At 42.3% G+C, this 70,521-nt stretch overlaps 3 protein-coding genes across 3 annotated transcripts in view; 2 read left to right on the forward strand and 1 right to left on the reverse strand.

Annotated features, from left to right (window-relative positions):
• Positions 1-4,043, forward strand: part of iws1 (interacts with SUPT6H, CTD assembly factor 1) — a 24,975-nt gene extending 20,932 nt beyond the window's left edge. Inside the window, exon 16 of the mRNA XM_028574055.1 lies at positions 1,474-4,043. Within this exon, the coding sequence (XP_028429856.1) occupies positions 1,474-1,602 (129 nt within the window). The 3' untranslated portion in view covers positions 1,603-4,043. The remainder of the gene's footprint in view (positions 1-1,473) is intronic.
• A 4,509-nt stretch (positions 4,044-8,552) lies between these two features.
• On the reverse strand, positions 8,553-23,553 carry ostn (osteocrin). The gene is made up of 4 exons (XM_028574056.1): positions 23,452-23,553; positions 13,600-13,695; positions 11,981-12,210; positions 8,553-8,640 (listed from the first exon to the last, which is right to left on the reverse strand). Exons 1-4 carry the CDS (start codon positions 23,551-23,553, stop codon positions 8,553-8,555), a joined length of 516 nt encoding a protein of 171 aa, XP_028429857.1.
• A 6,424-nt stretch (positions 23,554-29,977) lies between these two features.
• Positions 29,978-53,782, forward strand: gmnc (geminin coiled-coil domain containing). Its single transcript, XM_028574057.1, has 6 exons — positions 29,978-30,018; positions 38,744-38,888; positions 48,969-49,080; positions 49,756-49,841; positions 50,876-50,992; positions 52,790-53,782. The coding sequence occupies exons 1-6, from the start codon at positions 29,978-29,980 to the stop codon at positions 53,780-53,782; spliced, it is 1,494 nt and encodes a 497-aa protein (XP_028429858.1).
• Positions 53,783-70,521: the final 16,739 nt, after the last annotated feature.

Consider the following 70,521-nt stretch of genomic DNA (forward strand, 5'->3'; position numbering starts at 1 on the left):
TGATGGCTCAAACTTGTGTGTGTGTGTGGTATCTGCAAAGAGTCTTTCCCCCCGGACAAGATGCTCCGCCGTGTTGTTTATGAACAGATAACCGACGGAGTGGAGCGTCTGTCCGCGGGGAACCGTCTCTGTCTGACTCGTCCTGGGACCAGCGTGACTAACGCCAACACTGATCTAACCTTCCTCCGTTTGGGTCGCAGTCGCACTCCTCTCGCTTTTGCCAGACCTTCTTCCACAGCTCTGCGGAGGAGGGTCTGGCCAGTCCACACAGCATTCCAGGATGGGAGAAAAGCGTGCTCTGGTTTATCGGCATTTCTTTAAACCAATCACAATCATCGTGGGCGGGGCTAAGCTCCGGACGGAGCCACGGTGCCTCTGCTAAATAATCTCAAGAAGGAACTTGTTTTGGTGAAACATGTGGACGTTCAAAAGTAGTTTTAGTCGTGCAACAGAAAACTCCGATTGGACAGATAGTCTAGCTAGCTGTCTGGATTTACCCTGCAGAGATCTGAGGAGCAGTTAACCATAGTCCTCACCAATCAGCCGGAGGTTAGAACACCAACACAGAGACAGAGGACACACATCCAAAAGAAATGAAGGACATCCAGGAGAAGCACCTGGACAGTCCCGGAAGTGACACGTCGTCAATATAGAATATATTCACTTCGTTGGCCGTCAGACGGCCCGGTGAAAAAAAATGTGTGAGAGTCCCGTACAGGAAACATAACTGCCTCTACCTCTGCCACTTGATGATTGAACTTCAGCTCAGAAGTTAATATATTTTTTTAATTTATTTTTTTTACTGGTTGAATTGTACACCACACACACACACACACACACACAAACAGACGTACACACCCACATACAGACACACACACACTCTCACGCACACTATTAACAAACTTAATGTTGGTTTGAGGTTGTGACTTCTGGGAGTTTTGGTGATGCATCATCTCCGAGGGTTTTAACTCTCTCTGCGTGACCCCGGAGACTGGCTAAAAACACTCTGCTTTTATTACAACTTCAAAAAAAAAAGTTTTATAACGTTTGTGTGCATCAATACAGCATAAGATTTGCTATATAATCACTCTTTCCTTTTTTAAAGGAATAAATCAGGGGTTCTCAAACGCATCACCCAAAGGTCTGCATCACATTATTATTACATTTACGATTGGCAATAACAAAAAAACATTCGGGCCTTTTTTGTCTGGCAGTTTTCCACCTTTTCCAACGTTTTTTTTTTTTTTTTTTTTTTTTCTTCACATTACTAACAACGTATCGATTTTAATAAGATTTATTTCAAAATGGAAAACGTTACACTTCATAAGTCTAGAACACAATGTTTATGGTCCCGGTCCGTTTGGGCTGCGGACCTCGGTCCAGACTTTGAGAACCCCTGATGGTTTAACACACAACACGACCCTGAACACGTCGGCAGCTTCTCTCTAATCTGTTGTTTCCTGTTTGTTGCAGCACGGCCAGGTGAAGAAGGGAATGTCCCGCGTTGATAAACAGATGCGTCGGATCGCCGACATCCGGCGCCTGACGAAGCCGGGACACGCTGTTAAAATCAGCGTCGAGGGCAACCGGATGCCCCTCTGATTTTAACCTCCATAGGATTTATTCACTTTATTTTTTTTCCCCCTTATTTTTAATGTGTTGTTTTCCTGAACAATCCCCCCTCTCCTCTCCTCCCCCATCTTCAGGTCCAGCTCTGCCTTACTGAAGCCTGAGGTCAGAATGTGAACATCTGCTGTAAACTCATCTGGTCTTTGGGCTAAACAACTCGAAATCTTACTCCAAAATGATCCGCAGAATAAAAGAGAACTGGCTGCAAACATCCGTAGTAGTTGGGTTAATTTGATCTCAGAATATTAGCTCATGCTGCATTCAGGTACTGCCCTTATGGTGCAGTTTTCCAGAGTTAGGACGTCCTTCTTCCAACTTGTTGGTGTTGAAGATTAAGTCGTAATGTGGGGAAAAAACATGAATTCTACAAAGATGTGTTGTTTTATTGCTCAGAGTTTAAGTTTAACTCTCGGGTCACATTCGACCCATTTTCAAAAAGTTTCTGTATCAGAAATCTGGGTTTTCTTTCAACCAAATTGTCAAAATAAATAACGTGGATGGTTCCAAACAACGGTCAAAACAATCGGTTCACTATTTTCATTGAATTTGAGTGTTTAATTCAATTTTATAGCATTTGAAGTAGAATTGATAAAGAACATCGAGAAAAGTGACGAACGTTGAAACAAGTGATAAAAAAAACACAGGAAAAGCGACAAAAGTGTCTTACCATTTTAATTTTTAATTTTGACCCAGAAGAACAAAACGTTACAAGACAACACAAGGGTTAAACAATAGCTAGTTTGAAGCTTTAGTGTTAGTTTCTCCCTAAAACCACTCACATATTGCTTCACTTGACTTATTAAATTAATGCTAATAAATAACTTGTTTAACTAATCTTGCTCACTCTACGTATACCGCTAACTGTTACAACCGGTTACCATTTTACAAATTACACATGAGCAAAAAATGTATGTGCAATAAACAAATAAGTATCTTGCCATGAACTATGGCGCCAACTCAGCTAGCAAAAAAGACGCAAAGGGGAGAGCGACATTTACAGGCTTTTGTCCTAGTTGTGAACTCATTCTTCTAATAAATTTGACACCACGTGAATGTAGCGTTTATGTTAGCAGTGAGCTCCATTTTGCATCATCTCCAAAACCAACTGGATCCACAAAGCTCATGGCTCATGTTAGCGTTACATTAGCTTTACCTCAAGTAAAGTAACGTTAGCGGTCAGTTTCATCTCCAAGCCCATAACAGTAGCTACTGTCACTGGATCCACAATGTTCGCTAATGTTGGCACAATGTTAGCTTTTACCTCCTAAGTTAAGTAACCATAGAAGCTAATGTTAGCAGTGAGTGGACCTGGAGGTACAACTAATGCAGTTAAGGCTAATGTTGGCTTTACATCTAAGCCAACTAAGCTAGCTAATGTTAGCAGTCAGCTACATTAGCTATATCTCAAAACAAGCCAAATCTTTCGCATTACCTTATATTATCAGTTAGCTATGTTAGTCATCCAAAACTGGCAAGATCCATAACATTTAGCTTATGTTAGCAGTCATTAGCGCTAGCTCTAAAGCAAGCCTGGTCCATAATGTCAGTTAATGTTAGCTCTACACTAATTTTAGCAGTCAGTTACATGTTCAGCATTATGGACTTAAAGATGAAGCTAAGTTCATAACTTTTGTGATTAGTAATTGTCTATAAACCAATTATGTAGCTTATGTTCGCTACATTAGATTTAGCTCCAAACAAACTGGATCCCTAATGATGACTTGCAGAAAGTTAACGCAGTTCGTAATATTAGTAGTTAGCTTAACGTCCAGGACAACGAAGATGGCTAATGTTAGCAGTCCGCTGTGTTAGCTAGGTCTCAAAACAAGTAAAATATACAACATGAGCTTAAATTATCAGTTAGCTACATTTTCTAAGTTTGACATTATGTTAGAGTTAGCACTTTTTTTTAGCTTAACCTACTGGTAGCCAGTTCTAGTTAGAGATCAGCTACATTAGCTTTATCTCTTAAAGTGTAAGTGTGTGTGTGTTGCATCAGAGAGAAATCTAACATGGCTGATCAAAGAATCATTTTGGTGACATTTTGAGTTTTTTGTCCAAAGTACCATCATGTATTTTTATTTTTTTCTTCAAAGCTTTTTAATATTGGATTTGAGAATAAAATCTTCCCTCAGGCTCTTTTTTTGTTCTCCTGAATATGAAGGTGTTTGTCTTTTGCTAATCCACTGACCTCCTCTTCTTCCTCCTCAGTCCCATTTTTGTCCCGTCTCTGTTCCCGTAGCGGCTGTACAGAAGTGTGTAAACTGTCGGCAGGATGGCGTTCACACAGGTAACGCGCGGTGACCCCGATCAGATGTCGGTGTCGGGGGTGTTGACTGTGTGAACCGGCCTTCTTTCTGCACTGTGTTCTGGATCAGGTTTACTTTTTTTAATAAAGACTCGACAGAAACTCACCTCTGCTCTCGGGACTCTTCTGTTTAGAACTGCAGATACTTAACAGGAAGTCCGCTTCAATCGTGCTATTGGGCTTCCTGCACACTGGCTGCGTGGCGTTTCATGTTTTACACACCAGAAATGTGTCTGTGGCGGCGCTGCTGCTGCTAGCCTTGTCTGGACACATGGATGTTTCCCATAAATATATTCTGATCTGATTACAGCAAAGACGACGTCGGCAGTATTGACTGCAAAATAGGCTCCAGAATATTTCCTTCTGTATTGACTGGTGACGTATTTGAAAATCAAAAAAAAAAAATTACATTTATACTCCTCTCCTTGTGTGTTTCTATCTCCAGGAGAAGAACTAATCTCACGCCCAAACCAAAATCTCAACATCATTCTCGTATTCTGCACATAAACAGGAGGCAGCTGGTAGTTACCATGGTAACGTTAGTAGCTTTAAGTATCAAGTGAACGAGACGTCGTGACTGATAAGGACGTTGCCGTCGGCGTTGCCAAAGGTCTCCGATTGCGTCGGCTGAGACTGAATCACAACCCCGCAGATTACCAACCACAACGGGTCAGAAGAGTTTCCTAATGTCTCCGGTTTAGGGGCTCGGAGCAGGGGGAATGAGAGGAGGGGGGGACACCAGAGCAGGGGGAATGAGAGGAGGGGGGGGGGGACCAGAGCAGGGGGGAAATGAGAGGGGGGGAAACACCAGAGCAGGGGGAATGAGAGGGGGGAAACACCAGAGCAGGGGGAATGAGAGGGGGAAACACCAGAGCAGGGGGGGAATGAGAGGGGGGGGCACCAGAGCAGGGGGAATGAGAGGGGAAACACCAGAGCAGGGGGATGAGAGGGGGGAACATACAGCAGGGGGAATGAGAGGGGGAAACACCAGAGCAGGGGAATGAGAGGGAAACACCAGAGCAGGGGGAATGAGAGGGGGAACACCAGAGCAGGGGGGAATGAGAGGGGAAACACCAGAGCAGGGGGAATGAGAGGGGGGAACGCCACAGCAGGGGGAATGAGAGGGGGGGGGGCACCAGAGCAGGGGAATGAGATGGGGAACGCCACAGCAGGGGGAATGAGAGGGGAAACACCAGAGCAGGGGGAATGAGAGGGGAAACACCAGAGCAGGGGGAATGAGAGGGGAACACCAGAGCAGGGGGAATGAGAGGGGAACGCCACAGCAGGGGGAATGAGAGGGGGGGCGGGGGGCACCAGAGCAGGGGGAATGAGAGGGGAAACACCAGAGCAGGGGGAATGAGAGGGGGGAACGCCACAGCAGGGGGAATGAGAGGGGGGAAACACCAGAGCAGGGGGAATGAGAGGGGGGAAACACTAGAGCAGGGGGAATGAGAGGGGGGAATAAGAGGGGGGGGAACGCCACAGCAGGGGGAATAAGAGGGGGGGGAACGCCACAGCAGGGGGAATGAGAGGGGGAAACACCAGAGCAGGGGGAATGAGAGGGGGGAATAAGAGGGGGGGGAACGCCACAGCAGGGGGAATGAGAGGGGGGGGAACGCCACAGCAGGGGGAATGAGAGGGGGGAACGCCACAGCAGGGGGAATGAGAGGGGGGGAACACCAGAGCAGGGGGAATGAGAGGGGGGAACGCCACAGCAGGGGGAATGAGAGGGGGGGGAACGCCACAGCAGGGGGAATGAGAGGGGGGAACGCCACAGCAGGGGGAATGAGAGGGGGGAACACCAGAGCAGGGGGAATGAGAGGGGGAAACGTAGCAGAAGATATTAGTTTTTAAACCAAAACGTAGAGATGTAAATGTAGCCTAAGCAGAAAATTCTGCAGAAAATTGTGCGTAATTGTGCGTCGGCAGATTCTATCCATCTGTTCATCGTCAGTCAGAAGAAAACAGACCCTTTCAGCACCGTGATAGTTTACTGTTTATTATGCACAATTTAACACTTAAAGCAGTAAGAAGCATTTGTTAAAAACAGGATGAGTGGAACGGGACTGAACGTAGCCTGGAAACAAAGTCACATCAGACTCATTTTTAAATTTTGAACCTCTGGCTGACACGGAAACCGTCTCCACAGCAGCGGCGGACCGCTCCGTCTGCCTTCACGCCACGTTGAACAGTTTGTGTCCTAAAGTGACGTATGAACCTGGACCGGCCGGTGAAAGGTCATTCAGAGAAACACGCCGCCGTGATGATCTGGTGGGTTTTTAACCCTCCAGTTGTCCTCATTTTCATAAAAGGTTTCTATATCAGAAAATTGGGTTTCTTTTAAGCAAAACTGTCAAAAGAAAAAACATGGATGGATCCGTACAACCGTAAAATAAATGATCAGTTCGCTACTTTCGTTAAAGTTGGGTGTTTTATTCAATTGATAGAAATTGATAAAAGAACGTTTTAAAAAAAAAAAAGGGAAAAAAATGTCGGGAAACCTTCTTAAATGTGGGAGGGGAAAAACAACAATCCATTTTATCTTTGGGGCAATTTGGTTGAAAGAAACCCATAATTCGGATGTAAAAGAATCAACTCAAAACATTACACAATGTAGCTTTAAAGGGTAATTAACGTTTTTTTTCAACCTGGAACAGCAATCTTTGACATTGGTCCAGTATTAAGTTGGAACGCTGCTAAACCCACCAGACTCCATTTAAAAAAGCCATACTTTTAGCGTGTATAGAGCCAACATATTTACACACGTAAATCAGTAACCTATGTGTTTATTTCAACCTAAACTAGAGCTGTGATGGTTGAAAAAGTGGAAAGACGATTAAAAACGGCTTTTCATAGTTTTTTTTTTGTTTCTGTCGACGTCGAATGAAGTGTGTTTGACGATGCTTGAATCACTGTTTATTTACATGGAGTCTGGTGGGTTTAGCGAACGCAATTATGCGGATGTTTTTATGTTTAAAAAAAGGATCTTACTCTTTAACTAAAAGCTCTATCTCTGTAGGGATCCTTTCCATAATGTTGTCAGACACTTAGAATAATAATCTGAGTCTGTCAGCAGCAAAATGAGCACTTTAGTGAAGGTAAATACAAGCTGGACAATTGTCCAATTAACTTAAACTGTAGCTTGTTTCTCCGCTGCCGACTGCAGCGATCTCGCTTAATACTGGACCAATGTCAAAGTTTGTTGTTCCCATCAGTCACTTAGACACAAAAACACATGGGACAATAGGGTCCAGGTTGAAAAAAAACCCGGTAGTTACCCTTTAATAGGGGGGCAACAGATTTATCTCACTGGGAAATGCGTTCACACTGGCGTCAACATTAAGCTAATGGTTGTCACTTGTAATATTTAAGGTTGCATATATATATATATATATATATATACACAGTGGAAATGTTCTGATTTGGTGCCGGTCGGGTCCAGTTGCCGTGGAGACGTCTGTCAGCGTGTCGTCCTGCTGTAAACAGACCCGCTGCACTGCTGGAAAAATAACTACGAGGCAAAAACTCAACTCAAGTCGTGTCGGATGTTCTGCTCTCAGAGTCGAGGCGGCGGACGCCTCCAGTCAGAGTCACCGGTGGGGGGGGGGGGTGGGGCAGGGGGGGTGATGGTGCATTCAGGTGACACCCTGAAAACACTGCAAGTAAGTAGCACCCTAACTGTTCAGGTGCGAAAGGGAGTTTTCTCAAAGCTGAATTTGACCCAAAAAAAAAGGGAACTCCGTTAAAGTTAATTTGTAATAACCTGAAATGGGATTCATTTTCTCAGGTAAAACAACATTTTAAAATGAAGTTCAAGTTAAAATTGACGCGGAAGATTCACTCAGACTTACTGATTCTTTTAAAATGAATTCATTTTGCTGTAAAATATCACAACATCACTTCCAAACTTGCTAAAATGCGTCAACTTTGTCTCAACACCAGACGTGGAAGAAGTACTCGGATTATTCTGTTATTCAGGAGGAATTCACTGAATTTGACAAAAAGTGTATTCGATTAACATCACGTACTATACCTTTAAGGAGAAAACACAATCTTTTTGCTAATCTTAACATGTCGTTTTGGTGCCTAAACTTAACTTTTGTGGGTTAAACTCAACTGTCACGGCCTCTGAAATGACCGTTCCCTCTGTTGCTCTGTGCCCGGCTCAGTCACCTAACATGTCATGTGACTGGTTGTCATGTGACTGGTTGTCATGTGACCTACCGGCGGTCACCTTAATTTCTTGGATAACGTACCAATTGTTGTGCAAGTTTTTGTACCATTTCATACAACCCCTTTCATGATAATGCGTTGTTAAATTTTTGCCAAGCAGCACCTGAATGCACCATCATGAAACATTCATTGCTGTGTGGACGGGGGGATGGCGGGTGGGGGTGTCCAGGTGAAGTGCAGGTGGATGATTGACAGGTGGTGGGCGTGGCAGTTGGTGATTGGCTGTGTTTCATGCATCAGTTGTGATTCCTCTGCAGAGAGAGAAGGTCAGAGGACCATTTCGGTGTTTTTGGTGAACGTGAACAGACTGCGGTGGCGTACCTGTCCAGAGGAGGGCGCTGTGGAGGGGGGAGGTGGGCTGTCAGAGGCAGGGGGGCGTGGCCTATCCTCGACTCGTTGGCAGGCGACTCATTCCGATCCTGTCGATGGGAGGCGGATTGACTCGTCGCCGTGGCAACTCCACTACCTTACTGCAAACACAAACGGGTAAACGACAGGGCTGGAGTCAACGCGATTCATTTGATACAAATTTTCTTTATTTATATTTTATATTTAGAAATTTAGTGTGTTACATTTGAGCACAATATACTATTAATAGAACAATAAACTGTCTTTTAAAAACGTCATAGTATTGTATGTCAAAAATAATTCATAAAAAAGTCATAGTAGAATATGTCATGGAAAAGTCAAAATATAGCATGTCGTAAAAGGAAATGGTATAGTATGTAAAAAAAGTCATAAAAATAAGTCATAGTATAGTAAAGTCGAAAAAACAAAAAAGTCACAGTATAATATGTCCAAAAAGTCATAGTATAGCATGTCGAAAACATCATAAAAAAGTCATAGTATAGCATGTCGAAAAATTTATAAGAAAGTCACAAAAAGTCATAGTATAGCATGTCGAAAACGTCAAAGTATAGCATGTCATAAAAAGTCATAGTATAGTAAAGTCAAAAAAACATAAAAAAGTCACAGTATAATATGTCCAAAAAGTCATAGCATAGCATGTCGAAAACATCATAAAAAAGTCATAGTATAGCATGTCGAAAACATCATAAAAAAGTCATCGTATAGCATGTCGAAAACATCATAAAAAAGTCATCGTATAGCATGTCGAAAAAGTTATAAGAAAGTCACAAAAAGTCATAGCATAGCATGTCGAAAACATCATAAAAAAGTCATAGTATAGCATGTCGAAAACGTCAAAGTATAGCATGTCATAAAAAGTCATAGTATAGTAAAGTCGAAAAAACATAAAAAAGTCACAGTATAATATGTCGAAAAAAGTCATAAAAATGTCATAGTTTAGTACGTCTAAAAAAGCCATGAAACCGTCTGTTATACAGTATAGAATGTGTCAGTCTATTTATGTGTGTACGTGCTCTAATGTAAATGGACTGTTCTTACATAGAGCTCTTCTAGTCCCATCGACTACTCCGAGCTCTTTAACATGGTACAGGAACCATTCACCATTCACACACATACACACACTGTGGCCGAGGCTGCCGTACAAGGTGCCGTCATCAGATACTCATTCGCACACATTTACACACACATTTACACTCCGATGCGCAGCATCGGGGGCAACTGGGGGTTCAGGCAGGCAACCTCTCTACCACTGAGCCACAGCCGCCCCTAATGTGCCCTGTGCCCTGGGTTGTGGACCTCTACCCTGTCTCTGCTCCATTGCCTGTGTGTGATGGGCTGCAGGTGGACATGGCTGAAGGTCTTTCCAGATGTGATTGGTTCCAGCCTCCAAGCTCCTCTTTGAGCTCTCCTCTCTCCACTTCCAGACAGAATGTTTTTGTGTGAAATGTAGTAGATTTGCTGTTATGAAACAGTCCAATCACAGTAGTTTTGTGGCTTGTATCCTATCATCTACTCTGTGAGTTGCATCTGAAAGCAGTTACGAAATCTTGGAGAACAAAGCGATATGGAGCAGTGTTCAATTTATAATATTTATTAAGGTTTAATTAGAAACACAAGGATATATGTACAATTTCTACGAACAACACGCATTTCCACATAATCATTTTCTCCATGTTCTTGGAAAATTATGTAAAATAATTACTCGGTGCAATAATCTATCAATTGCATGTGCAATATTTGTTATTTATTCACTGTTGCTACTTATACATACTTATATATTGCTACTGTACTTTATTTATGTTAATTTATGTTCGCACTGCACTACAACAGCATTTGTACAATCCATTGTTGTAGCAACAATATGTATTACCTAATCCCACTTTACTTCTACTTTACTTCATTCTTGTGTCCAATATCAATATTTTGAGCAGTGGAGAGAGGTGTTCCCGCTGTGTGTTTTTTTGTTTGATGACGAAAATAAAAGTCTGCCAAGTTTTTGAGCACACCTTCCTGCCAGCGTGATGTTTTGTATTCCTCATGTTTCACTGAGATACCTTGCACCTCACAAACTATCTTAAATATAAAAAGTCATAGTACAGTATGTCGAAAAAAGTCATAAAAAAGTCATAGTATACTATGTCGAAAAAAGTCATAAAAAAGTCATAGTATAGTGTGTCAAAAAAAGTCATAAAAAGGTAATAAAAAAGTCACAGCATAGTATGTTGAAAAAAATTATTGAAAGTCATGGTATAGTATGTAGAAAAACGTCATAGTATAGTATGTCGAAAAAAAGACATAGTATAGTAGATAAAGAAAAAGTCAAAGTATAGAGGGGTCATAAAAAAGTGATCGTATAGTATGTCGAAAAAAAGTCATAAAAATGTCATAGTAGCGTATACCATTTCTAAAAAAGTCCTAATAAAAGCCATATTATATTATGTCAAAGAAAGTGTGGATGAACATGCAAACTCCACACCAAAAGAACCCTTAACAGATGGAGATGGAACCAGAGTTAAAGGCATAGTGTAGTATATATCGAAAAAAGTAATTAAAAAGTCATGGCATACAATGTCGAAAAAAAGTCATAGTATAGTATGTAAAAAAAAAAAAAATCATAAAAAAGTGATCGTATAGTATATAAAAATAGTCATAGTATAGTATGTTAAAAAAAAAGTCAACAAAAAGTCATAGTATAGCGTGTTGAAAAAATTATTGAAAGTCATGGTATAGTATGTAGAAAAACGTCATAGTATAGAGGGGTCATAAAAAAGAGATTGTATAGTATATAAAAATAGTCATAGTATAGTATGTTAAAAAAAAAAAGTCAACAAAAAGTCATGGTATAGTAAGTCTAAAAAAGTCATATAAAGTCATAGTAGAGTATGTTGAACAAAGTCAGACTGATACAAGCCTCATACGGTTCTTAACGTTCCGGTGTTCTGTCGATCTATGCTACCTATCGAGATGTGCTACTTAGCGGTTCTGCGCATGCGCACGACCCACAAGCGTGGTCTGATTCCCCGCCCATAAATCTATGCAACCTTGCAGGTCGGACATGTGGTCGATACTGTGGTTAATGGTGAGTAACATCTAATAAATAATGTATTCATTGTGCCTTTTGACCTGTAACCATGTCAATATTGGTATGTACACACTGTATTCAATAAATATATAATGGAGTATCAAAATATTCTCAAATAAGCATAAGATGTCAATACTGTTAGAGTTATACCTCTATGGGATTCAGCCTGCCTGCACAATTGGAAATGGGAACACATAAGGAAGCACATTTCGATAGGGCAGCGCGACTCGATAGACTCTACTATCGATTTGCGCTACGGTAGCGTTTTTCGACAAGGCAGCATAGATCGTCAGAACACCGGTCCTGGCTTGTTAACGTGCTGCAGAGCTGAGTATTAAAGAGACAGCCGGCCGTCCTACCTCTGCTTGGATGTTCCCTGTTTGGTCTCCATGGAGCTGACCGACAGGCGGTCCAGCGGGGCGCTGTTGCCGGGGAAACTCCTCTTCCTCTTCGGCTCCATGACATCATTCTCCATCCTCACCAGGTCGTCCAATCGGAGCAGCTTCGCCGTCAGCTCCTCCCCTGCCTTCGCCGCTCCGGGACAGGGCCGAAGAGCTGCCGCGGCCCTCGGGGCGGTTCGGTCTACACGCTGGAACACAAGCACGGGATGGGACGAAGATATGAACTAAAATGTCCCGTCTGTAAAACATCCCATCTGAACTTTTAAACAAACATGAATATGGAGTAACTATTGAGTAAATATAGTGCAGTAAAAGGTACAATATTCCCCTGTGAGATGAAATGAAATAGAAGTATATAGTAATATAAAATGGATTACCCAAGTAAAGTAGAATTGATGATTATTTTTCGGTTACACTTTACTTGAAGGGTATCTACATAAGAGTGACATGGTCATGAGCGTGTCATAAACATTATAAACAAGTCATAAAGGTTTATGACATAACGCTTCTTTTAGTAAGTGTCATGACAAGTTATGGTCAGGGTTATGACAGTGTCATGCGTTCATGTCACTCTTATGTAGATACCTTAAGTAAAGTGTTACAGATTTTTTCTGTCTTGCATTAACCCTAATGGTTTTATGAGACAACAAAATCTCAATTGCAGTGTTCAAACATTTCATTACATTTCCAAAAATTATTATTTTAGAGCTGGTTATTAAACTAAATATTCGTCTTCTCTCAAAGCTATCAAAGCTTTGCAAAAAAAAGAAAATTATGGGAAGTACAGAGATTAAGACCTTTCAGAAACAGCTCTTAGGTCGCTAGCTCAAAACCCACCAGACTCCATTTAAAAAAACAATACTTTTAGAGTATATAGAGCTAGCATATTTTCACATGTAAATCGGTAAACTATGTGTTTATTTCAACCAGAACTAGAGTTATGTTTATTGGAAAAGTGGAAGAACGAACCAAAACTGCTTTTCATAGTTCTATTTTGATTCTGTCGACTTTGAATGAAGTGTGATTTACGATGCTTAAATCACTGTTTATTTACATGGAGTCTGGTGGGTTAAGTGAACAACATTTAGCGGATGTTTTAATGTTTAAAAGAGAGAGAAAAATACAATTTCCAGACAAAAGGCTTCTACAGATAGTAAATAAGGAAAACAAATACAAAAATATCACACATAAGTATTTCTACACAGAAGTATTGCTACTTTTACTTAATAAGTAAAGTATCTTCCTCCAGGTCTGTGTGAAACGAACTGGCCCGCTCCTCCGTATTTTATTTTCCAAGAGGGAGTCTCCTCATAGAAAACACTTCCCTGGGCAGAGCCGGGCCACCCTGCTCGGCGCCGGGTGTTTTCACACGTCAGGACTCCACGCTGCGACCCCCCCCCCCGCCCCCTCCCCACACACACACACACACACACACACACACACACTCTTACATCACCGCCCTGAGCGCTTTCTGACTTCCTGTCGGCCCTGCTGCCTCTGATGAGTCGCACGGTCAGATATCATCCAGACTAAACAGAAAACACCTCCAGGTCCGACTTCAGGACCGCTTACATCACCTGATATCGGCACAGGGGCCCTCCGAGGGAGGGGCCGTTTGCTTTGGCCCTCGGGATGATTTGATAGGACACAATCTGATCTGCTGCTTCACCCCTCTCATCCAGGAGTTAACCTGCAAGCACTTTCTCATGCGTGCAAGGGCGTAGCTTTGGGATTAAAGTGAAAATGGCAGCCTCGGCCACAGTGTATGAATGTGTGTGAATGGTGAATGGTTCCTGTACTATGTTAAAGCGCTTTGAGTAGTCGTTAAGACTAGAAAAGCGCTATATAAGAAAAGTCCATTATTCATAGATATTTTTTTTTTGGGGGGGGGTTGTGATTATTTGATTATCCCCCCATGCCTGTGCTATCCAGAAGTGGAAGAGGTACTTAGATCATTGACTGCAGTAGAAAACAAAAACCTTACTAGTACTCAGATCAGGGGAGAAATACTCTGTTACAAGTCAAAGTACTGCATTTAAAACCTTATTTAAACTTAAAGTCTGTATGTTGCAGTAAAATGCATGCGTGTGTGCGTGTGTGCGTGTGTGTGTCCAGGGGCGTTGGAGTGGAGGGGGAGGGGACTGAGTACCCAGGGCCCTCGTGTGAGGAGGGCCCAAACAGATGCTAGAATGAATAGCTGTGGATGCCTTTCTACAGGGCCCAGAATTTTAGGCTACACCCCTGCGTGTGTCTGTGTCTGTGTCTGTGTGTGTGTGTGTGTGTGTGTGTGTGTGTGTGTGTGTGTGTGTGTGTGCGTGCGTGCGTGCGTGTGCCGGTGTTTGGTGTTTTAAGCCCTCAACGTCGCCTTCCAGGCAGAGGGGCAATGGTTATGTTTAGGGTTAAGGTTAGGGTTAGCTGCCTGGAAGGCGACGTTGAGGGCTTAAAACACCATCGAGCGTGTGTGTCTGTGCGTGTGTGTCTGTGCTTGTGTTTGTGTCCGTGCGTGCATGCGGGCGCTGTGTGTGTGCATGTGTGTGTGTGTGTGTGTGTGTGTGTGTTTGTGTGCGTGCGTGCATGCGTGTGTGTGTGTGTGTTCTGACCGGGTGTTGGACTCTGAAGCCGTCGACACTGCAGTGGAGCAGCGTGATGAACACGAGGCAGGAAAACAGCAAACAGCCACAGAAATGCATCTGCAACGAAAATAATATTTGTTTTCAGACTCCTCATTCATATAATACACAACGTTTACTGTGTGATCAACAGGCCCAAACAGTATCCGCGGGGTTGAGGCTGGATGGGATACAGCTACGGCGACGACTAGTTCAGTTTGGGCACCAAAACATCTGGTTAAGTTTAGGAGAAAGCTTGTGTTTCGGATTAAAACACTTCCAAGGAATGAACAGGTGTGTCTTGGGTGAAATATTAAATGATATGATTATATATATTAGCCGAGATTTTGCTGTAGCCACAACCAATCTGCGGACACAGGATTCTGCACATTTTAAACAAACGTTAAACCAAATCAAATTAAAGAACATTAACATCTCCACCCCCAATCAGAAAAATCTCCAAATTAAAACTCCACTACATTACTTTTTCTTTTTTTTTTTTTTTTTTACTTTAGATGCAAATCCAATCACTGTGGGTACAATAGTCCATCAACATCCCACTTTAAAATCTGACTTTGACTGACTTCTGAATATGAACTCTTTTAAGTTTAATTTGTCTCTTTACACTGCAGACCACCAACACACACACACACACCCACACACACACACACACACACACACACACACACACACACACACACACACACACACACACACACACACACACACACACACACACACACACACACACACACACACACACACACACACACAGCTGAACACTTTTAGCTCACGGCTGAGGTGTATTGTCCAGCAACATCGGCTAATTTTAGCGTTTTCCATCCCTGAGAATAAATGTCTTTTGACCGTCACATGCACGCTCACTGACGTGCACGCACCTGCATTCCCCCACCCCAACACACACACACACACACACACACACACACACACACACACACACAGCAGATTCTTCCATTCAAGAGAATGCCCCGTGTATCCCCCCAAACACACAGAAACACTGCTGTCAACGTCACACACATTCTTGATGATGCACAAACGTGAAGCATTCACACCACTGCTGATGCTAACGTTTACTGGCGCTCTCATTCATGAATGTGTCGGGAAATAACACACACACACACACACACACACACACACACACACACACACACACACACACACACAGCAGATTCTTCCATTCAAGAGAATGCCCCGTGTATCCCCCCCGTCCCTGCAGCATCAGACTGAACACCTTCATGTTCACAGATCAGGACACCTGAACGCAACATTTCTACACTGCATTCCTCACTGTGCTGCAAACTGTTCATTGTGGAAATTGTTTAAAAATATTTTTCTTTGCAGAAATGAATGATATTAAGGGAAAAGGTATCAAACCTTTAATGCATGTTTACATAATGACTATATAATAACTTTAATGTATTTAACTAAAAAAGCCTCTCTGATTATGGCTCATATGGGTGCAGCAAAAACACAAACATAAGACAGATGACACAATATAATATGCCACAAATCAGAATTTAAAAGATATCATGCAAAAGATCATATAATATATCCAATATTTCAGCCTAGAGACAACCTTAATGGCACTCTAAAACAACCCAAGAGCTGTTTGAAACCATACCGTACACATAATCTGAAACAATAATTTAATACTTCAAAACATCGGAGAAAGGTTTCATGAGAGGAATGAAAAAAAAAGATCAGAATCAGAAATTAAAGAATATAACGCAAAAAGATCACATAATATATTAAAGGTTTAAGACTAGAAACAACCTATGGCATTTTAAAACAAGCTGAAAGCTGTCTGAAACATACAAAATAAATAATACCTAATGTGAAACCATAAATTAATATTTACATTGGCAGCCGAAAGAAAAAGAAAAAGCAGTTTCTGCAGAAATGATTTGAATTTGCTGTTATTAATCAGTTTAATTTTACGGGAAATTGACAAAACTACAAGAACAGAAGAAAAACTACACCAGATTACTTTGGAAAAAGTAATAAAGAAGTGCTGGTTGCCTGAGAACATTTAAATCTGCATTAAATGTGTGACACAGATACACATATTTTGAAATGTAACACCTGCAGGAGTGTGAACCTGTGCACACCTGCATCTCACACACACACACACACACACACACACACACACACACACACACACACACACACACACACACACACACACACACACACACACACTCTGTGTCCTTACCTTCAGTCTCTCTGAGTGTGTGTGTGTCCTGCTGCGTCGTCTCTTCTCTGTGTTTCTGAGTCTTGTTGTGGCTTCACGTCAGGTTTTATAGCAGCTGCCCGGGAATCTCCTGTCCAATCAGCAGCCTCCGCTCCGGTCACATCACTTCCTGTGCTTCCCTACTTTTTTCCACAGTAGGTTTTGTGACATTTCATCACAAGGACCATTACCTGTTAATGAAAGCTCCTGGGAGCAATCACAGCTCGCCTCCTTCTCCTTCTCCTCCTCCTCCTCAAACCTCTCTCTCTCCTTCCTAACTTCCTAACAGTTCTCCTTTCTCTTCTCTCAATCTCTAAAATAAACACATTTATCCCTATCCACACTGAGTCCTCGTGTGTCAAACTGCGATGGTGCTTGTTTGTGTTAAAACTTCTGAACTGCTGCTCAGATCTCTGGTTCTTTATGTCAGATGATTCTGGGGTTGACCTGAATGACAATGATGGAAAAAACAGCCGGGCCGATCACGATTAAGAACATCTTGTTCCTGTGCCAGAGACAGATTGTGTCTCCAAGTGTGGATGAGATGTTTGTAGCTGCACAGGTTTGGACGTGAGTCGACTTACAGAAATACCAACTCATACGTAGACAAAGTTAAAGGCTCCAGTTAAAGCAAAACATTGTAAAAACAAGCTAACATGAACACCACGTTTGGCCTGAAGAATGATCGCAAGTTGAAGGCCATCCATATCAAGAGCAATAACTGTAAAGATATAGGCGAGCAATATCATTGGGATAACTTTCAGAGTAGTGTTGTTGCATTGTTGCAGGGCTGGCTACACCACAGATGCATTCTGGGATATGAGAAAAAAACTTTCCGGGTTGTTTGCATTTCTTTAAACCAATCGTGATGGTCTTGGGAGGCAGCGACGGTGGCTCTGCTAAATACTCTCAGGAAGGAACTTGTTTTGGTGGAACATTTGCATCCCGCTAAAGAAAATGTCACATACAATATTAAATGAAGTTAACTGTTGACACAATACAGTAATGTGAGCTAGTTAACTTAGCTGATACATGGTTAAACCTCATTGGCTCTTAACATTGTATCTCTGTGTGCAGAGGTGTCAATTCCAGGTCCAGAAAGTAAAAGTCCTGCCATGTGTTTATTCCACCAATGAACTCAGCCAGCTGATTTCACTACTAATTAGTGAAATTAGCTGGCTGAGTTCATTGGTGGAATAAACACATGGCAGGACTTTTACTTTCTGGACCTGGAATTGACACCTCTGTCTGTGTGTACTTCGTCCACAACAATCCCACGAATTGGTCCCGAAACCTCCCAGTTAGAGAGGAAACACCCTAAACATATTCTTTGAAAATCTTTACAATCATTCCCAGAAAGAACCAAAATGTTCTTCTAAACTTGACACTTTCAGCGTGTAGCTCGCTAGCTCAAAGTTTCTTGATGTTTCCCGATAGAGAACGGAGTTTGAGAACACAACACACAGAGCGAAGGTGAGGGACATCCTGTGCATGTTGTCAGGCCATGATCCTGGAAATGAACTTTCAGAGTGATTGGTTGAAAAATAGAAACACTGACAGCCATTTAAAATCCATCCCAATTTACAGGGCGTCACGTTCAACGTTGGTAGACGACGTTGCAGAGAGATTCATCGCTGAGGTTTAAAAAAAAACAAGCAAACCCATTTGATAAACTATGGTCTATAAAGACGTTGAGAAGAAGGACATAGGACGCAACAGGGCTCGCTCTCGGAATCATTGTTTTGTTGTTATTACATGCGGAGACGATTAGGAATAGCTAACACTAGCTGGTAGGCCAGTTTTGAACACTTAACATAAGTTGGTTCAAAGTTTGGTTCACACAAATTTCAAAGAACTATTTCACGTTCATTACTACTTCTAAAAACGTTGGGTCCGGTTCGGCCTTGTTTTCCGTAAATAGGCGTCGTTAAGGTTCAGGTAACTTTATTTGTACCCGTAGGTAGATTTTTTCTGCAGCAAGATGTATGACATCCATCATGACACGCAACTACGAAAACACACCAAACACTCACACAAAGTACTCAAAATCTGATACAAATACAAACACTCAAGGTTCCACCAATCAGCACGTAAGAGAGAGATAAATATAAATAAGTGAAATAAAATAAAATAAATATTCTCTCAAATAAAATCAAGATTAAAGCAGGTTTGAAACCAAACTAAAAATAATAATAATACCTGTGTCATATTTGCGCAAATATCGCTACGGCTTGTTTAGCTCAGTGAACAAAACTAATTTTGTGCCGCTTGGTTCTGCACCTTGGGTCTAAAAACCTCCATCCAGAGGGAAGAAGCTTAAAATCACTGTCTCGATTGCGTCGAAGTCTGTTCCCTGGTCGAATAGTAGTTTCCCTCTTGTTAAGGGGATGTTTAGTAAATGTGCTTCTCAATTCGGTTTGTCCCAAACTCGAGCTGATCGCCTCTTCCTGATGGAACTTCAGTTCATAGACCGGAAGATTTCTTCTCCTTCTTTGTGTTGTCGTTGCTAGGGGCGAGAAGGCCACCCCCACACCCCCTCCCACATCCCCCCATGGTCGGCAGCGTCCCCCTGGGGACCGGACGACCTCCGTTCCATCCATTCCTCCATTCATTCCCGCTTTCTCTCCATTCACTCCGGACGGAGGATTGGGTCATTGAGAAAACACACCTGGCTTAATAACAGTAATGACGCTGCAGCTAACACGCTAATAATGACGGAAACCCTCCCCTCCGTCCGCTCGCCCTTTAATTAGTGACGACCTTCCGTGATCCGGGTGATGTCATGTTACCCCTCTGACCACCCCCCACCTGCCCCCCTCTCTCCCTATTGCCACAAAAACTAAAATGTCAGAAAATGGTGAAAAGTTTCCCAGAAGCCCAAGACGACATCCTCAATTGTCTTGTTTTGTCCACAACTCAAAGATATTCAGTTTACTGTCACAGAGGAGAGACGACACTAGAACATACTCACCGTTAACAAGGTAGAATCAGGGAATTTATTTACTTTTTTATCATAAAAAATTACTCAACATTATTATAAAATAGTTGCCGATTAATTTAAGTCATGTCATGAAGTTGACCTTTGACATTTCTGTGAAATGATGTCATAACTAGCGATGTAATTCTTGAGTTAAGGCCCAAAACTTATTTTTTTTATGTGAAATCTGATCAGTTCATCCTTGAATCTGTGTCATTTGTGCAAAATTTGAAGAAAATTCCTTTCAGGGGGTCCTGAGATATCGCCTTCACAAGAATGGGACAAATGGACAGAAAACAATGTGTATAATGTGTATCCACACTGTGATCCGGACACAGGTGTGATTTACAAGGGGGATGGAGGGGTATACAACCCCCCAAATAATCAAAACCGGCCAGTGCAACCCCCTAAAATATCTAATTATAATTTCCTTTACATAAATAAAGACATTTGCACGATAACTTTATACAGAAAAGTCACAAATTGTTGCAGAAAAATTCACAAAAATGCAGGAAATTAAGTGTTTGATTTGCTAAAAATTTCAAGTTTGCTCAAAAGTGGAGATCTCAACCCTCCCGAATGTGGAACCCAAAGTTACACCCTTGCATTCGGATCTTCTCCAGAATGTAGTGGGTTCTTTTGTAGCCGATGCTACAACCTTCCATCAAGTTTCATCGAAATCAGGCCAGAAGTTTTTCTATAATCCTGCTGAGAGACAAATAAACAAATGGACAAATGATAAATATATCAGAAATATGTCGGCACATAAAAACCTGAGCATGATTAAAGAACAGATGTCGATCCTCCCAACTGACAGCAAAACTGCTGCAAATAAACTGAAATAGCTACAGAACCGAGCATTACTCAGTCTGGACTGGATTACAATTATCCATTAGTCAGTCACTGGTCTATTTCCAGGACATTCCATTTTTGGTCACTACTCAGTCACTGGATCACAATTATCAATTTCAAGTTGTAAACCCAAACATTACAGCTTTGTTGTCATTCACAAGCTTTGCTGTTATTGGACAGTCAAACGCTCCGGGAATTTTTGAAGCCGTGTCAAATGAAAAGTCTTCACACAAAATTAAAAAAACGTTCATCTTTTTGTATCTTGTACGTTGTAACTTTACCTGACTCCTTGAAAGAATTACAGCACTTTCTTAAAATGGACTCACTCGTGCCTTTTGGACAATTTGGAAATCTGATTTTAAAACTCCAAACTTCTACTTGTAATTTCTTTGCATAATTGTACTTTCTGAACTATCCTAATTCATTCATCCTATTATTTTTCCAACGCTGTTTCTTTTCTGTGTTGTTTTGTTTTTGTCTTTGTAATTTGATCTCAATTTCATTGTAAATGCGTGCCGCCCCTCAATCACCTCTCGAGTACAAATAAAGGTTAAATGAATGGATGAATGTCAGTGAATCAGTTCTGCTCTGTAGCTGGACACCGTTAGCGCCGAGTGTCTCTGAGGTTGGAGTTGGCTACTGTGGCTGGATAGGAATCAGAGGAGGTTAATGCCACAGTTTAAACTCACATAACCTAATATGTAAGGTGAAAAAGAAATGAGAGCTACAGGTGAGTCATGGCTTTGGCTCTTAGTTTTGTTGGACCAGCTTTCTCTTTAACATCTCTGTGGCAACGGGGACAAAACAATCGGCCAAAGCAGTGGCCATGGAGAGGCCTTGTTGAGCAAACATGGCTGACAAAACGCTCCGTCACAACCAAGGTTCAATCCCTCAAATGGCCTCTCGTGAAGATGATAAGTTACATCTGGGGATGTTGGGTTATTTAAGTGTTAAAAAATGGATTCCATTCATAGCTTTACCAACAATTACAGGACAATTTTGATGAGATTCACTGTTGATATTCATTTTGCCTTTGGGATTAACTCAGTGGTGTAGTCACATGTATTGTAGTGTGTATATTGTAATGTATATGTATGGGCCTATACTGTACATATGGGCATTTCATAGTGGGGGGTCTTGGTGTCCTCCACCAGGGAAGTTTTGAGCATCAACGACTTCATTTCCTGAATTCTGACACACTTTTATGCATCGATTTGCGCTGGAAATCCCTTTATTTAACCTATGTGAAGAAGTATGTTGAAAAGTATGTTGTTACGTGTCAATGGGCATTTTTAAGTGGGTATATGGAAATCCTGGAGCTTTCTTAATGGATATACTGCGTATACCTGCGTATCACGTAGACTACACCACATGAAGATTTTGGTGACCAGAATCAACCCCAAATCCTGCTGCCAAAGCTGGCACAAACCTCCATACAGTCCAACCATCGAGCGCCAAAGCTGGTTACCAATTGCCCATTAGACCCACAATTAAATCTAACTGTTCTGCTCCACAGAGAAAAAAAAATCTCTCTATTTATAACTTGAAGGGCACTCAGAGAGCACAGAGCTCCGCCAAGGCCAGGCTCTATCTCGCATTAACAAACGACAAGTTGTTTATCTTCCCCATGACTCGGATCCTCTCCAAAATATACAATGCATTCTCATGAATGGGTTTGTATGATATTGTACGAAAACTTATGCACAACAATTCGGGCGAGATAAAACACTCCTGGACATGAACACCTGTTTCCTGGGTGAAAGTCTTGTGTTTTCTCCTTAACTTCTTCCAGGACATGAACACCTGTTTCCTGGGTGAAAGTCTTGTGTTTTCTCCTTAACTTCTTCCAGGACATGAACACCTGTTTCCTGGGTGAAAGTCTTCTGTTTTCTCCTCAACTTCTTCAGGACATGAACTGGGCTCCACCTCTTGAAATCCTTGTGTCGTAGGAGCCAAACATCCCCCCCGACCTCCTCCCTAGGAGGATCCTCACGCTCTTATACAGCAGCAGTCAATGTGCTGCTGACAGTAATAAATACGTGGAATACATACCAATTACAGTACTTTACTTTTCAGAGATATATTTATGAACGCTTCATGAGAACAGCCTGGAATGTAATGGGTTATTCTTTGGCCCATGCTACACTCTTCGACCATTCATGAAAATCAAGACGGTAGTTTTTCTGTAATCCTGCTCACAGACAACCATCAAAACGAAAACAAAATCTCCTTGGAGGTAATAATTCCGATTACAGCCGATGTGATGAATTAATTAAACAATTGTTATAAATAACCAGAATTCTGTCGAGTTGTTGTAATGACGAGCTGCTTTGGTGCTGAAAAGGAGTTTGCCAAAGTGGTAAAAAAAAAAATTAAAATGATGAAGTTGTGAGATGTGGTGAAGTTAGATGTTGATCTTTGGAGAACTCTCCGGAGAAATTTGAACGAATTGACTTTTCAATTTTGGACAAAACATTTAGAAAATAAAACTCTAGTTACGCAGGTCTGGATGGAGTCTTCGTCACAGCAACAGACTTTAAGTGATGGCCATAACAGATCCTTAAATAAAGAAGCCGTCTGTTCTCAGAGAGGGAAAAGAAAATGTTGCTCATCAGTTTCCCTGCAGGATTTGACCCATAAACCCTCCGGTTCGGGTTCTGTCAGTCCTTTGACTCCTGCTGACTCTGCAGCCATGATGTAACTATCACACCTGATGATTCTCAGTGGTCAGATGACTCACATCTTGTGAGCGAAGCTTCTCTTTGGCCAAATCAAGCCTGCAGGATTCCCCCTGGACATCCCCCGCCGTCCTCCGTCTCTTGCCTCCAGCTTTCCCCAACATCTCTGTTTACTCTGAGATTTAACTCTCTGTGTGTGTTATGATTTAGGGCCCTTTCAGATAACACAATATGATCTGGCGTTGAGCCGCAGGCTTGTGCGTTGGGGGGAGTGTCATTGAAATGGCTCATTTATGTGACATCCTGTTGTGTTCTTTAACCCCACCCCAAAGAAGCACAAGTAGACTTGATATTTCCCTGTTGCTTTTGTCCGTCAGGTCGTTTATAGATCTTGAATGTTTCCGAGCGCGCTTTGAGGCAGTTTCATTTCAAGGGGAAAGAGAGAAAGAAAAGGGGGACTGAGGAAAATGGTCAGCTGTTCCACGAACTCCCGGGCAGTTCAGAGCTTGTGTTTGGTGTTTTAAAACGTTATCGTGGCAGAGATAGAGGCAGTGATGTTTCCTGTTTCCTGTACGGGACTCTCACACCGCCTCAAACCACACTGACAACTCTGATCCACGCGCACATGACTGGCCGCCGCAGCCGGGTTGCGTTTCTCCAAAAGTTGAATCCATGTCAACTTTTCGACTTTTTTAGGCTCCCCTTAAAGGTGCAGTAGGTAAGACTTATAAAACTAACTTTATGTCATATTTGCTGAAACTGACCCTATGTTCCAGTAGAACTACATGAAGCAGGTCATTAAAAAAAAATCTGGCTCTTCCGGCCTGTAGTGCGATTTGCAAAAATCCACCACTCCCTGTTCAGATCCACCAATCAGGGCCAGGTGGGGGTGTCTAACTGCATGTCAATCACTGCTCGTGCACACGCATTTATTCTCCCTTGTGGGGGGTGGAGCTCAGGAGACCGTTTTGGGCTTTAGTGGAAAGGGGGGACGGACTGAGAAGTTGTCGATGTTCAAATTTTTTGGCTAAGTCCTGGATCTTCGCAATCCTACCTACAGCACCTTTAACACACTACCCCTATTACAAATGAATGCAATGACCTGTGACCAAACGGTCAAAGTAAAAGCAGCCTTAATCTGTCGTAGCGTTATTTTCGTCTGCAGCAGCAGCAGCAGCAGCAGCTGGTTTTGACTAAATAAACTCCTGCTGTGTAACCTCTTGCTCAGCAAAAAGCAGCAAACAGGCAAAAGAACACAGGAAATGTAATAAGTGTGAGTTTTCTGCAGAGTTGACGCCAAGGGGGTAAGCGTCTGTCAACAACCCATAGCTCCTCTGGCGCCATTTTGATGCTAACAAGCACTCACTCGACATTTGCCATTGATTTTTTTTTATTCTTTCAGACAGGTTGCCCACGTCACATCTACGTCTTCAAGCTCAGTTGGAGTGCTTCTAATATCCTTCACTGGTCTCCGTCCAGAGCAACGGGATCCATTCTACATGCTGTCTACGGTTGACGCACATTAACTTCCTTTTAGCACGACTCTGAAGCCCTTCAGTCTGGCTCTCTGTGAACTTCTGATGCGGTCAACAGACGGAAACAAACATAATGAAGTCTCTGCAGACGGGGGGAGCGCTTGTTTTGTGCGTCTGAGATAGTGAAAGCTGCAGGATGCTGGACGGGCTGATGGAAAAGGACAGATTAATTTAAGACGTAAAGCCAGTGGGGGTTATGGTGGTGGTGGTGGTGTTGGTGTGGGGAGGGGAGGGGAAGGGATTCCCAGCCGGAGCTCTCCCTCACATTTCCATTTCAATGTTTCAGTCATGACTTTTTCCTGGTTGTGACCGTGAGTCGACCCGTCCCACACACACACACACACACACACACACACACACACACACACACACACACACACACACAAACCCACACCTGTGGAATCCATCAGCATGTTAGAAAGCCGTTGATCAGATGACTTCTCTATTGGCTGTTGAAACAGGAGACGTCTCTTACGTTATAAAACCAGCCTCTGGAGACTCGACCAGCTGAGTCGAGCTGAGACGGGCCGGTTCAGACCGCCGAAACTTTTCCGGCAGCGTTCTGACAGTTTAATCTCGTTGCGAGTCTCTGGTCTTAACTGGGCTTAATGAGAAGAGAAAACGTCAGGATGTTGTTTTCCCCTTTCGGCAGGACATCGTTGTTGTTTAAAGACCGGGCTGGCCTGATGGCGGCGCTAAACTTGGACCAGTGATGCTCTGATGTCTGCCGTGGTCTCACATTTTAAAACGTATCGTTTTATCAGTCAGGGGAAACAATCGGCTAATAACATGTCGACCTCTCGACGCGCTCCAGATGGAGCTGAGTTTATTTCTGCTTTACCAGCTGCTTCACATTGCGTACATTATCCTCATTATCCACCTAATTACTGTGTGTGTGTGTGTGTCTGTGTGAGAGCGTGCATGTGAGTGTGTGAGTGTGTGTGTGTGTGTGTGGCTTGTTTAACTATATTTGTGGGGTCCAAAAACCGGGAGTCCAGTATACTTGTGGGGTCAGCTTTGTGGGGCCAAAATGCTGGAACCCACAAGTTTAAAGGGCAGTTTGAGGGTTAAGACTTGGTTTTAGGATTAGGGATAGAATTAGGTTATAGTTAGGGTGAGGGTAAGGGTTAAGGTTAGGCATTTAGTTGTGATGGTTAAGGTTAGGGTAAGGGTTAAGGTTAGGCATTTAGTTGTGATGGTTAAGGTTAGGGTAAGGGTTAAGGTTAGGCATTTAGTTGTGATGGTTAAGGTTAGGGTAAGGGTTAAGGTTAGGCATTTAGTTGTGATGGTTAAGGTTAGGGAAAGGTTAAGGTTAGGCATTTAGTTGTGATGGTTAAGGTGAGGGTAAGGGTTAAGGTTAGGCATTTAGTTGTGATGGTTAAGGTTAGGGTAAGGGTTAAGGTTAGGCATTTAGTTGTGATGGTTAAGGTTAGGGAAAGGTTAAGGTTAGGCATTTAGTTGTGATGGTTAAGGTTAGGGTAAGGGTTAAGGTTAGGCCTTTAGTTGTGATGGTTAAGGTTAGGGTAAGGGTTAAGGTTAGGCATTTAGTTGTGATGGTTAAGGTTAGGGTAAGGGTTAAGGTTAGGCATTTAGTTGTGATGGTTAAGGTGAGGGTAAGGGTTAAGGTTAGGCATTTAGTTGTGATGGTTAAGGTTAGGGTAAGGGTTAAGGTTAGGCATTTAGTTGTGATGGTTAAGGTGAGGGTAAGGGTTAAGGTTAGGCATTTAGTTGTGATGGTTAAGGTGAGGGTAAGGGTTAAGGTTAGGCATTTAGTTGTGATGGTTAAGGTTAGGGTAAGGGTTAAGGTTAGGCATTTAGTTGTGATGGTTAAGGTGAGGGTAAGGGGCTAGGGAATGCATTATGTCAATGACGAGTCCCCACAAAGATAGTGCTACAAACCTGTGTGTGTGTGTGTGTGTGTGTGTGTGTGTGTGTGTGTGTGTGTGTGTGTGCGTGTCAATGAGCCGTGTGATTGGCTCATTACCAAGTAAACAAACACAGAGTAGCAGCCAGCCTATCAGCACAGAGAAATCACATCTCTCTTCCTGTTTCCCAGCATCCCCCGGGAGTCTGTTGGTCCAGGGGCGAGCTGATGATCCGACACTCCAGCTGGAGTTTGGTTTCCTCTGCACGGCCTTTCAAACTGTTCAGGGAGTTGTACCTTTAACCAGGAGCAGAAATCAATTAAAAGGAGATCTTGGTATTTTACTTTAAGTGTTTGTTTGCGACGCCCTGATGCTCCGCTGGTTTAACAACCTCTCTTTCTTTCAGAGAACACCACGCTCAGCCCCGTCACACACCACCTGCAGTTCCACCGGGAGCCACAGTGTGGCAGCAGAGCGCAGGATCTCAGACCAGCCGCTCTCATGTTTTCATTCAAAAACAGATGAGATCACATGCAAACATTTTTAGTCAAATATGGTAGTTTGGGGTGTGAAACTGCTTTAACCTAAAAATAATAGTACAGAAAATAAAATCCATTATATATTCTACAATATATAACTTATTAGAATTACACTATTCCCAGTGGTGGAAGAAGTATTCAGATTCTTTACTTCAGTAAATGTACTACTACCACACTGTAAAAATACTCTGTTACAAGTAAAAGTCCTGCATTGAAAATGTTACTTAAGAGTGTGTACTCTGCAAGTTTGATCAAACCAGCTACTGAGCATAAGTAGTAACTCTGTCATTCCCGAATCAATGTCTGGAAAATTATTAAAATGAAATGAGCTGTTTTGACTGGGGTCAGTCCTATGTTCCCACATTTCCAAAATTTTTCTTAAAATTAGGCCCTATGTTCCCACATTTCTAGGACATTTTCAAAATTAGGTATTGTGTTCCTACATTTCCCTTCAATTTAAGCCTTATCCTCCCACAACATTTTTTGGAAGCACTTTATCGTAAATGAATGAATGAATGAATGAATGAATGAATGAGTAAGGGTTAGGGTTACCCATAGGGCTGTGGGAACATAGGCATGATCCCGGTTTGACCATGGAGATGTGAGAAATATGCACTAGTCCAGAACACCTTCCAGATCTTCTTCCTGTTTTTACTTTCCAACTCCTGTCCCAGACACATCTATCTATAACTCAGTGGTTGGTCCAGCCCGTTCTTTTGTTCCGCACATTACTCCGGCCATTCTGCGCGCTGCTGAACGGGGTTCCCTGCTTCTACCTTCCAAGCCACATCGCCTGAAAATACCACTATGTGTGACTGCTCCATGGAAAAAGCGGACAAGTTGAATCTCTACATGAGCCGCTGAAGTGTGCCTGATTGGGGTCAGACCCATGTTCCCACAACCCAATGGTCTCAGATTTCTAAGATTTTTCTTAAAATTATGTTCCAATATTTCTAGGACAATTTCAAAATTAGGTCTTATGTTCCTACATTTCCCTTCAATTTAAGACCTATCCTTCAGGGTTAGGGTTAGGGGGATACAATCTGATCAAAATTTCTGAAAAAGTAAATGTGGCAACATAGGGCCTAATGCCTAATGCATCATATTTTAATTATGGTATTTTTTGTGTAGAATCTGAATCTGCAATTTTCTCTGTCAGGTAAATGTATGTTTTCCTCTGAATTACAAGTACACTGTAAGGCAGTAGTATACAGTAAGTTGCATAATAAGGGCTTTGGGGTCCCTCTGTAAGTTACTTCGGAGTACAATGGTGCTGGAGAAGGGGTCAGCCCTATATTCCCACATTTCTAAGAATTTTATTTTGACTGAAAATTAGGCCCTATGTTCCCACATTTCTAGGACATTTTAAAAATTGTGTGTTGTGTTCCTACATTTCCCTTCAATTTAAGCGCTAACCTCCCACAACATGTTTTAGGGTTAGGGGTTAGGGTAAGGGGGATACAATCTGATACAAATTTATGAAAAAGGAAATGTTATTTTGAATAAAACTCTTAGAAATGTGGGAACATAGGCACGCTCCCATGGAGAAAGCCACAAGCAGCAATACAGGAAACCAAGCAATCAGCCCGGGCATGTTTTGAACAGGCACTGCACTAGTCTGACCAATGAGCGGAGTGAACGTTCTTGCGTGGTTTGTACTGATGCCATATGGTGAAAAAAAAACATTTACAAAACTTAACAAACTTAGTTTATAAACTGATTCGGATCACAGCAAACAAATTATAGATATAAAAATATGACATCCGTAGGTTCACTTTACTGACATTAAAATGTTTTAAACTGACGGCAGACACATTAAGAAAAGACTTGTAGAAACAAGATCTAATGCCCATTTATGCCATGTCTCTAACTATCAGATGTGCTCATTCTTACATTAAATTAGATTCTAGATGATGTTTTGCTGTTGACGCTGATCGGTGGGAATCAGATCGTTGTCTCGTGGATGAAATCTGACTTTGGAAACTTTTAACCACCACCTGTGAATGGAGCTAAAGGACCTGACTTTCGGCTTCATGTTGAATAAAGTGCTCTCAGAGGTCTTTAAACGGACAAACTGACTCGACTGAAAGCAGTTACTTTCCACATCTTTCACCGCTGGAACACTAATCTGTTTTCATCAGATGCCACTTTGAAAACTCCATTATCTCAGTGAAAATCTAACATAAGCGTTTAATCCCTCAAAGAAAGAAACACTACTTGAAATATTTTCGCCTGTATGATAATCTGACGTTGACATGCATTATCTGTTACGCTCAAAGATCTGACAGTTTCAAAAGGAATGTGAGGTTAAAAGCAAACATAATGCTGTAACGAGCAGGCGGTTGGCGGCGGCTGGCAGGAGATTAAAGGCGGCAGCTCGCCGTGAGCCCACGGCTGTCAGCAGCCTTCGACACATTTCAGACACCCAGCGAAAGTTTGATGGACGGCGGCGTGCTGCGGGCCAACTGCCGACCCGTGCAGGTTTGTAAAGGTTTTTTAACGTTAAACTAAAAACAGGAGTGGAGGGAAACAGCGTTGATTGATGACGGCGGGCGTACGCCAGCCCACGCTGCCGGGATTAGAAAGACGACACGGCAGCAAACATTTCGACCATGAGTAGATGTTTCGAAATGCGTAAAGTCAGCAAACATGAAACATGAGCGGAGCGTCTACACCTGCTACCTGCGCAGGTATAGCTGTGAAGCTCAACACGAGATCAATTCTGTATTTCTGTCACTATATTGTATCTCTGTGTAATAATTTGAACTGACAATTTAAAGGGTTAGGGGTTAGGATTAGGTTTAGGGATTAGGGACCCTGAAACCATTGGAACCCACTCATAGAGTCCATAATCCCTCCCCAGTAACCACTACATGTCATGTCACTTTTTCCTGTATGCACTTTAATACAAAGCACGTAATGATGTCTCAGTGTTACAAAATCTTGCAGGTGACCGCCCTAAACACTTTTAAGAGTACTGGTATTGGTTTTGAGAAGTTTAAACATACATAACATAAGTAATTCATGGCCATTTTGTTTTTACTTCTATGGTACTTTATTATAGGCCTACTCAGTAATAATGTTTCTTAGGCTGCAAGGGTTGTGCAATATGTGTTGTTTGTGGTTGTGATGTGCGTCAGTAGCCTAAATGTTGCTTTGTTTATAGTAATAAAGTATATCACATTGTAAACATATTTAGCTGCTAATACTGTGGAACTCAAGGACACTTTGTGAATTTTGAAAGCAGGACTTTAACTTTACTTACTTTACTGGAATTGTTGGGTCTTTGTAAATTATAGAGTGGGGTCTAGACCAGCTCTGTCTGTAAAGTGTCTTGAGATGACTCTTATTATGATTTGATACTATAAATAAAATTGAATTGAATTGAATTAACTTGTAATGGAGTATTTTCACATTGCTGTATTCATACTTTTTGCGTCAGTAAAAGATCTGAGAACGTCACACCAGTTCCAGCACAGATCTCAAAAATATCGGACACATGATGAAATACGGCTGTGATTTGGGTGAACTGACCCTTTTTAGACTCAACAAGTAAACAAAGCGTGTGTGTGTGTGTGTGTGTGTGTGTGTGTTTGTGTGTTTGTGTGTGCTATTGGCAGGTATCTGACGACCTGATTGATGCCAGCGGCCCCCTGCGACAGGGAAACTGGCAGCAGCGCTCTGATTGGTGGATTTCACTCTGGTCTGAGCGTGCTCACTGGGGGACACTCTGGCCCGGTTCCATCACTACGGTGACAAGAGACACCGCTGCTTAACACACACACACAAACACACACACACAGTTTCACTTTTGTACTTGTGAGGACCATCTAACTCTAACCCTCCTCAAATTGAAGAAGTGAGGACCGAACTCCATGACCTGACTCTTTAGAAATGTCCAGACTTTTCAGAAAACACTTTTTAAGAGGTACACAACAAGTTAACATTGCATGTTTCAAATATATCAAACAGTCGGCGCTTCAAGTGTTTTATGAGTGTTGACATTTGTATTTTTTCTCCTTGGGAAAACATTAATCTTAACACATCCTCAGAAATGAACGTTGAACGTGCACAAGCTGTGTTCAACCAACAGCAACATCTATTTTTTTCTCCGTATTTAATTTTCTTTGTGCAAAATCACAAGTTTCACAGTTTCCTGAGGAATATCATCTGTCAGTCACACTATTCTCCCCTGACAAAAAAAAAATATAGCTCCCATAGGTCATTTGTTCAAGCAGCAATTACTACATATTTACGTTTATAGCGGAGGCGCCATCAAGTGGCCGTAGTAGTTATAACGTGAGCAAAGCAGGAAGTAAGGTGAGGAAGTATAAAAAGTCAGTTTGGGGTGGACGTTTGGCTACTAAAACCAAGGGGTTAAGCTTCGCTTCAGAACGCGAACCTCCGATGGCGCCATTTTGTTGCTACAAAGCGATCACCTCCTGTTAGCATTCCACTGACCGCCATATTCTTTTGACGTCACTTTGACTGCGAATAACTTTACATCTGAAGCGTTTAAAGACTCTATTTGTCCGTTGTTTATTTCTAAAGAAACACGACAATGTATAAAAGGCTCCATTACCTTGTAGCTCACGTTATGGCTCCGTAGCAGACGTTTTTGTAAATATAAGCTAACGATTGTGTCATAACCACGAGACTTACTGTCGCACAGTAGAGGAATTACCGTATAGTACAGGAGAAGCTCGCAGGCAGTTTGGACTTCCATTATCTGTTTAGGTTTAATTACTAATGTTAACTAGCATGTTAGTGATCAGTAATTACTAATGTTAACTAGCATGTTAGTGATCAGTAATGAGCCTGTGTCTATGTTATCTCCTTACATATCCCTACACTCTCCGTCTCTGTAAGATTGGGAATGATTGAGATTTCTCTTGGCACAGCTACCAGAAGACTTCACACTTTCAGACAGGTTGCTCACGTCACATTTACGTTGTCTCTGTCAGTTGGAGGCTGCGCAGTAAAGCAAGAGATCACCGGAAAAGGGCTTCTAATAGCCTTCACTGGTCTCCGTCCAGAGCAACGGGGTCTATTGGTCCATTATATATATGTCAATGACTAAAACACAGGGCTTTGAAGTTCATGTGAAAACACAAGACTTTCACCCAGGAAACAGTTTTTCATGTCCTGAAGAAGTTAAGGAGAAAACACAAAACTTTCACCCAGGAAACAGGTGATCATGTCCTGGAGAAGTTAAGGAGAAAACACAAGACTTTCTCCCAGGAAACAGGTGTTCATGTCCTGAAGAAGTTAAGGATCATGTCCCCAGGAAACAGGTGAAGTCCTGGAGAAGTTAAGGAGAAAACACAAAACTTTCACCCAGGAAACAGGTGATCATGTCCTGAATCATGTCCTGTCCTGAGAAGTTAAGGAGAAAACACAAGACTTTCACCCAGGAAACAGGTGTTCATGTCCTGAAGAATTTAAGGAGAAAACACAAGACTTTCACCCAGGAAACAGGTGTTCATGTCCTGAAGAAGTTAAGGAGAAAACACAAGACTCACCCAGGAAACAGGTGTCACACAGTAACAAATTCAAAGTAAACAGCGAATTTTGTCTTTACTTTATCGAACAGAGCTACGTCACGTTCTGCGTCACGTGGTAACCTTCAGGAAGTGAAGTAACCTCTGATTTGAACCCAAACCACAGTTTTTTTCTAAACTTAAAGTCCCAGTGTGTAACGTCTTAAGTTGTTCATTATCTAAATCTGTATTGCCATTCACAAACGTGTCCTTACTTCCATAATCAATTCCAAGTATTCCTATTGGCTTGAAATTTTACATTTGCGTTTGCATGAACTGGGGTAGACGCTCCATATTCATGCTCCATCTTGAAATAAATTACCCGGTAAGGGACATACAGGACACACTGCTCCGCCTTTCGCGTTTTTGCTGTCACATGATAAACTCACATGTGCTGCTAATGCTGCTAATGGGTATCGTAGCTTCCCGGCAACTTTGAAGAAGGAAACATGGAGGACCACACATATTCAAAATCCAAATTTCAGGAACAGGAGTCTTCTTCTTCAGAAAAAGAAAAAGGATATTGAAAAGAGCAAGAGACCGGCTTTTTGTAGCATGAAGGCTATCTTAGCTGTAATACCTACTCTGAACTGCGTGGTGCGAGAGAGTTGATTGCGATATATGATCTCAACACTAGATGGGAGAAATTCCCACACATAAACCTAACCAAACTGGGACCATTTCACAATGTTAATGTTTAAAAAATTGCAACCGTTATGTTCATTAGTTTAAAGGAATAAACGACTGATATCCTCGTATGGTTTTGGAGGATTTTGGTTTTGGTTTAGAGATAAATCAGCTCTAATCTGCCCTCTTCTGTACGCTCAAAGTACACAGACAGGTACTTACAAACATTTGTACTAAAATCCCTTCCAGCTGAATCAGTGTTTGATAAATGACTGACAAACATTACTACTCCCCTGAATAGTTCGGCTTCTTTCTTTCTTTACTACTACTACTACTGTTACCGTGACGACCAGCGTTGTTGGCTCGCCAGTTGCCCCTTCAGGCTTGGCTGCTGTTCAGACATTCGGTGCAGCCTGCGTCCCCCCCCCCTACACACACACACACACACACACACACACACACACTCACTCTATAGTATTTGGTTTAGAGACACAACAGCCACCAAGAGTTCTGCTCTACAGTCCTTTTTATACTCCGTGTTTGGATGCTTTTGAGGCGGCTGCTGCATTTGGTCTTTGAGGGGATAATGTGTGTGTGTGTGTGTGTGTGTGTGTGTGTGTGTGTGTGTGTGTGTGTCTTGGACTTACAAGGCCACTGTCACCCTCAGAGTGCCACGATTTGTCCCCTTGCAACATCACAGATGAGGGTCTTTGCTCTCCGATTCTTCTGTTCTCATTTCTGGATGCTGACAGAAAAGTGATTAAACTTAATAACCCGTCTGTCATATAAGAAATGAACCTTTGCATTGATAGTAACATCTGAAAACAAAAGAAAAAGAACATTAGACAAATCACGGTTTGAAATACCACGTATATATGCATGGTTAACTTCTCTCTAACTTCTTAATCCGACGAGCCAGATGATTTGATACACAGAACTATCTGAGAAGCCGTCATTTAAAAAAAATAATACCTGGCAGGGGATTGGATGATCAATCTGTCTATAAATGCTAAAACCAGTATGTGTCTTACGTAACTTAGACATGTGACGATATGTTAAGTATGTTCCCTAAATTAAAATAAGTCAGCGTTTACTTTTGGTTTCACGTGGGACATAAACAGCGGTTCACCTGGGTGAAAGTCCTGTGTTTGTTTGACCCATCAGCCTTTCTACGCAGACTTTGTCACACTTTATACTACGTAAATCTTACACACTTTCTGCTACACATCTAGTTAGGTTTAGGCAACAAAACTACATTGTTAAATTTAGGAAACGATCGTGCCAAAGGTTAAAGGACAATTCTGGCGTAAAATGAACCTAGGGGTTAATAACATATGTGTACCGAGTCAAACGTTCTCTGGGATCTGTTTTCATGCTAATCGAATGTGTCTCTAGCTTTAAACAAGCTACCGCAAAACTGGTGGTTAGCTGCTAATGCTAGCTTTCAGGGCACTTGGTAAATCCCTATTTTATACCAGTAAAAAGGCTCAAAATAGCATCACACTTAAACTGTAGCATAATGAGGGTCCCTACATGTAAACCGAAGCATTGAGAACTTTGGAAGTGTACAGAACGTTTATTAAAAAGATAGATTATAAAGACAGTACCGTTCGTGTTTACATTCGGGCGCCATCTTGGAAAACAGTCATGACCAGTTGAACCATGAACGCTGTGCAACCAGTAACCAGTAACATTGCTCAAGCACGGCGTTCGTGAATCGACTGGTCATGTCTGTTTTCCAAGATGGCGACCAAATGTAAAAACGAACGCTACTGTCTTTATGAACTATCTTTTTAATAAACTGTCTGTACACTTACAAAGTTCTCAATGCTTGGGTTTGCATGTAGGGACCCTCATTATGCTACCGTGGAAGTGTGGTGATATTTGGTATAAAATAGTGATTGACCAAGTGCCCCTAAAGCTAGCATTAGGAACTAACCACCGGTTTGCGGTAGCTTGTTTAAAGCTAGAGACACATTCGATTAGCATGAAAACAGATCCCAGAGAACGTTCGACTTGGTACAAATGTGTTATTAACCCCTAGGTTCAAATTTGCGCCAGAAATGTCCTTTAAGACCATTTCTGACAGAAAGCCCTGAAGTCTAACTTCTACATCAGGGGTGTCAAACTCATTTTTGGCTATGTTCCCACAGCCCTATATTCCCACATTTTTAAGAATGTTTTTTCCAAAATTAGGCCCTATGTTCCCACAGTGCCTTTTTCATAAATTTGTATCAGATTTTATCCCCCTAAACCTAAACCTTACCCCTAACACTAACCCTAAAAAATGTTGTGGGAGGATAGGGCTTAAATTGAAGGGAAATGTAGGAACACAAGACCTAATTTTGAAAATGTCCTAGAAATGTGGTAACATAGGGCTGTGGGACCATTTACAGAAATGTTTAATATGCATTGTCCTAATACATACATCTTAAGGCTGTGAATTTGTTCTTTTGTATTGACACTGCAGTCTCGAGGCAACACTTGCATATTGTTTGAATGACTGAAAAATCATTAGTGCACACGCTCACACACTGAGGTATTTTGGGCTGTTTTGGGGACATTAACTGCTGTGTTAAACCGAGCCGTCTTAGAGCACAGCTCTAATATGGAAGTAATGAAAAGTTATGGATCAGATTTTAGATTTAGAGGCGTTAGTTTGCTGGATTCCTGTTGGGATTAAACCAGATTAGTTTGTGGAGTGGAGGGAACCTGCTGAGAGAACAACAAACCAGCAGTCAGTCCATGACTTCAACCTGCTGCTGGTGGAGGGTTCAGGGCAGGCAGTGCCTTGCTCAAAGACATTAACAGTCTAGCATTAAAAACAGATGCTCTCTGAGCACGGTGGTCAGGGAAGCCGTCCGACTGAAGAAGGAGTCTTTCCGGGATATGTTATCCCGGAGGACTCCGGAGGCAGTTGCAGGGTACCGAAGGGCCCGAAGGGCTGCAGCCTCTGCCGTGAAAGAGGCAAAGCAGCGGGTGTGGGAGAAGTTTGGAGAAGACATGGAGAAGGACTTTCGGTCGGCACCAAAGTGCTTCTGGAAAACTGTTCGCCACCTCAGGAGGGGAAGGGGAACCATCCAAGCTGTGTACAGTAAGGATGGGACACTGTTGACCTCAACTGAGGAGGTAATAGGGCGGTGGAAGGAGCACTTTGAGAACTCCTGAATCCGACTAATACGCCCTCTATGTTAGAGGCAGAGCTGGAGGATAATGGGGATTGTCGCGATTTCCCAGGCGGAAGTCACTGATGTAGTCAAACAACTACACAGTGGCAAAGCCCCGGGATTGATGAGATCCGTCCAGAAATGCTCAAGGCTCTGGGTGTGGAGGGGTTGTCCTGGTTGACACGCCTTTTCAACATTGCGTGGAAGTCTGGGACGGTGCCAAAGGAGTGGCAGACTGGGGTGGTGGTTCCCCTTTTTTAAAAGGGGGACCAGAGGGTGTGTGCCAATTATAGGGGTATCACACTTCTCAGCCTCCCTGGTAAAGTCTACTCCAAGGTGCTGGAAAGGAGGGTTCGCCAATAGTCGAACCTCGGGTTGAGGAGGAACAATGCGGATTCCGTCCTGGTCGTGGAACAACGGACCAGCTCTTCACTCTCGCAAAGGATCCTGGAGGGAGCCTGGGAGTATGCCCAACCGGTCTACATGTGTTTTGTGGATTTGGAGAAGGCGTATGACCGGGTCCCCGGGAGATACTGTGGGAGGTGCTGCGGGAGTATGGGGTGAGGGGTCTCTTCTCAGGGCCATCCAATCTCTGTACAACCAAAGCGAGAGCTGTGTCCGGGTTCTCGGTAGTAAGTCGGACTCTTTTCAGGTGAGGGTTGGCCTCCGCCAGGGCTGCGCTTTGTCACCAATCCTGTTTGTAGTATTTATGGACAGGATATCGAGGCGTGGTCGGGGTGGGGAGGGGTTGCAGTTTGGTGGGCTGGGGATCTCATCGCTGCTCTTTGCAGATGATGTGGTCCTGATGGCATCATCGGCCTGCGACCTTCAGCACTCACTGGATCGGTTCGCAACCGAGTGTGAAGCGGTTGGGATGAGGATCAGCACCTCTAAATCTGAGGCCATGGTTCTCAGCAGGAAACCGATGGAATGCCTTCTCCAGGTAGGGAATGAGTCCTTACCCCAAGTGAAGGAGTTCAAGTATCTTGGGGTTGTGTTTGCAGTGAGGGACAATGGAGCGGGAGATTGGTCGGAGAATCGGGCGCAGCGGGTGCGGTATTGCATTCAATCTATCGCACCGTTGTGACGAAAAGAGAGCTTAGCCAGAAGGCAAAGCTCTCGATCTACCGGTCAGTTTTCGTTCCTACCCTCACCTATGGTCATGAAGGCTGGGTCATGACCGAAAGAACGAGATCCAGGGTACAAGCGGCTGAAATGGGTTTCCTCAGGAGGGTGGCTGGCGTCTCCCTTAGAGATAGGGTGAGAAGCTCACTCATCCGTGAGGAGCTCGGAGTAGAGCCGCTGCTCCTTTGCGTCGAAAGGAGCCAGTTGAGGTGGTTCGGGCATCTGGTAAGGATGCCCCTGGGCCTCCCCTAGGGAGGTGTTCCAGGCACGCCCAGCTGGGAGGAGGCCTCGGGAAGACCCAGGACTAGGTGGAGGGATTATATCTCCAACCTGGCCTGGGAACGCCGGATCCCCAGTCGGAGCTGGTTAATGTTGCTCGGGAAAGGGAAGTTTGGGGTCCCCTGCTGGAGCTGCTCCCCCCGCGACCCGACACCGGATAAGCGGACGAAGATGGATGGATGGATGGATGGCTCTCTGAGCAGCAAGTTCTCTCTTCACGTTCCCAAAGTTTAGATCGTAAATAAGAAGCCTTTCAGTAAACATCTGCATGAGGAGGATGGGTCCCAAAACACCAGACTTTTAACAGAGAAATGGATGTTGGTGCCATGGTACTACTTAAGGGGGCTGGTGTTTTAACCCAAACACCACATTCATTTTCTAATCTTATAGCTGCAAAAAATAATTGATTAGCTGTCAATTACAGAATAATTGCCAACAATTTTTATAACCGATTAATCGGTTTTGAGTAATTTTTTTTTTTTTATGACAAAAAAGTTAAACTTGTCTAATTGCATTTTAAGCTAACATACATAACGTTGTGCATAACGTTAGCTTAATGTCTCCCTATTCTCCCTGCTGATTCCTCTGTACAACACACACACACACACGCACACACACACTTACTTATTTGCAGGAGGAAATATCAAATCTCTCTCTCTTTACACTTCACTAATCAGAAAGAACGCTTTGTCCAACCAGAACAAACACATTTACAACGCCTCAGTGGTGGCACACTCTCGCCCACACACCCTGACCTCTCCTGAGTGTCATGTGACCCCGCAGGCAGCCAATGGGAGGGCTGTCAGCCGACGATCTCACCAGGTGAGTGTATTGTTGTAAGAACAGAGGGAGGCATGCTGCCAGGCGACACCTGACTCCTCTCCACTGTTAGAAGTGTTAGTAACGTATCATTAGCTGTCACTCATTTTCAACATAATCTCATTACTTTAAGTGCTGGTGGTTTAATGTCGTTGCCAACAAATGTAACAATACAGGGTTTTTTATTGCAGCAATGAAGGTGAAAAGGTAACGCCGAGATTGTTAAATGCTCTTACAAATGTGACGACGAAACTCAGATTAAAGTGAAATACAGTCTTCGCTTCACATTTAAGAGATTTAACATCTGCTACAATCCAGTTTTCACCAGCTATTTTCATCAGACAAGCTCTGATAAAGCCACTGTACTCCAGGCTGTTCTCATAAACCTGTATAATATAATATTATAAAAATACATATATTTATGAAAAAGTAAAGCACTGTAATTGGCATGTATTCAATGTATTTATTGCTGTATGCACCACATTGACTGCTGCTGTGTAAGAAAGCTGTAGACCATGTAGGGAGGAGTTCGTGGTGGATGTCTGTCTCCTAAAACACAGCGCTTTCAAGCCAGGGAGCGGAGTTCGCTTCCTGGGGAAGACAAAAGACTTTCACCCAGGAAACGTGTGTTTGTTCCTGGGAGTGTTTTAATCCAAACCAAGATCTTTTTCCCTAAACTTAAAGGACAATTCGGGCACAAGACTGTACCCTTCACTATACAAGCAGGCGCCATTTGGGGAAAACAGTCATGACCGTTCGAATGACGAATGCTGTGCAACCAATAACCAGCAACACAAGCAAGTGGGACTGGTCATGACTGTTTTCCCAAGCTGGCACCTGCCTGTATACGTGAACGGTACTGTCTTTCTAAACTATCTTTTTTAATAAACTCTTTGCACACTTACAAAGTTCTCAATGCTTTGGTTAACAAGTAGGGACCCTCATTATGCTACCATTGAAGTGTGGTGCTATTTTGCGCCTTTTTAGTGGTGTAGAAATAGCGATGAACCCTCTCCCCCAAGGCTAGCGTTATAAGCTAATAATCGGTTTGCTCTAGCTTGTTTCAAGCTAGAGATCCATTCAATTAGCATGAACACAGATCCCAGAGAACGGTCGACTCAGTACACATATGTTATTAACCCTTAGGTTCATTTTGCGGAATTGTCTAACTAGTCGTTTTGCCGGCTAAACTGTCTCCTAATTTTGTAGGATATTATACGAATTGGTGTGCATACATTTTCGTACGATATTGTGCGAACTCTTTCATGAGAATGCGTTAGCTGTACTCCTACCTGCTCAGCAGCAAAAAGCACACAGACACAGGAGCATTTAGCAGATAAAAATACAGATATTATATATAGTTATTAAGAGAGCTGTTCAGCATTTCTTTGAAAAGAGATAATCTATTTATGCTGAATTGTATCAAATATAGTTCCATTGTTAATACCAGGAGGTGTTTTTTGTTGATTTTTTTTTAAGTTGTTTTCGGTTTTTCGAATTTTGGACCTTTTTCTGGCGTCTTTTTACTCCCAATGACACCCATGTGAGTACGGACCCTAGTATGATACAACCCACCAAAGGTTAAATATATCTGTAGTACGTGAACCAGCTGGTTCGTCCCCTTCAGTCTGTGACGGGAGCCCCGGGGCGAGCGAGGTTAGAGGCCTGGAGGTGTTTTCTCTCTCTCTCTCGCGGGGCTTTAATTGGCCCTGAGCTCAGCAGGCTGTCATTGTGGACGTAGAGGAAGCTTAGCAGCACGAGGCAAACGGCGCACACACACACACACACACACACACACACACACACACACACACACACACACACACACACACACACACACACACACACACACACACACACACACAGAATGAAGTTAGAGCAGGTAGACTTATACATTGTGTGTGTGTTAGGGGGCAATAGATGTCCCATGTGTCCATGTTTATGTTTTGAGGGGGGTAGTTAATGTGTGTGTGTGTGTGTGTGTGTGTGTGTGTGTGTGTGTGTGTGTGTGTGTGTGTGTGTGTGCGTGTTAACCTGCCTGGTTAATCCTGAGTGTGTTTGTCCCCCGCTGAGATGAACTAAAGACAACAGGCTGGAACGTCTGACTTCTGCACAGGAGGTCACTGCACACACACACACACACACACACACACACACACACACACACACACACACACACACACACACACAATCATTATAGCATTACTTTTTATTCTTTTGGAAGCTTGGCGGTCCCTAATAATATAAACAACATTGTGCTACGAGGGTACTATTACAATAAGGAACATAATGCATAATAATAGAAGAAATAGGAAGCACACATTTGAATAATTCACTGACATGCATGCAAAACAGAAACAAACTAGGAGAAGTCGTCTAGGCCAAAATACATATATACATATATACTTCACTTACACATACATGTATACTGGTACTAAACACTTGCACATAACTATAAACTTCACTTGTAAAGGCATGCATAACGTGTGAGTATATAATGTGTGCACAGAATCACACGAACACAGTGAAAACTCAGGAGGTCAGGGTCTGAGTCCCGTCTGAAACCAAAAGTCAAATTAATGACTTAGTGACTTGTATACGAAACAAATGTACTTCTTTTAACCCAAACTATGGACTTTTCTTAACCTAAACGAGCATTTTTACTTTAACCATGTGTGACGTTAACTGGAAGTTGCTACCACAAGGTGTTGAACATGTTTGACTGCAGAGGCAGATTGTTAGTAAAGTCATGTTTAGATCGGAGGGAGTGGTTGTCAGTGTGTGTGTGTGTGTGTGTGTGTGTGTGTGTGTGTGTGTGTGTGTGTGTATCTGGACGTCCAGTAGAGAGCAGGCTGCTGGCAGTCAGGCAGCCGCCGCTGTTGTCCAACAAATCCTCTGGTCCGTCCCCCTGTTATTAGGATCCCAGCAGGGAAGAGGTGTAAGTCGGGGGGGGGGGCGGGGGTTTAACATCTGTCCCACTGAATCTGAGTTAGACCACCAGGTAGCCCACCTGTAGCCCTCTGCCGCTCCACGCTGCCCTACTGAGGGGTAATTAGCTGTTTGTGTAAATGTCTGTCACCTTTAAGGCTCTGTGTTCATCTCTGTTGGAAAAGTGTAAACGTGTACAACGTATCCCCTGCTGGAGAGATCAGAGCTTCAGTGCCTGGCTCAAAGGCCCATCAGCGGAGACTCATTTCACTAAATTAAACCAGCTGGCTGCACGATACCCGGGGCTACAGAGGGTCAGTAATCCGCCGGCCCAGTTTTGGTTAACTGCTACGGCAACCCGGAGGCTCGGTTTAATTGGCAGAGGGCGTTCTGATCCGCTGGCCTCAGATGAGCGCTCAGCAGGTCGCTGAGAGGACCACCTGCTGACCGACCCTCCCATACACACCCCCTGACACACACACACACACACACACACACACACACACACACACACACACACACACACACACAGAAAGTAAGATTGACCTGCTCTACCTGTGACGGAAGAACCACACAGCGCTGACGATAATAAGCAGCTAAGCTGATGTTAGCATCTAGCTCAAACTAATATCTGTTCCATCCTCTGGGATTTTAGGTCAAACTTGAGACTTCATTGTTCTCACTCTCAAAAGTCTTTGGGCAGTTTAGTTTTTAACATTCTCCTTTTTTGTGACTCAAGGTTGGTTGGCTCCTAAAAAAAAACCAGGGATGCTCAGAGTTCACGTTCGCGGAAGAAGTTGCATTTCTTTCAACCAATCACAATCGCCTTGTGACGGTGGCTCTGCTAAACAGTCTCAGGAAGGAACTGGTTTTGGTGGAACATTTGCACCCCGCAAAATAAAACTCCACATACAATATTAAATGAAGTTAACTGTTGACACAATACAGTAACGTGAGCGATTTAAATGAGCTGATAAATGGTTAAACCTCACTGACTCTTACCAGTGTCTCTCCGTGTGTACTTGGTCCACAGCAATCCCACCAATCGGCCCCAAAACGTCCCAGTCAGAGAGGAGATGCCCTAAACATATTCTTTGTGAATCTTTACAATCATTCCCTGAAAAAACCGAGCAGGACCTGCCTTGTTCACCATCCAAATCTTCTTCACAACTTGACATTTTCAGCGTGGAGCTCGCTAGTTCGAAGTTTGTTGTTTCCTGAAATGAATAGAGCGTTGTAGAGCTGCCACCTCTTAGTCGATTAGTCGACTAATCGGTAGTTTTGGTCTTAGTCGACTAAGATTTCTTTAGTCGATTAGTCATTTTTTATGCTTATTCATGCTTAATTACTCATTTCCAAGAAACTTCTGAGCACATATATGGTAAACTCAAGATTTAAAGTGGAGCTTTTGCAGGATTAATTGTGGAGAAACTCAGTTTTACAGATGGTTAATTAACTACATTTATATTGTGCTTTTCTAGTCTTAACGCACAGCTCTGTCAATTAAATCAACTAATCGATTAGTCGACAAAATCCTATAAGTGTTAGTGGACTAAGGAGTTCTTTAGTCGAGGACAGCCCTGGAGCGTTGCAGGGCGAAGACCATCCAGCGACTAACCAACGAATGCGCTGCCGTTCATCCAGACTAAGCTCAGGACAACGAAGATGGACGGTAACAGCAAGCAGCACACTCCTCTCCGCCACTCAGAGGGATTCAAACCAGCAACCTCGGGGTGGGGGGGAGGGGGGGGGGCACAGTCCCTCTCCTGCAGCCGCCACATATGGCCGCTGCCGCTGCGTTCACATTGCTGCTATTTGATGCCCGCTGGCGAGGCGATTAACCCCCCTCCACGACCACTTAACCAGCCACAAAAGCTAATGGGGGAAGTCAAATGTATTGGTCGGCCTGTTTCCCTGCAGGGGGAGGGGGGGGGGGGGGGGGATAGACGTCTGCTGTTCCTGAAAGCGAGTCTGGTTTACCGGATGTACAGCGCGGGTATAAAGCCGGATGTCAAACACTCTCCTTTCCTTCTGATATCTCTGCTATCTCTTTTTGCGAGGTGACCTTCGCTGCATCCGGGTTTAGTGACGTCACAGACGGTTGTGATTGGTTTAAAGAAACACAAACAGTGCAAAAAGAGCGTTTTTTTTTTTTTCCAAGTCAGACCATTTTCCAGCACTACTAAGACCAGTCCTTTCCTTTCTTTTCCTTGTCTCCTCTTCTCTCTCCTCTCCTCTTTCCTTTCCTCCTGACAGTATCTTCCTCTACTTTCTTGTTTCCTTCTCTTCTCTCCTTACCGTTGTCCCTCTTTCCTGTAATCTTCTCATCTCTTCTCTTCTCTCTGTTAATGTGTCATCTTGTTGGTATGTCAGTTTGTGAATTAAATTCCTAATTATTGCAGCAGTTTAACTGACCTGCTGTCAGATTATAGTTTAACTCACTGTGTGTGTGTGTGTGTGTGTGTGTGTGTGTGTGTGTGTGTGCGTGTGCGTGTGCGTGCTCCGCTGCAACTCTGTTCTTTAAAATGAAGCAATTTCATTTTTTCTTTTTTAAGTAATTGTTCATTTCTCACACTGCACTGTAACTTTTATTCTTGTATTTCACATCTGTCTTATTCTATTTTAGCAGTTTGGATATTAACTTTAACTGATGCTTTATGTAAAACCCTTTGAACTGCCTTATTGCTCAAATGTACTATAGAAATAAAGCTGCTATATGCACTATATGTTTCATCGCACAGTACTATATTATAGTATTTCTTTTTTCCAAAAACTGTGGTCACTGCCCCCCCCCCCCAATAAAATGCCCAAATGGCTATTTTGCAAAAATAGTCCCTTATGCTGCTAACTAACCACTGTATTATATTAATGTCTCACACTTCTTATAAAGTAAAATGTGTTTAAAAAAACGTTTTTCTGTGCATATTTTGCTTTTATTCATATTTCTTATTTGCATATTAGTCTTTCTTTGATTTAACTTTAACACACACTGCTGATTATCTATCTATCTATCTATCTATCTATCTATCTATCTATCTATCTATCTATCTATCTATCTATCTATCTATCTATCTATCTATCTATCTATCTATCTATCTATCTGTCTATCTATCTATCTATCTATCCCTTTCTGAGTCCTGCTACCTGACAGAATGACTTCACCTTCAGCGACAGCGTTTACTCTCAAACTGAGGCTGCAGCGTCACCAGCTCCGAACAGCTGATTGGACAGACACACACACACACACACACACACACACACACACACACACACACACACACACACACCTGTCTCTCTCTCTCTCGGCCTCAGTCCGCGGTGAGGAGTCCTCAGCTGCACATCAGGACGCTCTCACTTCTCCTGTCAGGAAACATTTACTCATCATCCAGCTTCATTCCGGATTCACGTGCAGAAAAATAAACTCCTCTAGCCTTTTCATTTCATCCACGCGGTGTTTTGCTGGAGCCGGAGAGTGTGCAGCAGCGCGCAGTTACGCACAGCCTGACGCAACACGTGCCGAATAAAAACGGAAGATCTGCGGGATAATTCAGCGCGCCTAGCAGTGAGTTCACGTGAGTTCATGTCTCAGCTGTAACAGATAATGCATGTTTGGTGAAGAAGCTGCAGTCAGGTTTGATGTTGTTTGGAGTTTTGTTTTAATGGAGTCTGGCGGGCAGGTGAACTGCCGGGACGCAACAGGTGCAGAGAAGAGCCGAACAAAGTTCTGTAATGCTGCTTTAAAAGTTCAAACGGGTTGAAAGAATCTTGGAGAACACGTTAAGGCTTTGTGTAAGAAGTAAAAAGCGCAAGAATGTTACTGCTCAACCCGCTGCAGGACTTTAACATGCTGCAGAACTTATTGGCTCATCGTTTGCGCACCAAACATGAACTTAGAACAGATGAAGATAAATGATGCCCAGGGGCAGAAGCAGATGTTGTAAACATTCAGGGCTCAGCCCAAACATAAAGTTGGGTCCCTGGGCACGCTCCATTTAATGATTATATTTTTCAAGTTATGTGATAAAAGAATGCCTACAAATCTGTACATCATTTGAGAAAAGCATTATAGTTTCCAAGATAGAGTGGGAGAACTAACTGTTCTCCCACTCTATTTATGAAACCAGAACACAACACATGTTGAGGATTTTCACTGAAAAGAGGCAAAAATTGTCCAATGTTTTCTATTTTTTAGTTGCATAAGATATGTACCATAGGAACGTAAACTGCATTTGTAATTTTGAAAGCTTTCTGTTTACTCTGCTGGAGTAGGGAATCACAGAATGAATGGATGGCCACGTTTCCGCAGTAACACAACTTGTATGGCTCCGTTGATTTTGCCGGCCCAGTCAGAGAGACTGAGGGGAAATGACACAGAGCTGAAGTTATTTGTCCTCGAGTCAAATTTGACCCATTTTTAAAAAGTTTCAATGTCAGAAATTTGTGTTTCTTTCAACCAAATTATCAAAGAAACTAACGTGGATGGTTCAGTCCAAACATTACTCTTCACAGGTAAAATAAATTATCAGTTCTAGTACTTTTATTGAATTTGGGTGTGTTATTTAATGTTATAGCATTGGGAAAAAAAGACAAAAGAACGTTGAAAAAAAATGACAAAAATGTTGGAAAAAGCTTCAAAAACATCCAAAAAAATTGCTGAAAAAAAATCGACAAAAACATATAAAAAAAAACAAAATCGCTGAAAGAAATCTACAAAAACGTCAATGACAAAAAAACTGGAAAAAAATCAACAAAAAAATCAGGAAAAGTGACAAGTGTCGAAAAAGAACAACAAAAGGTTGAAAAAAAAAGTTTTCATTTAAAATGTTGACCCAGGAAAAAAACAAAAAGTTGTGTGCTCGACGGGAAGACAACACAAGGGTTAAAACCACTTACATATTCAGGGCTTTTGGAGAAAACATTCTGGGCTGGAGACCCAGAAACCACCACCCCCCACCGGAGTAAACATCAGCATTAACTCTTCCAAAACTGAAATGCTCAAATAAAGCAACCTGTGCTACACAGTGTTCATGTGAATTTAGAAAGGGAGATTAGAGATTATTGCTGATTGCTAAAATTAAAAATGCAATCCAATATTCCCGTTCTTCTGCAATGAAGCCATTGTTAAGTGTTTACTATTTCATCCATAGTTGAATGTATAAAACATATAATGTAGATAATGACACTCATTGCAACAAGGGTACAAAATCTGCACCATCCACCAGCCAAATGCTTGTTGAAATATGAAAGTGGCTAGATTTCATTTACTCAGCAGAATGGTAATCTAAAGAGTTGGCGTGTAACATTCAGCCGGTGGACAAAAAGCTTATTTTGCACTATGGTTGCAACCATAGTGCTGACTGATTTCCTTGTTTTATTTTATTAAATATAATATGATATTACCTGAAAATTCAGGGATTTATAATCTGCATTCAGAGTTTAAAGTGAAGTGCTGTTGGACTAATACAGCGAAAAGTACGTGGACAAAGTGTGTGGTATGTTTTTATAACCCGTTCTCACTGCCAATTTATCAAATTCTGACGCTTGGTCAGTGTCTCTCAGTGTCAGATACCGACGCGAAAAACCCCCTTCAACGCACCGGGCAGGGCAGCATCAACGGGTTGCTGTGCTTCGGTTGCCGCCATGTTGAATGGAAACAAAAAGCTGCTTGGTTGCTTCTCTATCGTCATCGTGTTAAAAAGGCCAATAATGTGATTGGTCCACGCAAATTTGTAATGGAAGCAGGATAGATACATGTACAGGTTTACAGCCTGAGCTGCAGGGCGAAATCAAATCGCCAGCAGATCGGGCTGGGATTACCCGGTCTATCTAAATATGACACTGAAGGAGACTTTTTGCGTCAATAACAAACACCAAAGGCAGCTGACCAAGTGTCCGTATTTGATGGGATTCTTGGGCTTCGTAGGGACCGGAACAGAAAAGGGACATCAGTCCTTTTTGCGTTGACATTGTCAGTTTACCTGAAAGAGGACTCAGTTCCCAGTCTTATTTCATGTCTGTCATGTCAGGTATGAGTATGGTTCGTTTCGGAGGGGTCCGAGTCCCTTTGGAGTGATCACATATGCTTCAAAAAATGCTGAGTAATAGGTCTGAGTTCTTTTGGAGGCCTGAAACGGACCAAGTGTAAAAAAAAAATGCCCTCAGTTCCAATGAACATGCGTTTAAATGCCCCAGCACACAATGATATATTAGACAATATAGTTGTGCACAAAGCCAGCTCCATTAATACAATGTTTTCCCCGATTTGGGTGTGGAGCAACTGGAGTGTAAAGAAACATTGCGTAAGAGTCCAGTTACACCGTTACCTGATATCAGGGTGTCCACATACTTTTGGCCATCTAGTGTCATAATAACTGTTTTATTTCACTTAGTTAAAAGTTTGTGTTTATCATCACCATATCAACATACGTTCAGCTGGCACGTGCGCGTGCACACACACACACACACACACACACACACACACACACACACACACACACACACACACACACACACACACAATGCGTGGTACTATCTTTGTGGGGACTCTTCATTGACATAATGCATTCCCTAGCCCCTTACCCTAACCTTAACCATCACAACTAAATTCCTAACCTTAACCCTTACCCTAACCTTAACCATCACAACTAAATGCCTAACCTTAACCCTTACCCTCACCTTAACCATCACAACTAAATGCCTAACCTTAACCCTTACCCTCACCTTAACCATCACAACTAAATACCTAACCTTAACCCTTACCCTCATCCTAACTATAACCTAATTCTATCCCTAATCCTAAAACCAAGTCTTAACCCTCAAACAGCCCTTTAAAGTTGTAGGGTCCAGCATTTTGGCCCCACAAAGCTGTCCGGACCTCACAAGTATAGTGGACTTCCGGTTTTTGGACCCCACGAATATAGTTAAACAAGAAAAACAAAAGCTGATTAAATTAGACTTTAGTATAATAGAAAGTAGCTGGTGTGTAAGGAACACACACACACACACACACACACACACACACACACACACACACACACACACACACACACACACACACACACCCTCCCTTTCCTTCATTCACACACAAACTCTCTCCATCTCTCTGTAGGGAATCCCTCTCCTCTTCCTCCTCCTCTTCCTCACCTCTCGCTCCAGGACTTGTCCTTTGGCTGTGACACTGTTGACGTTTCCATGGAAACCCTGGCCTCCGCTTGGACCCGTGACCCCTGTGACTTCAGCGACCTCGCGGAGAAGTCGTCTGCTTGGGGTGAGTCTGCAACAAATATTTTATTTGATTTATGTAGCACATAATATCACAATAACGTTACATTTAAGAGACATTAAATAAAATGAGACATGTTTTGTCCTCAGGGGGCTCGACACATTGGGCTCTCTACAATTATCCAACAACACATAACATGAAGAGAAAAATAAAAAACATAGAGTCTATGAAATGAAAAAAGGGACAGAAGAAAGGAACAATACGATTGAGAAAATAAAGTTACTAAAGATACTCTTACAAGTAAAGGTTAAGCATTCTAATATCTATTTAAGTACAGAAATAGTGACAGGTAAATGTACTTAAAGTATCAAAAGTAAAAGTATTCATCATGCAGAGTGGCTCCTATATTTTTACTCCTAGGGCTGCAATAACCCATTATTTTCATTGTTAGATTAATGTGTGTATTATTTTCTGGATGAATGGATTGGCCCTCAAATGGTGAAAAATGTGGATCGGTGTTTCCCAAAAAGCCCAAAATGACATCCTCAAATGTCTTGTTTCGTCCACAACTCAAAAGATATTCAGTTTACTGTCACAGAGGAGAGAAGACACTAGAACATATTCACATTTAACACGCTGACATCACACAAGTTTGCCTGTTTTTACATAAAAAATGACTTAAACTGTCTCTGTCTGTCTGTCTGTCGGTCTGTGTATCAGAGTCTGAGTGTGATTTTACCAGCTCGCCCCCTGCTGGTCAGATGTTGACTGAGCAGCTCTCCCCTCACCTCCAGAGAAACAAACAGGTACTCAAACTGTTCATCACTTTAACTTCCATCTATTATTTCTCTGCAGCAACAATAATAAGCCTACTTGTTTTACTGATTAGGTCAGATCCTACGCGATCCTGCTCATCCAGACAGTAGATTTCTGCAGCAGAAAACTAGAACTAAGAGGTTCAGCCAATCATTTGTGCTGGCAGCAATTAGACTTCTCAATTAAAAACTAAAACGGTATTTGGTATTTTAACTGCATCATCGCACAATTATGCAACTCCCTGGCACATTCATTTCTCTTTTTATTGCTGCCAGTCTTGCACCTTTGATAGTATTTTTAATGTAGGTTTCTTCCATTGCTTGTCAGAAATTCCTGTTCTCTTATGTAGGCCTATGTTGTTATATACTGTACTGTCTGTACTGACCATATTTTAAAGTGTTAAGTTTCTTTTCTTTGAGGAGATGTGTAAGACCACATGAATTTCCCCTTGCAGGATAACAAAGTTGACTTTGACTTTGACCAGTTACTAAAGAAAGGTGCTTAGAAAACTTCATGGAATTTTTTTAAAGAGTAACTCAACTCTAAAATCCACTTTTTAAGTTAGTAAATCATACATACAGTGTCACATTTGATTATTTGATATATGTACAGTACAGGCACACCTGTGAAGGTAAAACCATTTCAGGTGACTACCTCATGAAGCTCATTGAGAGAACACCAAGGGTTTGCAGAGTTATCAAAAAAAGCAAAGGGTGGCTACTTTGAAGAATCTAAAATATAAGACATGTTTTCAGTTATTTCACACTTTTTTGTTAAGTACATAATTCCATATGTGTTCATTCATAGTTTTGATGCCTTCAGTGAGAATCTACAATGTAAATAGTCATGAAAATAAAGAAACACATTGAATGAGAAAGTGTGTCCAAACTTTTGGCCTGTACTGTATGTCAAGTGCAAAAGCAGTAATTCTGTCATCTTGACCAAAACAAAAACAGGATTGAGACTAGTTAACTTCCTGTTGTGTGTTTGACTCAGCATTAATTTGGTTTTGAACGGTTTACAGCTTCAGGACACTCTGCTGCAGAGAGAAGAGCAGCTGGCCAGACTGCAGGATGAGAACAACAAACTCAGAGAGTTCCTCAACTCTTCTTTTGTGAGGAACCTGGAGCAAAAGGCCAAGGTTCGTTCACTATCATCTCCATTAACTCTGTTGCACTTCCATAACATAACAACCATAACTTCCATAACAATTTCCATAATGCAACTGGATTTAATAAGACCTACGCTGCCCTCGTAACCAGTGGCGGCGCCAGAGATCTTCTTTTGCTGGTGCTTTGGGGTTGCTCGATGTTTCAGTGAGGGTGCTCTGAAATTTTGAGTTTACCTTGACGCAAATAGGCTAACGTTAAACACGCTCGCGCAGATACCAACCCACCTCCGCCGCGGTTTACTAAACGAGCGAACGAGAGAGATTGATTTAAAGTTGCCGATGCAACAGCACCATAGAACTCTGATTAGCCCACCAAACATATTTCAAATACCAGCCAACAAGCCGGGTTCAAACAATCATTACTGGAGCTCTCATACATTGGTCAGAAGAGTAATGCAGCAGGCCAAATACACCACACACAGCCAAGCACACACATAAACACACACGCGCCTGTATCCTCACACAGTTTTCACACTTGCACGTATGGTCAAAATACTGTAGTCATATCTGTAGTGACCTATTAGATCTAAATAAGCCACTGAAGGCGAACACGTTTTCTGGGCTAAAAATAAACCGATGTATAACTTTAGATTCGGCGATCCATTTATTAACATTTCTGTAAAACACATGTTTACTGTAATGTTCTTCTACGAGACCGAGATAAGAGTAAAGTTCTTGCATGGACCCCTATCAGCTGACTCCCCCACTGTGGCCCGGCTGTGTGATCCCCTGGTCTGATGTCATGTACAGCAGGGTGACGTTAGGCATCCTCAGCACCAATCACAGCCGTGGTCAGATCACCTTCCTCCGGCTGCTTCTCTTGGTCCCGGTTGGTGACAGGTTCACCATATCTCTCAGTCTCATTTACAGGTTTTGATAAAGTCTCCACATCTTGACATTGAGGGAGTAAAAAACTATCCATTGCTAGCGTTAGACTCACTTCTCTAATCCTAACGGCTCCAAATACTGAGCTCTTCTTCTTCTTTGTGAAAACGTTACTGCGGAAGTAAGGTCAAACGTTCAATGTGTGCTGCGGTGCTGCACACTTTGGCCAAATACGATCACCTGTGTTTTTAGCCTAAAAATAATAGGTTTGTTTTATTAATGTATTTATTCATTTTCAAATATAAATTATACTATTTACACATTAACAATTTTTATTTATTTATAAATCAACCACAGCGATTTCTTGGGGGTGCTAAGGGGTCGCTATGGCAAACCTAGGGGTAGCTACAGCACCCCCCTAGCCCCTCCCTGGTGCCGCCGCTGCTCGTAACAGAGACTTTTCGTTTTAAATCTGCAGTTCTTTTCTAGTTTTTTCTCTCCTCTGTGACAGCAAACTGAATATCTTTCAGTTGTGGACAAAACAAGACATTTGATGACGTCACCTTGGGCTTTTTGGACAACACCAATCCTCATTCTTCACTATTTTTTCACATTTTGGAGACCAAACAACCAATCTATTCATCCAGAAAATAATCAACAAATGAATCCACATTGAAAATAATCGTTAGTTGCAGCCCTAAATGTATGAACAATCTCGAACAAGACTCAAGCCTCTGCAAGCTGATTGTTTCTCAAATCAGTTGAAAGAAATCAGTCAAGCATCAGTCCATATCGTGTTTGCCGCTTTAAATTGGACCTTTCTCAATTAGAGAAAAGTTTCTGTCCAGTTTAAAGTTTGTCTTATGAACAAACCTGGTATTATTTAGAAAAACCCAGAGAGGTGTAAATGTAATCTTGCTCTGTCCTTGTTCCCCCTCATAGAAACTAACCGCTGATGGGAGAAGAAAGCTAAAGAGAAACCTGATGCACGTCGATGATGGACCTTTCCAGAACCACAGTCATCAGCTCGTAACATCGCAGCAGGTCAGCAAGAGAGTCTGCAGGAACCTCACGGCCGAGTTCTGCTCCGAATCCTCGGAGACTTCTTCTTCCTCCGAACCAAACCTGGACCTCTGGGTTTTACGGACGCTGGGACTGAAGGACCGAGACACCATCGACACGTCCAACAACTCCTCATCTGGATACAGCCTCGGCAGTTTAGTTTATGATGCTTCAATCGCTTCTTCCTCATCCTCCGAATACACTCTCAACTCCTCTTTCAGCCCTCCAGTCACCCGTTCCACGCCTTCTTCCGTCCAAAGCTGTTGCCAAAGATCCACACAGCAAACCAATTGTAGGTACAGTGCTGAATCCAACTGTGTTAATCATGCCGAGTCCCCTCAGAACTGCACAAATTCCCTGGTTCAACACTCAGAGTTCACTGCCTCTGCACTGACCGGACAGTATGAAGCTTCTGAAGCTGTGATCAGGAGCTGCCACACATTTACTGCCTTCCAATCTCCACTACTAACAGAAGAACTACCGTTCACCCAGTCGCCAGATCAAGCAGAGGTCTGCTCCATCACAGCCTCGAGTCAAGTCCAAACTCTGGAGGGAATCCCTGCAAAACATCCGACTTACTGGTCTCCACCAGGAGAGAGAGTCCCTTTCTCCCCAATCCTGTCTTCGAGTCCTGTCATTAAACAACAATGGACACCTGTACGCGACTGCAACCCGACGAGTCCGTCCGTGGGAGTCTGTAAGCCTCCAGCCATGCCCCAGATGCCTCGCAGCCGGACAGATTTGGCGTTCAGTATGTCCCTCAGCCCGTCCAGCAGTGTCAAGACCCACAGCTTCCCCCAGGGACAAGCTTTTGTCCGAAAGGACACCGGGGGAAGGTGGAACTTCACCTGGGTGCCCAGACAAGAACCATAGGCAGCTTAAAAAGCTCCAGATTTCGTGTAGTTGTAAAGGACTACATTTATATAGCGTTTTTTATCTAGTCTTAACGACTACTCAAAGTGCTTTACACACCCCATTCACACAGACATTTGTACAACGATATGATACGATTAACATTCCCACACCAATGGCGCAGGAGATTCAGGGTTCAGTGTCTTGCCCAATGACGACACGTAGACTGGGATCAACTGGGGCCAGGGATTGAACCACCAACCCTCCGATTGGTAGACACAGCCAGTGTCTGAGCCACAGCCGCCGTTGCTAAGTGAACAAGCATCCCAGCTCGAACTTTCAGAACTTTAAGTCCATGTTGAACTTGTTGCTGGCTTTTCAGACTTTGTTCTCGGTCCTCGAGGTGGTACTGATTGCACAAGACCATGCAAGTAGCGAAAGAAAGGCCTGAAAAGCTGCGTTTCATTTTGTTCAACGTCGTCACTCAAAGTTTAGAATACAAGAGGAATGGAAAAATGCTAAATAATCAATTGCTAAACTGCGGTACCATGAGACTAACATGAGATTTACAGTACATCTAGAGGCAAACTGTGGAACATTTGACAGTTAAACGTAGCTAATTTACTTACAATAAGTGTAACATAAAAAATTAACAGGACTGCCTAAAATAATGTCTTAAAGTTTTTTTATTTTGTTGGTCTGTGAAACTGCCACAAAAAATATAAAAATATCAGTAATGATCTTTGTGTTATATTATCATATATATTGAATACACTGAAGAACAGGAAAACATGTAATTGGTGCTACAAAGTGACAACTGCCGCTGAACAATAGACTGCCCTGAATTAAGCAGTTTATTATCAGTAAACTATAAACAGGAACTACAGATATTTTAGCCTAAAGTGAGTGCTAAAATATTTTATTTTAAAGCTGCCAGGGTTGGGTAGTGCCCAGTGAAAATTGAATGTTGTTGAGTTTGTGAAAGACGTGACTGCAATTGTTGCTAACCCTGTTTTTACACAGCTGTTTGGTACAAATTGGTACAAAAAGGTACAAGATATAACTGGAAATTAACAGTTCTAGCTAGCATTTAGAGTAAGCCATCTAGCCGTCTTAACACAAAGCACTTTTACACAAGTTAAGCATCTACTGAATTTGTGACTGACTGCAAACAACACCACGGAGCTTTTGTCATTTTTGTATTATCTAAAAACCACACGTGCCTAAATATGGATTCTTTCAACCCGTTCTCACTCCGAACTCGTAAAATACGGACATTTGGACAGAGTCTGTCAGTGTCTGAAGTGACAAAAAAAGCGCCCTTCAGCATGTTTAAATAACGTAGCAGGGAGAGCAGCAGCTACACAGGGTTTAGTGAGTAGTACGTAAGGCCGAAATTCCGCATAGGGAGATTGGTTGTGGTGGCGGATGGGTCAAACACAGGACTTTCACCCAGGAGACGACACGTTTCCTAAAGCCGCTTTCTTCTTTAACCGTCTCGTTCTTCCCGCGTGTCACGAAAGCCCACCCACGACCTTTTCCGTAACATAACAAAAGAGACGCCAATAGTCCCGACCAAGCGCGTTTAGTTAAAGCGCGTTATATGATGCTAGAGGAGAATTTTAGCGTCAATAACAACAATAAAGGCACCTGACCAAGCATCCGTATTTTACGAGATGGAAGTGAGAATCTGTTGATTCTTTAGATGTTTGAAAGTTTGAAATGTTTTTTACTTGTGCTTTCTACATTGTGTAAAATGTGTGAATCTGTGCTTATGTATGTGCGTATATATACACAACTCAAAGGGTGTTGGACATGTTTAACATGTGAACTGTGCTTCTAATTTTGTAAAATTGTTGTTTTCATGTGTGATGTCAAAACTGACATCACACATCTAAAGGTCAGATGTCTTTGACGACACGTGAACATTTCAGGGTTATTTGTTGAATTTGGTGCAATACATTGCTGCCATAAATGCTGGTGTGACTGCCACAGATATTTTCTCTTTAAGCAACAATAGAAGGAAGCAACTGAGACACTTAAAGGAAAAGTTTAATTCATACAAAGTCAGTCCAGCGGCTGATTGTGTCAAACTGTTCGTTATGTTTTGAAATCTCTGACAGACTGTTTACGTGTTGTAATGTTTTTCTGTGAATGTGTACAGAATGTAATGAAAAACTGTAACTGACTGCAAACTGTCTAACAGAAAAAAAATGATTTAACGCTATGTCTGAGTCGTCTGTTTCTTATATAACGTGTGGTACCTTATCTCGTCTTCTACTAATGTGTTTTTTGCCAAATATGTTTTGTGGGAAATCATATTAACACATCCCAGTTTGTTCTTCAGCTGACTTTTTCAATATTTAACCAAGAAAACAACTTTCCCTGAAGCTTAATCTTAAGAGCTTTTAGTGCTATAAACATTAACCATAAAAACATTAATTATGCTTTTATAGCTACTTGGAGATGTTATATTGCAAGAGCGGATGGTTGATGGAGTGTGTAGTATTTGATGCCAGAATTGGTGTCTGCCTTCTAGTTGTTAATTGACAGCATGTCTTTTACTGGTTGCACCAATACAGCCTGTGATCTCGGGGACGGTTGCGGCTGTAAGAGGTCCGACAAAGTGCTGCGGCGAGGGACTAAACACAGAGATGCATGAACACACTGTGACGAGCTCAAGATTGTATTGCAATGATTTATTCATCCACACGTAAAATACAACTAGCACTGCAGTTACCAAATGTTAAGTCGAAATAAGTGCGTTAGTGCGGCGGTCAACAGAAAGTGTACGCTCCCATGCTCACCCCCTCCCTGTCAAAGCCCCCCAAAAAACAGGTGAACAGGTGAAGCAAACAAATGTAATGTTATCAATTCTGCTCAAGCCGCAATGAACACGCCCATCACCTACAATATAATAATCAATAAATAATATAAATGAGACCATAAACAACATACAGTATGTGGCTCCTACAGGGACTGTTATTGTTGTGATTGGGGGCCAACGATTTCACAGTATCTTTCATAAAGATGATCAGCTTTAGTCTATGCCAGCGCCAGAAGGCTCTTAAGGTGGTTTTATGCTAAAATAAAGTTACCTGGCCACTCTATTGAAGCTATATAAAGAATGAATGATTTGGAAAGTATTTATAAAGCAGCAGTTGGAAGTAAAGTGTGAGATAACGCAACAAATGTCCATGACTTTAACCCAAAACATGATCTTTGTGACGTGTTTCAAATCTCGACCATTAGGTTTACTTATGAGGATGGAAAACGCTCCGATTGGTCATATTTCCTACAACCATATTCATAAAATGCTCCTGTGGGTCGTACAATAGGGCACGAAGAAACAAACAAAAAAATTTACAAAAAAATTGTAAAGGTATCAAGTACTGACACAGGGAAACTATTTTATTATCAGGTAATATCCAGTTGACAGTTAATACGCATTACATGGCCAGTGTGTGGACACCAATTCCCAAATGTCTTGACCCGATGATTCCTGCTTGCGACTCTCATCACTAGTATGTGCCAACTGGTTCTGACCAAGATTTAAAAAGGACTGAAGAAATTAAAGAACTGAAGGCACGGTTCTTTCCGGGAAGAAATTAAACGTGTGATTCTACGACTGTAAGCGTTTATGATTCAGGCTGGAATATGCTGCCTAAGAAAAAGGCAGACCTACCCGACAAGGGGAGTAGATCAAGAAATCTCTAGACTTCTTTTCAACCGTTGCAGAGCAACAGAAGAAAATCATGGCTCTGATGGGTGAAATACAAACGATAAAGAGGCCAAGCTTGGAGAAGAACCGAAAGATCGCTTTTCTGGAGACCTCGAGCAATACTCCAGGGTTCACGATGTGGTTATCAAAGGCCTGAGAACCAAACACCAGAACTATTAAATTATCCAGTAATTTACAAGACGCCCAGAAGAGGAAAGTCTGCAAAATTAAACATGACTTTGTGTGGCCTGTAAATCATTTCAGTATTATCTTGCGACCACTTGTGGTGGCCCTGATCCCCATGTTGGGAACCACTAAGTTGTAGCATTAAGATTTAAGAAGTAACCCCAAGAGACCCAGACTAAAAGTACACTAACATGAGTACAGGAGACCACCATCTGTGTTTCACGAGGCTGCCTTTAAAAAACAATATTTGATGTTCTTTATTTTAGTGACATTTTGTTCGGATCTGTTTCTCTTCAACATGTCAGCAGTTTTACATTTCAGGGCCGACTGAGTAAATCTGGACCTGTTTAAGTTTGTCTCAGCGGTGCCGTTTGATGGCCTTCTCGGTCTTAAGCTCAGTTACCAGTTAAACCAGTCTCAGCTCTCAGGAACAAAAGGAGGCCAGCGGCTCCCTGGAGACGCCCCCCTCCACTTTCACCCTGATCCGCCCCCTTCACAGGTAAAGATGGTGGGGTTTCTTCTCCCTGGGGGTTCCAAACACAGGGTCCCGGCCCTGCCCTGGGTCCCCTGAGAACGCGCCGGGGCCGAGGGATAGTTTGGAGCGAGCTGTGTCCGTGGCAGGCCGACCGAGTGGTCTATCTCTAATAACAAGGTAAGACCGGCTGCAGATGTCCGACAGATTGGAGGCTCTTTCGGGGCAGGGAGGCTCCGGAGACTGGCAGGAATGTGAAAGGAGGGCCACTCCGGATCACAGGCTCTGTTGTTGTCGGCGGGCTGAGTGTCGGCCAGGGAAAGGGGTCATTAAAGAGGCCGGCCGAAACTCAATCCTCACCGGCTGATTGGGGGAACGGCCTCGCCGCTACGTTCTCGCAGAACCCGACAGCTTGGCTCACCTCAAAGCTTATCAGATAATGAGACGATTTCCCTCCCAGAGAGTCTCGACTTGTTTCAGCTTTTCCTCGACAGTTTCCCGAAGGAAGCCGGAGCTCAGGTTTCAAAGTCACTTGCAGTACTTTTACTATTAAAGAAAACGCTTACTGAGTACTTCAATGTGTCAGAGGTGGGATGAGACCTGCTTCACTATACAAGCACATAATCCACTTTAACCGCAATGCATCTCCACTCGTTTCCAACTGGGCATTTCCTCCAGTTTTGGAGAATATGGCTTAAAAATATGACTGATTTTAAAATGTTAACAGTTTTCTAACTTCCTGCTGCACGTCCATCCTTGATTGTTTGTAAACTTTTAAAGTTTTTTAAAGTTTACTCTAAACTGACATTGTATTACACAGGGCTCATAAAGCGGAGGCCATATAGTTAACCCTTGTGTTGCCCTCGGGTCAAAGTTGACTCAGAAATATGGGTTTCTTACTAAACTAAATTGCCTCAAAATAACATGGATGCATGGATGTACATTATATGGAACCCATACAACATTCTTGGCAGGTACAATTAATGATTACTTTCATTGAAAGTGTTTTTATTCAGTTTCATAGCATTTGAAAAGAAGTGTTTAAATGGTTTTAAAACAATATCCTGACTAAACTTTGACATTTACCAGTCTGTGATTCACTTAACATACTCTGATCTTAAAGCTACATTGTGTAAGAATTTCTCCCATGTAGTGGTGAAATTCTATATGACAACCAACTGAATATTACTTTCTAGACCCTCCCATTCCGAGCTCTTTTTTAACTTCTACGGTGGCCGAAGCTGAAATTATCTCTTAGTATTTCAATTGTTTACACGCAGCTGTTCTAGCCACTCCAATATTAACTTTGGTCTCGTTGCTTTGCCTGTTGCGTTGTCGCTTTGATTCTCTTTTTCCCTCCCGGCTGGCATTGGTCACGGAGCCACCGAGTCTAAACGTGTGAAAGGCGGAGGTATGTCCCTCTTTGGCTAAAGTATTTTAAAGATTGTCACATGGCTGCCAAAACGTTGGAAAAACCACAAAAAAGTTAATTTTCAATTTTGGCCCCGGTTGACAGGAAGACAACACCAAGGTTAAAAAGACATTGGCAAAACACATTAAAACTCAACATAACATATTAATGCCCTTTGAGTTGGCCATTATTAGGAATTAACTGACAATGCGCACGGTTGACTCTGCCGGAGTCCGTTAATTACCGGATACCTTCAGGGTCATTGACCCACTTATACCTGGGACATTTGCCAATTTTCTTTTTTTTTTAAACCATTAATTTAGAATTTCATATGCAATCAAAATCAAAGTTGAAAAACTCGGTTTCCTGGTCTCCCGGGTTTAATGTTTGTAGAAGTTTAAAGCCTGGGTGTATTTAAATATATGGTCTGTGAACTGTGAAAATTACAAGGGATGAATAATATAAAATACAAATCTGGGATGAGGAAAAACTAAAAACACAAAAAATCAGACAATAAACCATAAAAAAAAAATCATGTATAGAAATTAAAAATGTTCATGCATTGATAATTGTATTATAATTGCATTGCAGCCCTCTGAATCATGCGGTGCTGAGAAAAGAAAAAGTAAATATTCCTCCGTCTGTTAATAATATTAATGTTGAGGATTTATTTTGTCAAGTAAACTCATCACTTCCTGCTGAAATTTCACATTAAAAGCCTGCCAAAGGCTTTTGTCTACAGGCCAAAAGGGAAAGAATAATCCATACTATATTATTGTATTACAATTATTGCAGCATACTTGTGCTGATCATTTTAATGTTTGCAGCTGGTAGCTCATTTTAACGACTTCATAAACTGATGGGTAGTTTAATCTGTAATCACACATCATCATTTATTAGCTGGTTATATTTAGTTTTCATAATATCAATCTGTAAAGTAACTTAAGTTGTCAAATAAATGTAGCGAAGTAAAAATAGAAAAATTATTATAAGTATAACTTTGCATGAATTGGAAATTATCAAGTAGTGTAGAAGTACCCTTAAAATACTTACATTTAAATTTAAATTTTGTAACATGTTTTCTTTTGTGGACTTACTTGCAATAGTAGCCACTCTCAGCAGCCATGCACTACTTTGTGTGTGTCTGTGAAACATTATTGATTGGTCTCTAACAGTAATACGCTGATTGATGAGGGAACCTTTACAGTCAGGAATGCAGACAGAAATATTCAATCCGTTTACACACACACACACACACACACACACACACACACACACACACACACACACACACACACACACACACACACACAGAGTTACAGATTGACCGCTGTGTTCACACTAATTGGTTTTTGGTAATACGTCATGTATGAGTGTGTGGATGCTGCTGACCTCTGACCCCGGATCAGTGATGGAGAACACCAGCAGTCCTGTTGCTGGAACCAGTTAATGTGCATTCAGAGGACAATGAGGAAGTGAAGGCCTGAGTGGACACACACACAGTCTCTGATCTGTGGATAGGTGGACTGTATATTGTCCTATACAGGACAGGTTTATTGTTATCTAGGAGAGTCCAGTGTTTAGGAGATCATTAAATGAAAAATGTCCTCTCCAGAGCAGCGTTTTCCAGCTCCCTCCAGATGTCTGAGCTCCTCAACCTCCCTCTAAAGCTTCAGTTAGACTCGTGCTAGTCTCGCTTTGCCAGACCCTCCTCCACAGCGCAGCGGAGGAAGGTCTGGCTAGTCCACACAGCATTCCGGTAATGGGAGAAAAATGTGCTCTGGTTTATTGGCATTTCTTTAAACCAATCACAATTGTCTTGGGCGGTGCTAAGCGCCAGACGGAGCCACGGTGCCTCTGCTAAATAGCCTCTGGAAGGAACTTGTTTTGGTGGAACGTGTGTACGTTCAAAAGTAGTTTTAGTCGTGCAACAGAAAACTCAGATTGGACAGATAGTCTAGCTAGCTGTCTGGATTTACCCTGCAGAGATCTGAGGAGCAGTTAACCATAGTCCTCACCAATCAGCCGGAGGTTAGAACGCCGACACAGAGACGGAGGAAGGAGACGGACATCCGGTCGAAAAGGGTGTCATCCAGCGGAATTTCCGGCTGCAACGGAGATCTAGCAATCCCGGAAGTGGAACGTTGTGGATATAGACATGTGGTGTGGGCCTCCGTAGATGCTGGACACGCTTAGGGTTGCACAATTTATCGCAATTTTAGCGAAATCGCAATATAGACTAGTGGAATATCCAAATCGCAGGGGGGTGCAATATTTGTTAAAGGCAAAATATGTGAATATCCGAATGAAGTATTGTGGTGCTGCAGAGATGTCCCGGCCTACAAATCCTATCCTACAGGCTAAAGAAAAAATATTTGTTTGGTACAGATCCTTGCAAAAAATCATACTTCAATCTTTTTTTTTTTTTTTCAATGAAAATGAGAATAATAATACAAAAATAATAATTCCCTCCAATATCGTGAATCATATTGTAATCGCAATGTCAGTCAAAATAATCGCCTAAGCCACTGTAAAAAAAAAGAAATCTATTATTATCTATTTTTAAGACGTGTTTCTATCTACAGGTACAGTGGGGCGCCTGGATTGGAAACGTAGACATAGTCATATTTTCAGGTCTCCAATTAGCTTTTTGCATTGATTTAATGTATGGCCCTATGGAATCTGTCTTAAAGGTTTTTTTAATTCTCAATTAAGCACTTCTGTCGATAATTCTGTTATCTGGGCTTTACATTAGAGCTGCCATCAATCTGTCACTGCTCCGAGCCGGGCCCTCGTCAAAAACAGACACTTGCTACCGAGGTAAACAACTTTTCTGGGGAAACACTGAGTTAACATCCGTAATAAACACAGATGTAACACCAAACATTACATTTATCTGCTCTAATCATTAATGTGACTGTTGTTTATCTCCAAATCTAAGTGACTGCCTCTCGAAGTTACAAACACTCTTTACATGAGGCCGTTTTTGTAGCTTTGACAAAGTGATTTCCACACAATCCAGCAAAATGCTTCTCCTTTTCCCAGTGTTGGTGTCTCTCTCTGACCACACGTTTAAGAATCATCCCGTCATCCCAGCTGACCATGTTGAACTGAAAGCGCAGGCCGAGTTACAAAAATTCAAGAGGTGCACGACCACTGGAAACGACGAGACTTGGTGACATCATTTTATGGCTTTCACATCTCGCGCCATACACCTAGTGTAAGGCTAAGCCCAGCAGACACCCTACAAAGTAAACTTTGTGTGTCCGCAAGCTCATTCTTTAGGCGGGAGCATGCCTATGTTCCCACATTTCTAAGATGTTTTTTTTCACTAAAAATAAGGCCCTATGTTCTCCGCAGTGGCGGTGCCAGATATCTTATTTTGGGGTTGCTCGACGTTTCAGTGAGGGTGCTCTGAAATTTTGAGTTTCCCTTGACACAAATAGACTAACGTTACACACACTCGCGCAGATGCCCACCCACCTCCGCAGCGGTTTACTAAACGAGCGAACGAGAGAGATTGACTTAAAGTTGCCGATGCAACAGCACCATAGAACTCTGATTAGCCCACCAAACATATTTCAAATACCAGCCAACAAGCCGGGTTCAAACAATCATTACTGCAGCTCTCATACATTGGCTCAAAAGAGTAATGCAGCAGGCCAAATACACCACACACAGCCAAGCACACACATAAACACACACGCGCCTGTATCCTCACACAGTTTTCACACTTGCACGTATGGTCAAAATACTGTAGTCATATCTGTAGTGACCTATTAGATCTAAATAAGCCACTGAAGGCGAACACGTTTTCTGGGCTAAAAATAAACCGATGTATAACTTTAGATTCGGTGATCCATTTATTAACATTTCTGTAAAACACATGTTTACTGTAATGTTCTTCTACGAGACCGAGATAAGAGTAAAGTTCTTGCATGGACCCCTATCAGCTGACTCCCCCACTGTGGCCCGGCTGTGTGATCCCCTGGTCTGATGTCATGTACAGCAGGGTGACGTTAGGCATCCTCAGCACCAATCACAGCCGTGGTCAGATCACCTTCCTCCGGCTGCTTCTCTTTGTCCCGGTTGGTGACAGGTTCACCATATCTCTCAGTCTCATTTACAGGTTTTGATAAAGTCTCCACATCTTGACATTGAGGGAGTAAAAAACTATCCATTGCTAGCGTTAGACTCGCTTCTCTAATCCTAACGGCTCCAAATATTGAGCTCTTCTTCTTCTTTGTGAAAACGTTACTGCAGAAGTAAGGTCAAAAGTTCAATGTGTGCTGCACCCTTTGGCCGAATACGATCACCTGTGTTTTTAGCCTAAAAATAATAGGTTTGTTTTAATAATGTATTTATTCATTTTATTTATTTATAAATCAACCACAGCAATTTCTTGGAGGTGCTAAGGGGGTGCTATGGCAAACCTAGGGGTAATTACAGCACCCCCTAGCCCCTCCCTGGCGCCGCCGCTGGTTCCCTCTAACCCTAACCCTAAAAAATGTTGTGGGAGGATAGGGCTTAAATTGAAGGGAAATGTAGGAACACAAGACCTAATTTTGAAAATGTCCTGGAAATGTGGGAACACAGGGCGGTGGGAACATAGGGCCTAATTTTCAGTGAAAAAGAAATCTTAGAAATGTGGGAACATAGGGCTGTGGGACCATTGGGCTGTGGGAACATTGGGCTGTGGGACCATTGGGCTGTGGGACCATTGGGCTGTGGGACCATTGGGCTGTGGGACCATTGGGCTGTGGGAACATAGGACTGTGGGACCATTGGGCTGACCCCATTTAGGTTACTACCCAAAGCTCATGACCACGGCTTAGGGTTAGATCCATCAACTCCCTCTCCACCACAGCGGTCATGTAAAACAGCGGCGTCACTTATGATGCCGCACCAATCCACCAGTCAATCTCATGCTCTCCATTCTACTCTTACTCATAAACCTCTACTACTTGATATTTGAACTCGAGCTGCAGCGCCTCGTGGACAGGGAGTCAGCACCTCCTTTAGTGCTCAGAGAGGGAGATGCAGCTGCTGCAGCCATGCAAGCAGTCCTGCAGATCAGTGATCCAGTGCACCACCCAAAATCAAACACATCCACAACGTAACTGGGCTGTACCAGCGGCTGCTGTCCATAATAATCACAGATTTGACTGCCGAACACTCATTCTCTTTTTGAGAAGCTCAGTGGGACAAGAAGAACAGAGGGTTTTAGTCGGATTACACTTTAAGAATGAAAAAAATAAGTTAAAGGTGCAGTGCAGATTGTAGAGGACTTCACAGAATCCCAATCAGAGAGGTAAGTACAATGACACACTTAAACGAAAGTTATTGCTATCAAATGTATAAATATGACTGCTGTTAGAAAGCATCATGCAACGGTTCTATTGAAGCTCTCAGAAGAAACACTATGTGTGTGTGGTTGTGTGTGGGTGTGTGTGTGTGTGTGTGTGTGTGTGTGTGTGTGTGTGTGTGTGTGTGTGTGTGTGTGTGTGTGTGTGTGTGTGTGTGTGTGTGTGTGTGTGGTTGTGTGTGGGTGTGTGTTCATACTCAGTTTAATGGTTAATGAGTCTTTATGGTGTTCTTTGTAATGATGAGTAACTTTATACCAACACACTAACTGCTGCAGTCTCCTGCTCAACAATTAACCCCCATGAGTGCCTCTAAACACACACACACGCACACGCACACGCACGCACACACACACACACACACACACACACACACCCTCAAAGACCAAATGCAGCAGCCGCCTCAAAAGCATCCAAACAGAGTAGAAAAGGACTGTAGAGCAGGACTGTTGGTGGCTGTCGTGTCTCTAAACCAAATACACACACACACACACACACACACACACACACACACACACACACACACACACACACACACACACACACACACACACACACACACACACACAGGACATAAATCATAAGGTATTGAAAACTCCAATATGAACTCAGACCAAAATGAGTTTCTATACTTTAAAATGAACACATTTACAGGTATATCTATTATTGTTTAAAGGAACACGCCGACTTATTGGGAATTTAGCTTATTCACCGTAACCCCCAGAGTAAGACAAGTCGATACATACCCTTCTCATCTCCGTGCGTGCTGTAAGGCTGCCTGACGGTTCCAGCATTAGCTTAGCCCAGCACAGATCCTGCAGGTAACTGGTTCCAACTAGCCTACTGCTCCCAATTGTGACAAAAGTGACAAAATAATGCCAACATGTTCCTATTTACATGTTGTGATTTGTAGAGTCTGGCGTGTACAAAAACAACGTAACATGAGACACAGCCATCTTCTAACAGTAAACAAACCGGGAACTATATTCTCAGACAGGCTTGCTGTGAGCATATCACTCCGCCCAAGTACTATATTCTTCCGCCTGAGAATATAGTTCCCGGTTTGTTTACAGTTAGAAGACGGCTGTGTCTCATGTTACGTTGTTTTTTGTACACTCTGTGACTCTATAAATCACAACATGTAAATAGGAACATGTTGGAGTTATTTTGTCACTTATTCGGAGCAGTAGGATTGCTGGAACCATTCACCTGCATGTTCTGTGCTGGCCTGATGCCGCTGGAGCCGTCAGACAGCATTACAGCACGCACGGAGATGAGAAGGGTATGTATGGACTTGTCTAACTCTGGGGGTTACGGTCAATAAGCTAAATTCCCAATAAGTCGGCGTGTTCCTTTAATACTTCTTTAGTCAACTATGTCGCTTTGGTAAAACTATCCCGTGAATCAGCATTTCTGTATAAATTAAACACAATACAGAACGTGAATATGTGAATATGATATTTTAATCATAATAACGAAAAATATTTCCATCAGTCCATCACTACTCTGTACAGTTACAGTGCTATAGGGTAAAAAAGGAAATTCAGAGGCTTTGCTTTGATTTGTCCAAACTCTGTGACAACTGAGATGCGGTGACATATACGCTCACTGGTGTTTTAAGCCTCCAACGTAGAGTTGGAGACAACGTAGAGACTTCAAGGCACCTAACCCTAACCCTAACCATTGCCCAATCCTAGGGCCTTCCAGGCAGCGCTGCCTGGAAGATGACATTGGGGGCTTAAAACACCAAACACCAACATATACTATGGATATACTATACTACTATGTGCTGCTGCAGTACCTGAATCCCCCCAGCCACTGATCAATAAAGGTTTATCTTATATTATCTAAGTCTAATCGCCAGTGATAGTATTTCCATAATCCTGCATGCAGCTGTGCCTCCCCCTATTAACGGTTTGTGTGCTTGTATTGTGCATGTGAGGAACATGAGAGTGAATGCAGAAAACAAAGCAGAAAAGTACACAAAAGAGCTAAAAACAATACTTCATAAATACAACAGGAACATGAACTGGGATCAGCGGTGAGTGGCGGATGTTGGATTGTTTTGCAGAGGATCGAATAACGGCGTTCGCGTGTTCTAAGCGTGTGTGGAATTCACCACGCACACCTGACACAATACCTCTGCACTGGCACAACGCCACAAACACACTCAGTCATGAACAAACACACACATCCAACCTAATGTGATCCGGGCACAGAGCACACTTCGGTGGTAAAACAATGAACACACACACACTTTGATATGACTATCTAACAGGTATAATTAATAACCAGTTGAACCAGTCCACACTGAGAACAGCAGACTGGATTACACACAAATATCTGAATTGTTAAATCTGATATGAAAGCCCAGCAGCAATTACACAGCCCAGTCTCATGGCAGCTTGTGGAATGGTCACGTTATTGAATCTATTGATTTGAGTACAGGACACGTTAATGTCGTTATTTTCATGTGGTGATCACAAATTTTAAATAGTAATGCATTTCAATAGGAAGCATATTTCGTGATCACAGAACAATTACGGTAGCGAGTAGTATTGGTACGGCGAAAATCCGCACAGGGAGGTTGGTCGGGGTGGAGGATAGGTCAAACAACACAGGACTTTCACCCAGGAGACCGGGAATCACGTCCCGCGTGTTGCAGTTCGAAAAATCGTGACCTGTACACAAATCAATAAATCAAAACATCGTGACCATTTCACGAACTGGCGTGAGACCGGGTTGGCTTATACCTGTTGAGGAAACTTAGAGCTTTTAGTGTCAGCAAGGACATTTTAACTGTGGTGTACTGGTCACTCATTGAATCCTCACTTTCAATATCTTAGCCTGGTACAATGCCCTTACCATCAAACACAAAACAAAACTTGCATGAATAATTAGTGTTGGGAGTAACATGTTACAAAAGTAACACAATTACAGTAATATATTACTTTTTGCTGTAAAGCAGTAATATAACGCATTACTAATTCAATTTCAGTAATATTATACCCGTTAGAATCTCAGTAACGTGAGTTACAATGCATTTTAAACGCAACATTTAGTGGTGTTTTCTTCACAGAAAAAAAAAAAAAAAGCTGTGAGTATTATTTCCTGTTGCTGTATTCGACGGTTGAGACAGATACATTTGCAAAATGGATATTATTTTCAGGAGTTATTATGCTGTGTTGAAGCGAGCTGTCCCGTCACTGTTCCCGTGGTCAGAACCAGAACCAGAACCAGAGACGGTACGGACAACATCTGTGTCCCAACAGGGAGCTGCTGACAGATATAAACATGTCTGGAATTAATGTTTAAGATTGCTACACGTAAATATCGTTGCATTTTATCAGCCGTGGAAAGTAACTATGCTGTACTTCAATACAACTGTAAGGTACTTTTAATTATTTTCATTTTCTCCTACTTGCCTATTGTATGTTTTACTTCTCTATTTTTATAGCTTTATTTACTTTGCATATCCATATTCATTATACAAAATATTATGAATAATCTATGATGTATTAAAGTGGCTAAAGAGGAGACTTTATTGATCCGGTGGTGAAATTCACAAGCTAGCTGCCAAGTCAAACAAGTGCTATCATTTTGGAGAAAGTAATGCAAAAGTAACGCAAAAGTAGTGTAACGTATTACAATTCAGAGACAGTAATATTGTAATATAACTAATTACTCTCAAATGACAGTAACTAGTAATCTATAATGTACTACATTTTGGAAGTAACTTGCCCAATACTGTGAATAATAAATCAGGCCAAACCCCCCTAACAGAACTTCACACCAGTCAGTACTCAGGAAATAATCACACAGGATCCCATCCACCCCCTTCACCGATCCTTTCAGTTACTGCCATCAGGTCGACGCTAGAGTCCCATTTGCAACAAAAAATCCAAAAAAGCAATGTATTGAAATGTTACATCACGTCATAAAACATCTAAAACCCAAGTGTCTGGGATTTGTGTCATGCTCGAGAGGTTTGTGTAATTCTAGAAAACAAAATAACTTGCGGTTTTCTTTTATTTTTGAGCATGACACAAACCTCCGTGTCCGAAGTTCGTGTCATGCTCATAAAGTTAAAACCTTGCCATTTACTGTTATTTTGAGCGTGGAGCATGACAGCATGCTAGAAAATAAGTCCTGTGTTTGTTTGACCCATCCACCACTGCAACTTACATCCTGAGTTTGGCGCTGTTAGACTTTCTTTTTGCCTAATCAAACCACATCGGAACTAGAATGTGCAGACCTCCACCAAGGCCAATGGTGAATTCATGTTATACTCGAATGGTCCAATTCCCAAAATGGGACGTTGTTCTTCCGACTTCAGTCTGTTCTTGAGCTTTAAGTAGTGATGCATAAGCAACATGGGCGCTACAAAGAAATCGTCTGGCGTTTTATTGCTCAGAGGGTTTAAACAACACATTCATAGCTTTTCATAGTATTTGAATGAAGAGAAAAGGAAACGGATCAGGTGAGCCATGAAATAGTATCGGGACACAGAAATCATTGAAGTGATCAAATAAATAAATGACTGCCCTATAAATGACAAGCATAGATTTTATTCAAAGCATTTAAAAACATTAGAAAATATGAATGTTTAAAGAAACCATCCAGATTTTAAATGTATGACAGTATAGATCCAATCACAATATTTGTTTACAAAAACTTTGGGGCCGAAAACGTCTGCGTCCCATACTTTTAATAATTTAATGGCACTGAGCGAACACAGACAAGGAACAACGGCATATACTCTCATCTCCTTCATCTAAAATACATGTTTGATGCTTTCATCATTAGATTTATTTTAAGGTTTATTTAAGATGCTAGCAATGTAAAACAGTACAGAAAATAAGCAACAGCAGAGACCACACATAGGTGTGACGTCTGTGTCTATAACTATATATCTTTCAACATTAAAATTAACGGCTGAAAATGACAAGAGAATTAAACAAGTTTGCCAATTTCACAATCTCTGCAATTCAACGTCTACACAGAAGAGCTTTTTGTGTTAGAGCGACGTCACCGTGCTTCGGTCTATTACATTCATCACATTACAGCTTAATTCAAAATATAAAAGAAATAGTTAGCATTGATAGTTCATTATTGTTCAGATGTTAAATATGATGAAGTGTTTCTAGTCAAATGTTGATAATGAAAGAAATGAAATCCGATCTGCTTCACAGTGCAGAGTGTGTGTGACGGTGAACAGACTGAACTTTGATTTCAGCAGCTGATCTTCAGTCAGTGTTTCTGTCCACAGGAGAGACTCTCAGTCCTGCAGAGGACACAGAGACACTGAGGAACCAGGAGACACTCTCAGTCCTGCAGAGGACACAGAGACACTGAGGAACCAGGGGACAACCTAAACCCAGGATAAAGAGGTTGAGTGAATGTGGTGTTGAAGGTGTGGAGGTTTTGATTCTGATGACTTTAGATATAGTGGAGTAATGGCACCCTCAGTATAGGATAAAGAGTAATCTCAGCTTCTCTATGTGCCGTGTCAGAAGCTGAGGGCCGATCAGTATTAGTCTGTGAGAGCTGTGTGGAGTCAAACACTGACCACTTTTACAATTACAGGCCCTTTACAGAACTTTTATT

The sequence above is a fragment of the Perca flavescens genome, chromosome 3, assembly GCF_004354835.1.
Source record: "Perca flavescens isolate YP-PL-M2 chromosome 3, PFLA_1.0, whole genome shotgun sequence".
Taxonomy (NCBI): domain Eukaryota; kingdom Metazoa; phylum Chordata; class Actinopteri; order Perciformes; family Percidae; genus Perca; species Perca flavescens.

Coding starts and splice junctions, on each gene's coding strand:
- ostn (XM_028574056.1), bottom strand. CDS start 23,553: ATGTTGGGGAAAGCTGGAGGCAAGAGACGGAGGACGGCGGGGGATGTC. Junction 12,211..13,599: donor GGCCCCTGTGCCGATATCAG/GTGATGTAAGCG, acceptor CTTGTGTTCCAG/CGTGTAGACCGAACCGCCCC. Junction 8,641..11,980: donor CAGGGAACATCCAAGCAGAG/GTAGGACGGCCG, acceptor TTGTGTTTGCAG/TAAGGTAGTGGAGTTGCCAC.
- gmnc (XM_028574057.1), top strand. CDS start 29,978: ATGAAACATGAGCGGAGCGTCTACACCTGCTACCTGCGCAG. Junction 49,081..49,755: donor GGAGAAGTCGTCTGCTTGGG/GTGAGTCTGCAA, acceptor TCTGTGTATCAG/AGTCTGAGTGTGATTTTACC. Junction 49,842..50,875: donor ACCTCCAGAGAAACAAACAG/GTACTCAAACTG, acceptor AACGGTTTACAG/CTTCAGGACACTCTGCTGCA.